Genomic DNA, 70,490 nt, shown 5'->3' with positions numbered 1-70,490 from the left:
TTGATATTACGAAATTCGGTTATGTTATCACAGCCTGTAGGGATAATTTTTCAGCTCACTTTACAAACTCTCGGGTAAAGTTTGATCGGAGACAAACAAATGTGATAGCTATGATTTGGCAAGACGAGGCCACTTTATCGGATAGCCCGAATATTTATTTTGAAATATCCTATTGTATTGATAAGCTTCATATTAATGATATTCTTTCTTTGAAAAAAATGATAAATTATGGGTGCGAACCTGGTTCCATAGCAGTCTAGTCCAAAACGTTTTCTTGGGACACAAGAACTATTGTCCAATTTATTTATAAGCTAGAAAGTATGCATCACATTTAGCGAATATTGTTCTTTTTTTTAACAGTGTAATAAAGGAACTATCAAGATCTTTATTTTTTGTTTTAAAAAAAAGAGCATTGGAAGCACAACTTATAGTTTGTTGAACAAAATATCCTTACAACTTTCCAAATACAATGATGCATCCTTGCTTCTTGACTGCAATCGGCAAAAACTTAATCATTGTTGTCTTTACATGATGTTTGGGAGCACGACTCTTAGCGGTTAGATCGTTTTTACCCTCCGCTTTAAGAAGACATTAAGAATATTGGAACAAATATTACAGGACCTAACTTGGTGAACTCATATATTGAAGATCTTTGGGTGTGGAATGATACTAATGGTACTTATAACTCTGCGGCTTTGGCGTAAGCTTGGTTGTTTTAGAGAAATAGAGGTAACTACAACGCTCTAGACTCGAAGTAGGTCTAGAAGTGTAGTACTTCTACCAAACCTCAATTATTTTTATTTGGTTGATCACTCATAATGTTCATCCGACTAATAAGTTGAGATTTAATAAAGGCTTAGGAGCATCGGCGTATGTCCACGTTGTTTAGGTAATGTTGAATCTACTCTACATTGTCTGCGTGACTGTCCTCATGCTCATGAAGTCTGGGAGCACGTTGGTATTTCCAATTCTCCCCGTTTTTTTTTTGCTGAGACAAGTGCCATTGCTTAGATCAAAAATCAATTACCAAGAAATAGTTCATGCTTGTTCCTTTCTGGTGTTTGGTGGATTTGGTGTTGGAGGAACAATAGTATTTTTGGCGATAGAGTTTGGGAGATTCAGACTGTTATCAACAAGATTAGGTTCACTACTACGGATGATTTTAGCCACTACCTAAATCATAGGAAGGCGTTTGATTCATTCGGTAAACCGGTGATGTGTTGGAACCCCCCTCCACTTTTTTGTATTAAAATCAATGTCGACAAAATCTGTAATCCTTCGATATCTTTAATGGGAACATGTGATGTGGTATCAATGATACCACATGTTGGGAGGCTGGCTTCTTCAATTTTGAATGACATGGTGACGAATAGAGATTGGAGGGTTCATTTCAATCATGTTCTTCGAGAAGCAAATCTGTGTTCATTTTCTCGCAAAATATTGTGAACAACTGTTCAAGGTGGAAGAAGTGGGAGGTTTGCGCCTCCCTTGATGGGTGCTCTGATACTCAACGGTTCTATTAATGAAAGACTTTTAATACAACTTCCTTTTTTAATAAAAAAAAAAAATAAAGGAAATAAACCTTGCTCAAGTTTTTTTTTTTTTTTTTTGCTTAATAAAGATGGTGGTTTCTAGGGTGAGGGTTCTATCAAGTCCCTCATCGGTGGAACACCAAGAAAATACCGTCAGATTTAATCAAGGGTACAAAGTTTCTAAAAATAAAATTGAAAATATTTACATATGTCCACACACAATCTTTTTTGGCTTAATTATCTTTTTGGTCCTCTAACTATTTAATTTGTATCGATTTGGTCCTCTAACTAAATATTGATTTATTTTGGGTGACATACTTTTTGACAACCACCATGCCCAATTTGTGATGGAAGTGCCATAGTGTTTTATGGCGGCTTAAAATGATGGTTTTTGTCTTACGGCCATCCTCAATTGTTGATTGACAATTGGTAAAACCGACATACATACAAAATTTTGAAAAGAAAACAATGCCTAAAGAGGGAAAAGATTAAAATGCTCCGTGGAGAAGGACGCACATAGAAGCACACACACATCAAATTAAATTTATATTATCGTTGGTTCCCATAGTGTATAATTTTGAGAAATGATTGGTACGTTGATTTGGCTAATGCATGCATTTCAATATTGTTTTTCGTTTTTTTTTTTGTTCAAAACGTGGGGCTTGTATTGGAGAACTGTGGATCTGAGAAGTTATGAAATTTATTTAGAGATTAAGAGGTTTACATTTTACAGTAAATTAGCTTCACACTTGCACCCAATAGAAGGGTTCGGGCTACAGCGAGAGACCAAAATATGTCTCTCACCGTAATTGATTGTGTTTTATTAGTCGTCAGATGTGCCTCAAAACTAACTTACGGTCCATATTGTTTTTTATTTTTCTTTATTTTTATTTTTAAGAAAAGATGCTTATAGCATTTCATTAATAATAATAGATTCAACACATTGTGAGATTGCATAATAAATAGTGGGATTAGCTAAGGAAATGGCTTCTCTTGCTAAAGCATGAGCCGCCGTATTCGCTTGTCGCCTCATAAACTCGACCCTAGAGTTTGTGAAGGAAGAGAAAAATTGCTCTCGACACTCATCAATCATATTGCCAAATTCTGTGATATCTGTCATACGGGAGTGGAAAGCATCTCTGGTTATTTTAGAATCAAGCTTGAAATCTATGTTGTCAAATTGCATGTCTTGCATCCATTGAATGACATGATAAAGACCCAAAGCTTCGCCAACAACTACCGGATAAACTTGATCAAAATGCATCACTTTAGCTAAAACAAAAGTTCCAGAATCATCCCGAAGACACATTCTGATACCTGTCCGTTGGAATTGTTCAGAGAAAGCCGCATCAATATTGCATTTGAACCTCCTCCTACTAGACGGAAACCATTGCACGGAAGCAGGTCCAGTTGGAGAATTTTGGGGCTGCACACTATGCTGCAACACCATATTGTTTACAAGGAATTTGTTGCTACACCAGCATAGTTGGTGAAATGAAAAATGTACATTTGCATGTGATTTAAGTCATTAATTAAAATTTGAGAATTATTCAATAATATCTCAATCTTAAATATTTAAATTATGTTATGAATATAAGTGTTAGTGGATGTCCATCCAGTGTCCTTCCACATGATTGTAACTCCCACTAGTAAGTGGATTGTAAAGTGCCTATTCATTCACCTATTTGTGTCCTATAAATAGGACCTATAATTCATTGTAAATGTACACTTGAGAAGTAACGCAACATGCTCTTTGTTCTCTCTTTATCCCCTTCTCTCTACTCTTTTATGTTGTACAATATCTTGCAATGCTTTTGATTAATTTCATAACAAATTAAACGTAATAATACTTCATTTTTATTTATTTAATAACTTAATTTTTTTTTTTCTAATTTAACTTAACATTACAACAATACACTATAATAAAAGTCATGATACACAACGTAAGTTTAACATAAACTATAGGCTTCTAGGGCTTACACCAACAAGATATGTGTATTCCCTTAATATATAAGATATAATACATTTTGACATGTATTGTTTATTTTCGTAACAAATATTATCAACATAAATTTAAATATATACATATATATATATATATATATATATATATATATATATATATATATATATATATATATATATATATATATATATATATATACACACACACACACACACACATATAAAATATTCAAATTATTCAAACTAGTTTCGTGGAGGGACGGGTTTCAAACTAGTTGAATACACATGATAATAGGATTTAAATTATTCAAGTGGTTTGCGGTCTCTCGATCTTTTAAGATCGTTAATCAAAGCCAACAAATTGTTATGAGACGACCCGCCTTCTTCAACAGCATGTGTAGCCTTTTTCCCAAACTCTTGAGCACGTTGTCTGATTTCCTTAGCTTCATCACCATCGTCCATCAATCTCCTCACAGCTTTCTCTATACTATGTCTACTCACCACTTTCTCTTTTCCTTTATAACCATGTACAGACCACTCTGTTGCACCCACCTCCACCCCAATCCTTCGCACAACAGTTATCAGCTTCTCATTATAGAACTGTTCTCCTTGCACTGGCCACGTGATCATTGGAATCCCTGCACTAACAGCCTCTACCAAGGAGTTCGACCCGCAATGCGTCATGAATGCACCCACAGCAGCGTGGCTTAAAATCATTACTTGTGGGGCCCACTCCCTAATGATAAAACCTTTCTTATTTTCAACATTTCTCTCTTCGAATCCTTTAGGCAACCACTTTTCTTTCTCCTCTTCACTCTCATCTTTTTTCCCTTTCTTCTCAGGAACAACCCATACAAATTCGTGACCTGAATTTTCTATTCCGCTCGCAATCTCGTAAAGTTGTTTATCAGAGAAATAAGAGATGCTCCCAAAACATATGTATAACACTGAATTATCTTGCTTTGAATTGAGCCAACCTAGACACTTATGCGCGCTAACCACACTCTCATTGCCCCTCATAGATTTCTCTTCAAAAGTTTTGCGAATAAGACAAGTTGGACCAAGATGCCAAGCCTTGTAACCCATGGTTTTCTCATAGTGTTTGATGCAATCTTCACCATCAAGTTCAACAAAGTTGTTAATTATGAGTCCCTTACTTTTGCGGATTGCCTCAAGCATCCTTTCCTCAAATGCGACGTATAGTTTTGGTGGTGTTGAGCAAAAGTTGATAGAATGAGGAAAATTTGGATCAACGAACGAACTCGAACTCGAATTCTTGTCAGAATATGAGCGCTTTATTCTTAAGGATTCTATGAGGGATACTGTAAAGAGGAAGAATGGGGTGAAGGCAATGGTGGAGATATGAGGCTTATTGGCCAAGTCATTAATCCAAGGGTATACACAGTCGGCAATGATGTAGTCAGGTTGATCCTTCTCCACGAATTCTCTAATGGGTTCATGGAGGAGCATTGCACCTTTACATATCTTGGCCATGGTGTCAGGGTTAGTGGTGGAGGACAATGATTCAACGCCGTCGGGAAGATCGACTTGTTGGGAGGGGAAGTCGACGGTGTGAAGGCGGAGGAAAAACGGATCGACGAAGGAGAGAGATTTGGTAAAGAAATGGGCGTTGGAGGGAGTGGTGATGATCGTGACTTGTTGGCCATGGGATGCAAACAAAGCTGCTATGTCACCCAAAGGAATCATATGACCAGGTGCTAGAAATGGAAGTATGAGAAGTTTCAATGGCCGTTCAACTCCAACACCATCTTCCATTGCTGATCAGTTTTTTTTTTCTTTTGAGGGGAAATAATTGCTGATCAATTTTCTCTAATACTCAATTAGTCTTTTCAAGGTTTATCTCACTATTTATTATTGAATTATATCCGCACGAGACGCCTGAGATTATATTTTTTTACGCACGAGACCCACGAGATTATTATTTTTTTTGACAGAAAGAGATACGAATATATTAATCCTCACAACTAACGTGTATAGATTATTGAAAAGAAATTTCATTCTTAATCCTCACGAAATTATATTTTATTATTGAATTATGTCCGCACAACACCCGCGGGAAACTATTTTCGCAACGAGGCTCGCGAGATTTTATAAGCATAATAAGTATGACGTTAATCCACACAAACATAACGTTGATAGATTAGACGAGAAATAGATAGCTTTTTAATTTAGAGAAATGTTAACGAGTATCTTCGGGCAATCTTTAAGGGTTTAAAGTAGTAATTTTTATGAAAAGTTGTGTAATCAATGTTTTGAAAATCGAATTATTTAACTTTTTTAATAATTAATTTCCTAATTTAGAATGCTTAAAAAGTGTTCCGGAGGCACTCGTTAACAAGACTATTTAATTTAAGGGGGTTATTAAGCTTTTTGTGCATCCTTGTACACGTTTAAAATATTTAATTAATGAATATAAAAACATATCTTGTTATATTGGTTTAATTATTTAAAAGATTATTTAAAAGATTTTTCAAACATTGTAAATGTTCTTTTACATTATTTTAGGAAGAATCGTTTTAGAGAATTCGAGTTTAATTTTTGGACGGAATAATTTTTTATTCGACTTTACTTATCGTTGGACTAAACTTCGGATTAATAGGACCTATGTATTATTCGACTTTACTTATCGTTGGACTAAACTTCGGATTAGTAGGACCTATGTATTTTTCATAGGAACTAAAGGGTTAACATGAAAAAAAAAATTCTATTATAACAAAAAAAAAAAACTATGAGTTTATAAATATGACGTTTTAAAAAAATATGAAGTTTTAATATGAACCATAGTTTTAAAATTCGGCTCGAAAATTGACTCGAGAGGGATACTAAGTCACTCGGTCAATGGTTGAACCATTGAGTCATTGGTTGAACCGCATGACTTAACCAGATCAATTTGGATGACTCGATTAGATAATTCGGTTTTGAGATTAAATTTATATAGGTATTTAACCGTATTGAATCGGTGACTCGGTCACTTTAAAAACTAAAATTATGACATATGTAAAATAAAAATAAAGATCCAACAATAATAATTTCATAGGCTAATTGCTCAAATTCAAAACATAGTCATAAATATATCAAAAGTATGGACCAAAAGTAGTGATTGAAAATTTTATAGGAACTAAAAGTTGAAGGAATATTTTAGAGGGACTAAAACGAAAAGTTGATATATTTATAGAGATCAAAAATATATTTAACCAAAAATAGTAACGTGGTCTAGTGGGTAGGGTTTTATATTGACAAGGTCTAGTGGATAAGTTTAATAATTAAATAAACAAATTGAGGCGATGATTTCAATTTCTATTCAAATCTATGTTTGTTGTATATTTATATTAGAAGTTGTATATTAAACAATAGTAACAGGTGGTCTAGTGGGTAAGTTATATTCCTTTAACATGTTTGTCCTCTGATCACTTGCTCCATTTTTTAACAAATTTAATTAATTAAAAATGTGTTTATCCATCAAATCGGTCTAACTATGATATGAACTCTTTTACAAAAAAATTTGAATAATACGATGAACGAAATAAATAGAAATATCATTTTGTTAATAGAAAATACAAATAAAATTCTAGATTATACATTTAATAGAATTAAAACTGAACCTTTTAGATTTTGATGAGATAATAATGGAAAGAAAACAAGTAATTCAAAATAAAAAAGAAAATGAGAAATAATCGGAACTAGGGTTGGGAATAGGCCAGGTCGGCCTACAGGGGCCTACGACCTGGCCTGCTATGGCCTGGCATGACCTGTTTAGTAGATAGGCTCAGTCTTAGGCTTTATAAAAAGTCTGTTTAGTTAAATAGGTCAGACTTAGACTTCCAGAAAAGCCTATTAAACCTGATAGACCGACCTATTAATATCTATCTATTAAAAAATTATATTAAAATAATTGCATACATTAAAAATGGAAACACTTTTTTCTCTACCTATCATTCTTATAATAGGCTTTGTTGTTTCATGTTTTTTCAGTAGGCTTTCATGTTGTTAAAATTTGTTTGGAGTGAAATATGCTTTAAGTAGACTTTAAGGGTTGTTTAGCCTATTTAGTAGGTCAAATTAACTATTTGATGACCTAAATGTAAAGTAGGTCTGAAATAGGCTTTCAGGTCAGTCCAGGCTTTTAAACAGGCCAGGCCAGGCCAAGAAAATTGGTCTATAATAGGCCATAGGCCAGATCTAGGCTTGTAATTTTTTTCGTAGGCCAGGCTTAGGCCTATCAAAGCCTGGCCTGGCCTGACCTATTCCCACCCCTAAATTCCTATTGTCTTTCTAATCTTGTTTTCATAAAATACAATTTTTTAGTAATATATGTGTATAATTATCATAAAATAAAAATATATTTGTATATTTTTTTTAGTAAATGGTCACCTTGGTCCTTGACTATACACTTCGTTGCAACAAAGGTCCCTAACTCAGGATTGAATACAAAGTAGTTCCTGAATGTGCACTTCCGTTATCACTTTAGTCCCCGACATTAAATATTTTCAACTGATGATGTGGCAAAGGTTTTATACTAACAAGGAGTATGATGTGTCACATGGACTAAAGTGAAAGTAGAATATGATCACTTTGGTCCCTGAACTGAAAATCATTAACCCTAAACTGAAAATCAATATCCCTAAACTCGTTCCAACGAAGTGTTGCTCTTCGTCAAAAACTTGGTCATGTTCCTCAATGAAGATGTTATGTGGTTGTAGGAGACTTGTCGTTCGGTCCCTAACTATACATACTTACTATCAGTTAGGTTCCTGACAGTAAACACTTACTGTCACTAAGGTTCCTGACAGTAAACACTTACAGGCACAAAGTGGCAGCATCACATGCATGTAAAAATCACAAGATGGTTTCCATTTAGAAATACTTATTGTATTAAAAATAAACAGGAAAGAGGCGTTGGAGCATTTGATTTTTTGTGTATCCATGTTAAAAGCTTGTAAACTAGTATAACATTTGTGAAAATGATTCCATAATATATGAGAGCAATCATATATGTGGATAGATATAATTACAAAATTAAAATAAAAAATTAAAATGATGCACATCTGGAAAATTCAATGGTGGCTTTGGATTGGTTGTGTGCATTTATGACTTAATGATTACTCAATCCAAAGGATATTATAAAGAGTTGGGTTCTTGACATGCTTATTGAGGTCGGTCATGTTAGAGTGCATGTGATTTGGCTCACCCACCTTAAGAAGAAACTTGGAAAATTTTTGTTGAGAATTTTTAGTATGTATCATGTGTCACAAGAAATGGATAAAATGAAATATCTTCGTAGAAAATTATGAGTTTCTGTACCAAATAAAAAAATTAGTTTAATGGGAGTTTTGTTCAATCATATTTTCAACATTCAGAATGGCTCTAAAACAAATAATAAACTTTGTTTGACAACAAATAATAAATTTCAAAAAGAATTTACAGTTAGTGGAAATGATTCTTCAAAATATATCTACAATAAGGAATTTAATAATATTCCTCTAAAAAATATAAGGAATTTAATAATATTCCTCTAAAAAATATAAGGAATTTAATATTGGTAATATTTTAGAGGTATTCCAAATTTGAAAATGAATGTGATATCACATAAATAATTACTATGAGCAAATAGGAAAAACGCTATGGATCGTAAATTTCCACAATAATTATTTGTTATGAATTCAAGTTTATTTTTAAGGGTTATTAAGAATTGAAGTTAACAAACTAGAAACAATGCTAGATATAATTATAGATTTATTAGATATCGTGTGAATTTTGTTAAGTATAGTTAAAATTTGATAGATCTTAAGTAGATTGAGATTTGGGGTGTGAAATTATTTTTAGTTAGAAGTTTTGAACGAACATGCATGACCGAAATCGTCTAATGTAGTTTCCGATGTGGTTACAATGTAGACGTACATGTGATTTAAGATCCTATCGCAATTGTGGTGCAATGTTGTTGAGGAGGCTACCACAAACAACAATATTAAGGTCACAATTGCGAATGTGAACTAAAATTTTAATCAATGATCACCTTGACTATATTTATTGAAGCATGTGAGAGAATAATATTGGTTAGAAAGAAAGGAGAACTTACACTAACAACATGTTAAAAAAAATGGAATTGAAATTATCTATTTAATGTATACTATCTTTTTAGAATCTCTTAAATATGTTGTGTGAGCGTTAAAATTAGAAAATCATGCTTGGAGCATTCTGGAGTTTTATGCCTAAGCGTGGAAGTCTTGCGCTCAGAGCTTGGCCCTGAAGGGAAGTTGATTTGCGCCTAGGCACAACCTTGGTACATAAATACCAAGTTTTTATGGGAATGTTGAGGTACCAAAAGGGATGACTCTAGCAAAACTAAAACCCCAAATGATGATTCCTTTTGGGAGACAAGAATCAAAGGCAGGGAGAGGGAACACGAAGAGAAGTTAATAACTCTTGTGAGAGAGCGAACACCATCGAAGAAAAAACTCAAAAGGAGTTTTGGATTGACGGATTTGTGGTGGATATCTAGGGTAGGTAAACGCAATATTGGATAGTGATTATATTTGAGAGAGGAAAGAAGATAAATTAATAAGGATTCTCTTGGTAGGAAATTGAAGATGATTTTGGGCGCCAATGTATGGTGGCCGTTGATTTCAATCTATGCTAATCTCAACCATTCCATATGTTATAATGACTGGCGTGTTTCCAATGCAGTAAATACCAATGAGCTTTGTAATTACCATCATAAAAGCAGTGCTCCCCTTCAGGTTCCAATAAACATCATACCCTCTTTCCATTCACTTCAGTAACATAATAGAGGCCCCTATGTCAATAAAGTCACTCCAAGAATTGTATCAGTAAGAAGATAACCAGTTTTAACGTTGCCCATGGTTCCAATGCCATCAAAGGTGTATCTAGCTCCGACTTTGAATCTTTTGTCGTGGGCAAGACTATTGTCGCATGTGCAGTTCACTTCCTCTTTCAATAGTAATCGGGTCCAATTCATCCATCTAGGACTTTAATCGATACAGGTTTGAATCAAAGGAACAATAGTTTGATAAAATCAATTTTGACAGCTTCTCATATCGTAAGTGACCATGTTTCAGGAATCACATTGTGGCATTGTGTATCAACTAGCAAGGTACTTCTTTTTACATAGTAAGATTTACACCACACATGGTCATGTAGATTAGATCATTTGCTTTTTTTTTCTTTTCTATTCTTTAATCTTTAGCTTATTCATTTATGCTTTCAATTTCTGTAATGTGATTGTGTGCTATTGATTTACTCTATTTTATAATTTTACCATTCAATATTTGATATTCATAATATATTTTGAATATTTGTAGTTTTTGGGGCTTGGCTATTTTCTATATATTTTCTGCATATAACTATTGGCAGTAAGAGGTTAAGGTTCTTTGCACATGAGCTTTTAATTTGTTCAAGTTTAGTCTCCCTTCCTTTTGTGTACCCTTAAAAAGCTCAAGGACTTATACCATATATTGGTGTGAGTTACAAAATACATTTTCTTTTGAACATTTTGGACATTTTTATTCTATTTCTTATGAATATTCAAGACTGCAAATCAAGAGTCCCACTCCTCTTTAGTAGAAAACTAAAGAATTGGAGAATTTTTCTGGTGTGAGCACCTGCACTTTTTTCATTTAAGACGGCTACTTCTTTCTCTTTGTCATGTTTTGCTGACTTCCTGTTACATATTTCTTAGGCCATTTTTTTCGTTTTCGGTATGGTTTTGTTGCCGATTCAACTGTCATTTTTCTGGTGTAACAGAATAGAATTTCCGCGCCTATTTTGGTCTAATGTAGCGAGAGTTGTTTTGTTAATAAGGCTTTTGGTATGTGTATTTTTTTGCTGAGTTGTGTATGTGAAATGTTTGAGGAGTGCATTTGTGGCATTGGAGAGTGTTTTTGATTGCAGATTTATTCTGCATTATGCAGAATTTTCGAAGCATATCAGCTTGGTGTATGAGTTGACAGCTATTGGTACACCGTGAGGCGCATGATTATGTTAATGTTAATTTTTATTTCAAAGGCTATTATTTAACTTTGGAAGCATTTGATGATTAATTTATGCAGAATTTTCCCTATATTGTTTGTCCATTTATTGCGTATTGGCCACTCCATTGAGTGGTTATTGCTAGATTCAACTAATAGAGATGTAGAAGTTTCTGGTTATGCAGAATTTTCCCTATATTGTTTGTAACCATATAAAAAGTATGACGTTTTCTTCTTCTTCTTCTTCTTCTAAATCTTCTTGAAAGGCATATACTAGGATGATTTTCATTTCAATATTGTATTTTTATCAAGTTCTTTTGTGAAATACCAATCATACAAAGTAGTCTGATGTTGAATATATGTTCATGTGGTTTGAGTTGTTCTAAAGGATTCTATTTCATACACAATAACGGTTTTTTTCTCTATTTGAATTATAGTATTGTTAGTGTGAAAACTGTCATGGCAAATTTGTTTAACAAAGATCCCCATTGTCTCATATCTCGAATTGTATACATAATCCTACAATTTAACATAAATGGTGAATTCGATTTTTTTTTGTTGGTTCTTTATGGCTTTTTATTTTTAGGGAAATGTTAACCAGAGCTCCGGTTAAGGAGACAAATATAGTATTATTTTGTATTGAAAGTTGTGCTGTCATAGCATTAAAAGTTTAAAAAGTGTCCCTTTTAACTTAAAATTTCCACTTTTACCTCCTTAACAGTGTCCCGGGGCACCGGTTAACATGACCCTTATTTTTATTTGGAGATGCAGTGTCTTCATCTTCCGAGTTTTCACAAGTATCTATCGAAAAATGGTCTTGATGAAAATTTGCATGAATACTACATCAAATACAGTATACAAAGAGATTTTTCAATATGTGTAGACATCCTTCGCAGAAGCAATAAAATACTCTAGCGATTTAAAGTATTCTCTATTCAAAATAGGCAAATTCTATGGTACACCCAACATTTTGAGTGTACCATTACACCAAAGCATTAAATTAATAATTAAGTTAGTTGTTTTTTTGAAGAAAAGAGAATTATTTTCTATCATTGACAATTATAATAATTAAATTTTATTTATCAAAAGCGTCGATGAAATAAAATTTACTCGTTTGAATTTTTATTGCTCATAATGAAGAATATTGATTATTTTTTATGAAAAAATGTTAAAAATTTAATATAATTCTTATAAACAATGAAATTATGTTTTTTTCTTATGAGATAGTGTTTTCTAAAATATAAACATTGACAAATAACTACTTATTTCATAAAATGATTGTTAATTTATAAAATTATTGTGCCAGGAGTATCGGTACACCTCAATTTGTGAGGTGTACCGTAGAAGTTCCCTTCGAAATAATTAGTGAAGGAAGATCTAGTTTTTGTAATTCTCTTGTTCATGAGAAGAGATTGAGAAAATGGTAGAAATTAAGGTTTGATCATGTTGATTGTTTTCCATAAACATACTATTTTTGCTTGAACTGTATGATTGTTGGTTGCTTTTTTCTCCGCATCTTTGTTCTTGTTGATTATGAACAACATGTTTGAATTCATAAAAAGTGGCGCTCACCGTGAAGCATCTCAGAATACTTTATATTCAAGATCAAATGACTTGAAAACCAAGAGTTCAAAAGCACATAAAAAGGAATGATCAAAATTCTTTAAAGATCAAAACAAATTAATATTAGCTTATACTTCATATTGAAGATCAGATTAAAACTATGAAGATCAGACTCAAGTTCTATGTTCCAGATTTAAAGATCAAGTTAGACTTCAGACTGAAAAATTAAGAAAACACCAAAAAAATGATCAATGAAACCATCTTCATTTATGAGTTAGAAGACCAGATTGATCAACAAAAGATAAACTCTCACTATTGGAAGTAGCTTGGTCACCAAGGCAAAGTATGCATCACGCAAAGGACAAATAGTGACTAGTTTATAACAGCTAGTTTTCTTGCTTTGACAAAAAAGAAAAAGCAATAATTTTTTTTTCTTTCAAATTTGATAAGACCTATTATATATGGATAATGTATAATTTCCTATTTTGTATTAGATATAATGTATCGTAGTGGCATGAAACCTCTAGCCGCCATCCCCACATGTATGTCCAAAATAATACTTAAAATTTAAGTCATTAAAATTGAATAGTTAGTAGTGAGGGATTATTTTAGTGGTTTGCAATGTTGTAGGTCCAAATATATATAATACAAACTTTGTGTGCACAAAATAAATATTAAACATTAAAGATAAGAAGTAAGAATGTGTTACATAAATCCTAACTCAATTGACAAAAATGTTGAAATTGTTAAGCTGAACGTGATGATCAGGATTCAATTGCCGACACCTCCACTTTGTGTATATGAGTTTACCAAAAAAGAAAAGTAAGAATGTTGGTTTAGCCTAAAAAAGAATATGATTTAATAAATAATAAATAAATAAAAGAATATTATTGATTCACGTAAGCACTATCTTCCCCCATTTTTTTCTCCACATGAACTCCTTTTTCTTAGTAACCGTCAAAAACTGCTCACTCACACACATCGTGCTCCATCTTTTCTTTTTCTTTTATAACTTTTCAAACCATTCTTTTTTTCTCATATATCTTTTTCACTCTCTCATATCATTCACATTACCTCTCTTTGGTTTCTTGATCATATTATGGCTATTTTCAACTCAAGAAAGGGAGCAGTTTCAAGTTCAAAAGCCATAGCTGATGCAGCTTCATGGTATTGTGCTATTCTTCTTGCAGAACTTATACTTCTAACCATATTTAGAGACAGTTATATGATTCCAAATGATCATGATTACAACATCATAGAAAGCAACCATTTCTTGTTGTCCAAACCATGCGACGAAATCTATGTGGTTGGTGAAGGTGAGACACTTAACACAATTAGTGATAAGTGTAATGATCCTTTTATTGTTGAGAATAATCCTCATATTCATGACCCTGATGATGTCTTCCCTGGTCTTGTTATCAAGATTACACCTAATTCACATCATACCTAGAATTTATTATTGTTCTATGTTTTGTGTAATTTCTACATATTATTGTTAGAAAAGAAACATTTAATCTTCAATTTATAGTCATTGATCATCCATCATCCTTTTACATTCTACCTTTAAAGATTCTTGTAATAGTTATAGAATTATGTAAATATACATATGAGAACATTGGAACTATATGTTTTATATCAACAAAATTATTTGTGGAACTAATTTCAATTCAAAATATCAACTAGTGAAGTTAGCTACATGTTATTCATAAATTTGTGTCATTATAATTGATGATGGCTTTAACCTTAGTGATTGATGATGACATTAACCTTTGAGAATAATGAATATGCGGTTGATGACAAGATAAAAGAACAAGGTTCCAAAGCTTTCATTATCAAGGAATCATTCTCATAAACGTGCAAGTCTTGAATATGATTGTTAATATATATAAGATTTTTCTTTAAATAGCTAATTGATTTTGTTTTTTATGCTATAACTTTAGCTTATTTTGTTATATATATGGCTGAAGGGTATTTAAGTGGCGTAAACTATATCTTTATAAACCCCTAAAAAAAAAGGTGTAATCTTTAACTTGATCTACTTTTGAACCACCTGATACCACAATGAAGTAAGTAAAAACTAGAGGAAGTTTTCTTTCCTCCTTTTTTGACAGCTCTCCTATTCTCTTGTAATTTAGTTAAATTAGCAGCCATCACAACCTAATGACTGATCCTGGCTCCAATTCACTAATAGAAGTTTTGCGTTTGCGGTGCGGTTTGAATCGATTTTGAGTGACAAAAACATCCGATTCCAAGACTCACATGTGGCGTGGTTCGGTTTGGAACGTTTTGTGTAGTTTTTCGGTTTTCTGAATCGATTTGCAATTTTAATTTGAATAGGAAAATTTTTATTTATCACTACTAAGATAATAAGAATTGCTCCAAGTGGACATAATTTTACACTTTTTCACAATAAGACCAATCCTTGACTACACCTATATATTGCTATTTGTTACTGTTGAATTAACTCCACTAATATCTCTGCAACTTATATAGCCAAGTAAACTGCAACCTCTCAATGCTTCACTCCCAAGTAACCTCTGCCTTATGTGTTCCAATTATGTTTAAGGATCCGAATTTTAATTCGTTTGATATGCAGAATGAAATGAAAATCAAGTACCTTCTTTTAGGTAGCTACTGCATAATAATGCAGACAAGCATTTAAATTAGAGTCCAAGCACGTACCAAACACCTCCACCAAACTCAAGAATTGCAGCACACTAGAAGCCTTGCAGCCCCAACTCCAAGCAAGATGGACTCAGCCACCAACACTACGCACACTAGAAAAAAACGTACAGAAAAACTTGATGACTCAGACTCCGCCAATTCCCAAAAACATCTTGCTTTACAACTTTAATCTGCACTTTTAACCATTATAAACCTCCAAGACATTAACCAAATCATATGAATGCCCATTTGATATATCAGATTTATGATCATGATCTTCAATGAAGCAATTCATGCCATTAAAAGGTACATTCCTAATCTCTTATTTGCTTCCAAGACTCATTCAAATCAAGCTAAGACGTTGAAAATGCAATAAATTATGCTTTCAATAAGCACCACATTAGAAAAGTAAAAATTTATCGCCATTCTGAGGTTGAAATTGCAATAAATTATGCTTCCAAGTCTCATTCTAAGGTTGCAGCTTGAAACTCTTCGTCTCTCTAAGTATGCATCTTGCGGGAATTGAACCATAGTTTCCCTCACAAACTCACTGTTGCTTAACTTTTTTTTTTTTTGAACGGCCAATAAATTAAAACAAATAGCCCCATGAGAAATGGGAACTGCTGTCAAACAGAACAATACACAACTTCCAAAACTAGAATTCCACCCAAACTAATTTTGAACTTTCAGGTGAAACAAATATTTTGAATGGAGGTGAAACAAATATTGATTTTACTCTAAAGGGTGTGTTTTGTGGGCATCGAACTATGGTTCTCCCTCACAGCCTCAATGTTGCTTAAGTAATTGATTCACCCAAACCAATATTAAACTTTCAGGTGAAACAAATATCGATTTTATAAAAATTAGTTTACAATATTTTTTCACCTTAAACAAATATTTTTCACAAAATACTCATTTCTAAAAAATTAAAAATAGAAGAAAATGAACATAAAAACATCATCAACTTCAATTATAAACATGACTTTTTGACCTACTAAAATCATTAGGACGAAAGACATTATTATGCAATGTTTGGGTGCATCGCTGGAATGAATATGAAACAGATGAAAAACTAATAACTAAAGATCTACTAAAACAAAACAAAAGGATGAGAATGTAACTTTAGGAAGCTATAACAGTGTGACCGCCACGACGCCTATGGCCAACAACCGCCTGAAAAAGTTTGAGATATCGACTCCTATAGTACTCAAGGGAAAAGCATAATTGTCTAATTGCCTCCCTCTTCTCCTCAGCCCTATCTGAGATCACACCATTCTGTTTAGTTACCTCTTTTTCAAGTTCTCCCACTCTCAGCAGCAACTCATTTTCATGATTCAGTGAAGTTTTATAGTCGACCATCAGCTCCTTCAGTCTTACTTTTAGCTCCCAAATATAATTCTTCATATCTGATATTTGATCGTCGTGGGAGCATATCTCAGTCAAAATCTTATCAATCTTGGCATTGCCTTCATCTCTTTCAGTCATTAGTTTGTCGAATTCCTTATTTGCGCCTTCTACATCATGTTTTCTCTGACCAAGGTCTTCCCTCAATGAACTGATTTCATTGTGCAAAATCATTTGTTGAGTAGCATTCAACTCTTCTTGTTTCATCTTTTCAGCTTCATATTGCCTTAATTTGTTTTCTAATTCACTGTTTCTAGACTCATAATCATCCAATTTAGAGATCAATTGTATTTTCATTTCAGACATCCTGTGAAACCATTTGTTGATTAGCGCATCTTTTTCCAAAGAAGACTTAGCCTGCGTATCAATCATAGAGTTCAATTTTTCCACCCAAAGCTCGTGGTTTGATTTAACATCCTCGTACACTGTGACCATATCTTCTAGAATCTTAATTTCATTCCTCCCTGAAACTACCTGACATTCTGATTTAGCCAGATTTTCATGTGCCTCTTTAAGCTGATATTTTGATATCTTGAGTTGTTCCTTTTCTACCTCAAGCTGTTCCACCAAATTCATAATCTCGTAGACATAATCCGGAATACGAGTATTCAATTCAGCGTTTTTCTTCTGCAACTCCTCCTCTTTCAGATTCAATTGTTCTCGCACATTACGAAGCTCATTCACACTTTTCTCAACCTGAATCTTCAATTTGAAAATCTCTTGTTCTGAACGCTCTTTTAGTTTACGCACCTCTTCCTCTTTCAGCTTCAGTTCTTCGCGCACATTATCAAGCTCACCCTCACTATTCTCAATTTCAACCTTCAACTTTATAGTTTCTTGTTTTGAAAGTTGAAGTTTAAAATTGGAAATTCTTAGCTCTTCCTCCTTTTCATTAAACTTTTTAAGCAACTCATCATAAGTTCCGTTGTCCATCTCCCACGAGTCATCTGTATTTTCCACTCCAACAAACTGGTTTTCTTGTTCCACATCAAGATGATTCTCTTCCAGAGTAATACCATCATGCATGTCATGGCAATTGATTACCGACAAAATATCAGTTTCAGCTTCGGAATCCCATGACGATAATTGTGATTCATAACCCTCTTTCAGAGAAGCCACAGAGATGTTATCACTATCATAGCTATGAGGCAAGTCCATATCAAAAGGTTGAATGTCAGATTTCACCGATACGGTCTCTACATCACAGCTTAAACCAGAATTGCTAGATCCCTCCATCGGAGATTCTGAGAGTGAACTCTATGATAAGAACTCTACAATGAAAAGAACCATGCACATGAAAAACATGATCATACAAAAAACTGCAGCATGAGATGTTTTAACTATAATCAACAGGAGTTTATTTTTCTGCTACTAATAATGGCCTATATATTAGTTTGTTATGCTGATGCTTTTGTTTGTATAAGACTATGAAGCATGGACACTCCTCTGGTTAGGGGTGTCCTTGGGTGTCAGACATGCGTCGGTGTCTCCGATACACCGACACCAAAACGACACCTATAACTACACCGAATATTATGCCATTTTCTCACATTATTATCTGTGTCGGTGTCCGTGTCATGTCTGGTGTCCATGTCTGTCTTTGTGCTTCATAGGTATAAGATTGTGATAGGATTAGGATGCTACTAGTTATACCTACGAATAAAGAGTCTATCAAGTTCATCCTTATACAGTGGAAGTTCATATTATATTCTGCACAACACTTGCTGCTCTCTCTCTCTCTCTTTCTCTCTCTCTCTCTCTCTCTCAATATATATATATATATATATATATATATCCCTGGATATGAAGGATATCTAAAAGAAAAATGCTATTTACAGCAAAGAGCTTTGCTATATCCTGCGAAAGAAATTAACACGAAATGTCACGAAAGCAGAATCAGCCAATGATAAAACAGTGCTTTGCGGAATTATCCCAAGGTGTATTTCATTCAATCTTCATTATTGACTTCCACCTTATTCCCACCAACATGCCGTAAATTCCGCAAAGCATGTTTTATAGTTGGCTGATTCCGCTTTTGTGATCATTTCGCGTTAATTTCTTTTGTGGGGTATAGCAAAGCTCTATCTAAAATTGTATTATAAAACAAAAACGATCTAAACAAGTAAGGTATCATCGTGAAACAAAAGCACGTTGAAAACTCAGTTATTTAAGTTCAAGCAAAATAATTTTACTTATGAAAATCGATATACCAATTTTTAAATGACACTGATATGTTGACCAATGACCACTAATAATTAAAGAAATAAAAGTATTGATATGTCTATATCACCAGCAAGCCTTCCATAGTGTCAACGTTAAAAAAACAACAAAGACGAATAAGAAAACATAAAAAGGTAAGAAGTATAGATGACAATAGAATAAATCACTGACCTGAATTATGAGCTGACCTAAAAGAAGAATGAAAAGCCAAGAATTATATTTATTATCTTTTATAATGGGGCCAGCGTGATTCAAGGGTTAGCCGTTAAGACTTATGATGATGCAGCTCTATCACCAAGGTTATGGGGCATTTGTTATTAAGTGTATCCTACCTTTTTTTTTTTTTTTTTTTATTTGAATCGTCTGTATGGAGGTAGTAAAAGGGCAACCCGGTGCACTAAAGCTCCCGCATACGCAGGGTCCGGGAGGGGGTCCCACCATTTGGTGTATTGTATGCAGTCTTACCCTGTTTTTTTACACAAGAGGTTGTTTCCAGGACTTGAGCCCGTGACCTACAAGTCACACGACAACAACTTTACCAGTTGCGTGAACGTTATCCCTCGGCTATATGTAGGTAGTAATCCAACATTCAAGTGCAAGGCTGAACAAAATTGTTCTACTCAATAATCAAACTCTCAACTTCAAACAATTCGTTTAAAGTTCATTAACCACCTTAACACAAACATTTGGTTCACCTGATTTTGTTTTACTAACTAAAATTTAATTCAATTAACACTTTCAAATTTATTTATTATGTTTTATGATAATATAATCTTTTAAACTCAAACTATTAACTTCAATTATTATTATTATTATTTTTAAGTAAGAAAATTTTCATTCATATGTTAACATAAGGATTATTGCAGAAAAAACAACAGATCCTGTGGAGCAAGGGCATTGTCATGATTTTGTACAAAAAACCCTTTCACATGTGTGGTAATCATCTTTCAACATACTTGTGAATCTATTTAAAGGGGGTGGTTTGTGTGGCAGCTGCATAACCATCGTGACTAAGATAGGAGACAAAGGGGAGAGACGAGTCTTCTTGACATCATAGAAGAACAACATAATTAGTTTCAGATCCGTGCGAGGTGACTTGACTTGTCCAAGATGATGGTAGGAAGGTTGTTCAGTGACCTATTAACGGTGGTTGTCGACTGAATAGCAAGGTGGAGCGGCAACTACCATGGAGAGAGGTCACAGTTGAGGTTAGGCGAAGCGATTTTATTGTTGATATAGAGCAAGCATTAAGTCCGAATTATAACATGGAAGTTGCGGTTTTTCTCTTGCTGTGTAGTGCCTCCATGCCTCTCAATGTGCGCATTTCGCAGCCATCCTTTGAAGTTTATGGAAAAGAAGGAATATGAAATTATGGCAGCAAGTGGACGAGACAATGCCCAGGTGTTGGAGCGCACGCCATGGATTTACTTGAGGATTGGAAAATGGCTGAAGGAATGCAGACAAGTTCAGACACGTAGATGTGCATCAACAGCCTGAACCGAGTAATGATATCAGCCATCGTTGGAAAAAAGCATCCCCAGGTAGATTTAAATGTAATGTCGACGCCTCTTTCTCATCATCTAAGAATAAGGCTGGTATTGATATGTTCATTCGTGATGCCGACAGATGCATTTTGCTTGCAAAGACCATCTGGTTTTCCCCATTGTGTTCAGTGAAGACAGACGAAGCAATGTGACTTTATCAGGTGTTACTATGAGCAGCTGACGTCCTACATTTCAGTAACATGGTTTTACACTCGAATTTTGTGGTCGATGTTTTTCATGGAGGCAGAAACAATATCATCGAGTTTGGTAGTATCGTACAAAGTTGTAATCAGTTGTTTCATAATTATTTTCAAAGCTCTGTGGTTGAGTTTAGCCGAAGACAAGCCAATAGGGTCGCTCACGCCTTAGCGAAAGTAGATCTGTTTATTGATGTACTGTTTGCAACTTAAAATGCTATAAGTTTATTCCCTTATAAAAGACTAATCTTTTTTTAGAGGACTTATTTTGTTATATATGTTCCTGAAGAGTATATAAATGGTTTAAACTAACTAAGGTAAATTTTAATCGTTAAATCATCTTTATAAATTAACTTCATCAATTTTTTCGAAGTCCTAGGTTCAAAATTGATGAACGTGTGCAACTTAGCAATATTGACATTGTCAATTGAGTTATGAATCACATGTGATAACAATCTTCTTTACTTCCTACTTTTTTTTCCTTTGTATATAGATCAACAATAAAATCATTTTTAATATAAAAAGCATAGGTAGAAGAATCAACATCAGACAAAGAATGAACATAAAAAATACAAAAACTTGGACAAACATGTTACCAACATTTAAAAGCTATGATGCAAATAAATTTCCATTTTTTTTAAAAGGCAAAATTTTATTTATTACTACTCGAGCATAAGAATTGCTCAAAGTGGACATAAATTTGCACAAGAGAGTTCTTTCACAATAAGCAGTGTCCCTCCTAGAGAACAAATAAAATATCAACCCTCAACTTGATACATATTGTTATTTGTTAGTAGCATTAACTAAATACCAAATCAAACTTCATTCTATGAACAAACCGGCTTAGTCGGACAGAGCCAACACGCCTCTACAAGTCTCGACCAAACTGAAGGCCACAAAAAAAAAAAAATTGCAGACTGCACAAATATGCAGCAGCAACATCAACAGAAAAAATAGCTGCGCATAACCAACTCCAAGCAACATAGCCCCAACAACCAACACACCGCACACTAGAAAGAAGAGAAAAACGCGCTGAAAAACTTGATGACTCAGACTCTTCCAACTCCTAAAAACATCTTGTACTACGACTTCAATATACACAATATAAACTTCCAAGACATTAACCAAGTCATAGGAATGCCCATATGTGATCTTGATCTTCAATGAAGGAGTTCAGGCCATAAAAAGGTACATGCCAAATCTCCTATTTGCTTCCAAGACTCAAATCAAACTAAGAGGTTGAAAATGCAATAAATTATGCTCTCAAGACTCGCATAAGAAAAGGTAAAATTTATCATCTCGATCACAACTTAAAACTGTCTCTCTAAAAGGGTGTGTCTTGCGGAAATCAAACCACAGTTCTCCCTCACAAAAGCAATATTGCTTATCTAATTGGGTCACCCAAACCAATATTAAACTTTCAGGTGAAACAAATATTGATTTTATATAAATTAAATTACGATATTTTTCCACAAAACATCCATTTCGTAGAAATAAAAACTAAAATAAAAACAACTTAAAAACTTCATAACCTTCAATTATCAATGTGAATAGTTTGACCTACTAGAGTCAAAAGGAAGAAAGACATTATTCAGCAATGTTTAGGTGCATAGCAGGAATGAATATGAAACCGATGAAAAACTAAACAAAAGATCTATAAAACAAAACAAAAGGATGGGAATGTAATATTAGGAAGCTATAACAGTGTGCCGCCACGACACCAATAACCAATGAATTCCTGAAGTTCGAGATATAGACTCCTATAATGATCAACAGAAAAACTTAGTTGTCTAATTGCCTCCCTCTTCTCCTCAGCCCTATCGGAGATCACACCGTTCTGCCTGGTTACCTCTTTACTAAGTTCTCCCACTCTCACGGTTAGCTTATGAATTACTTGATTCAGTGTAGTTTTGTTGATCTCGAGCTCCTTCAGTCCTACTTTTAGCTCCCGAATATATCTGTTCATATTTGATATTTGATCCTCGTGTGACCATATCTCAGCCTGAAGCTCAGCAATCTTGACATGGCCTTCGTCTCTTTCAATCTTTAGCATGTCGAATCCCTTTTTTGAAGCTTCTATCTCATGCTTTCTCTGACCAAGTTCTTCCCTCAAATAACAGATTGTATCTTCCAAAGCCATTTGTTGAGTAGCATTCAACTCTTCATTTTTCATCTTTTCAGCTTCATATTGCCTTAATTTGTTTTCTAATTCACTGTTTCTAGACTCACAGTCCTCCAGTTTAGAGGTCAATTGTTTTTTCATTTCAGACATCTTGCAAGTCCATTTGTTCTTTAGCTCATCTTTCTCCAAAGAGAACTTAGCCTCCAAATCAAACATGTGAGAGTTCAATTTTTGCAAGACCCTTTGTTGAAGAACCCCATACGAGTCTTTTAACATTTTAATTTTATCTCTCCATGAAACTAGATTCTTTGTAAGAACTTGAATTTGATTTTTCCTTGTAACCAGCTGACATTCTGATTTAGACAGATTTTCATGTGCCGCGTTAAGCTGATCTTGCAATTGACGAGTCTTGGATGACCTACTATCAAGTTCCTTTTCTAATGTTGCAATTTTACATTTTGATATTTTGAGTTGTTCATTAACTACCTGAAGCTCCTTCATCCATATTGCGATATCTTCTTTCGAAAGCTCTTTTTGTTCATGCAGCTCTTCCTTGTTCAGCTTCAATTCTTCACGCACCTTATCAAGCTGACCCTTGCTATTCTCAGCTTGAACTTTCAACTTTATAATCTCTTGTTCCGAAAGCTGAAGTTTAAAATTAGAAACTCTTAGCTCTTCCTCATTTTCTTTGAACTTTTTGAGCAATTGATCATAACTTTTATTGTCCATCTCCCATGATAAATTATCATCTGTATTTTCCACCCCAACAAACTGGTTTTCTTGTTCCATATCAAGACATTCTTCCAGGTTAATACCTTCAAGGGGTCCCTCTCCATGAGAACTGATTATAGACAAAGTATCAGTTTCAGGTTCAGAATCCCATGACGACAAAGGTGATTGACAACCCTCATTCACAGAAACTACGGAACTATTATCGTCAATATTGAGAGGTTGAAGGCTAGACTTCAGCTTCATATATGGAGTCACAAATACACACTCTCCATCACAACTTAAATCTGAATTGATAGAACCCTCCATCTCCGATTCTGAGAGTGAACTCTGCAATGAAAATAACTATGCACTTGAAAAGAAAAGAAAAAAGTTGAAAGCATATCTACTGAAAGAAAGAAGAAGAAAAAAAAAAAAAAAAAAAAACTGGTTGTTTAAGAATAGTAGTTTATTTCTTTGCTATTAATTATGGATTATACTTTACAATTATAATCTGTATACACAAAAAATTGAAATAGTCATTAGGAGTTTATTTTTCTGTTATTAATTATGGCTTGTACTTTAGGAATTTGTTGTTTAATATTAAGATGTTAGTCATTCCTACAAACACTTTCTTTGTTCTCTAGGGTTATACAATTACAATGAAAATTCATTTTATGTTCTGCACAACACTTTCTATTTTACTCTTTTTTTTCTCTTCTGTTTACTTCTTTTGACAAATAAAAACTCAAAGAAGATACAAGCTTTCTATTCCAATCATCAAGTTTTCTATTCCATTCATCAGCAATAAAAAAGAAACAATGTAAAAATCAATATAAAAAATATACTATTCAAACTACAATAAAAATTCTGAAAAAATAGATAGATATTATTAGCAGAAAAAAATGATAGCATCAACTCTAAATCTTGATTGCAATTTGAAAGCCACTTGGTGACCAATCATCGCATTTTAATTCTTATTATATTCCTAGGATATGAAGTATATCTAAAATTGTATCACAAAACTAAAACATTTTAATACAGTAAGGTATCATCAAACAAAAATAGTTCGAAAACTCAGCTATTTGTTAAAGTTTCAAAGCCCTAAAGTTTCAAAACCCTAGTTGAAAAAGAAGAAACATTAACTAACATATACAATTGACTTTTATAATAAACTATAGTTGTTAAAGTTCAAGCAAAAGGCTTGTATATGAAGAACCAACACATAGATATACTGGACATCACACTCACATGGATACACCGACCAGTAATAATTTGCAAAAATTAATATATATATACACCGGACATGCCTTCAATAAAAGGGTTAATATTAAACAATAAAGACAAGGAAAATAAAAACACAGATCATTTTTGGAATATATCACTAACCTAGATGCGTGGAACGAAGAATGAAGATTCACTCTTCTAAGAGAGAGGATGCGCAGCTAGGTATAAACAGTGTGGAACCATTGGTTAGGTATATAAGTGATGCTTCTAGGGTTGTTATCGATCCAGCTATGTTTACTCACACTTTAAATTTACTACTCTAACCCGTGCATTTTTGGCAGTATTTCATATATAAGTAGATATATTCAATAATATGCTACGAAACGACTACAAAAAGCAAAAACAAAAAAGGTGCAAAAATTACACCAATTTAAGCTATTGACTTTATTTTTTTACCAAATAATGTCATGAGGTTGTGTTCCCGAATTTCTTGTTTCTGAACCTTCATATTTGATTACATTCACGTTAAAAGAACAATTAAATTAAGTAAATTGAAATTGTAAGCATGTTTAAGAAGTCAAAGTGAGAACGCAAAGTAGTGTTATAATCTAGTGAAATGATTTTTGCAAATAAAAAGTCAGAATAAAATAACTTAAAGTAATATAATATAGAAAAAACAAAGAGGCGAACAAAATTATACTAAAAAGTGAAGTTTCTAGTGATAAAATTATCTTCTAACTTTAATATCCTAACACGTAGTGAGCGTGCATCAAAAAACTGATCCTAACCGCAAGGACCGCTAAATCTATAAATATGAAAAGGAAAATGAATTATTATGTGGTAACCAAAAGAAAAAAATGAAAAGGTGTTTTTACGTGGTTGACAGTCTGTTGCACAAATTTAGACAGTGCCACGAATAGTCTTAAAAAGAGCGACCAAATACGCGAGTAATCCTAAAAATTTCTTCAATGGTTGAAAAACTTTTTACGCTATCTTATAAAACATTGTTCCAACATTTTCTCTAATAAATTTTACGTAAGAGGAGAGAGCGAAGTGTATATTATGACAAAAGAGACGGTGTAATTTAAGTATCTCTTATAAGAGATGAGTGTAATTCCTCCTTTTTCTTTTTTTTGTCAGGTAATTCCTTTTTTTTTTTTCTTCAACATTAGTGTATCTCAATATTTCGATTTACCAAATTTAGTAAATATTTTTCCATCATTAGCATAACTGCCTACTTGATACCAAAAAATGTAGTGGTACCAAAACAAGACTAAAACATATGAGAACAAAACATTAAAACATAAGCCATAAGTAAGGAATTATATTTTGACAAGTAGTTTTGGCACTTAAAAAAAGTCGAACGATAATTAGCTATAGTTTAGTACACTTTATAAATCGAGTAAGCTGATTTAAAAAATGCCTCAATTGATCTCAAAAGTATTAAATGACTGTTAATTGATGTTTGATGGATGCTGATAAAAATCACCATATATGTATAAAGAACAGTCTTATATTTTTAGTGGTTTGCAAGATGTTATAGGTCCAAATCTAGTTGCACACATTTAGTCAAAAAAGAATCTAGATAATTTCATTTAAAAAATATAAAAAAGAATTTAGTTACTTCTTTGTTTAAATAAAAAAAAAATATATTAACACTATGTTCCCCCATTTTTCTCCACACCTCAACTTCCTTTTCTTAGTAACCGCCAAAACTGACCCTCACACACACACATCATACTCCATCTTTACTTTTTCTTTATAATCACTTTCCAAACCATTCTTTTCTCTCATCAATCTCTCTCTCTCTCTTTGATCTTGATCATCATGGTTCCTTTCAACTCAAGAAAGGGACGAAAATTAAGCTCAAAAGCCATAGCTGATGCAACTTCATGGTATTGTTCTATTGTTCTTGTAGCACTCATACTTCTAACCATTTATAGAGATAGCTATATGATTCCAAATGATCATGATCACAACATCATAGAAAGCAACCATTTCTTGTTGTCCAAACCATGCGACGAAATCTATGTAGTTGGTGAAGGTGAGACACTTAACACAATTAGTGATAAGTGTAATGATCCTTTTATTGTTGAGAACAATCCTCATATACATGACCCTGATGATGTCTTCCCTGGCCTTGTCATCAAAATTACACCTTCATATAATCATACCTAGAAATATTGTTCTTTGTTTTGTGTAATTTATAGGAATTTGCTTCTTGTATATTGTTATTAGAGTAGAAACAATTAACCTTCAATTTCAAGTCATCGATTATCACCCTTGTAATATATAGTTATGGAAATATATATGAACATTGGAACCATATGTTCTATATTAACGAAATCACTTTTCCTCTTTTAGTATAAATAATTAAGTTGCAAATTTCGTTCTTGTTTTTCTTAAGTCTTAGCTTAGTAGTTGGTTAATTACTAATTATTCTTAAAATCATGCTGAATATTTTTCTTGTTAATTCCCACGTGTTCCCTCCATGAAAGGTAATCAGTGTTCTCTTCGAGAAACTAATAGATATATATTTAGTGAATCGGAGTTGTAAAATAGATCGACAGCTAGAGTTGATAAAGCACACAAAGGAACGTGCCTTATCTCATTAGAGGAAGAGGTGGTGTCTAATGAGTTTTTGGTTGTGAGACTGTTAAATCCGTTGTGGGATTCCTGACATTGTTTGTGAATAATCGTCCAATTTTGATCAAGCGGCACTGATGAGTTAGGCAAATTCGCTCGAGTGTGTTGGTGGATGCAACCCCTTAACGTGCACCTCTATCGCTAAGTCCATCTAAGGAATGAGCTTAGATCCGGTTCAAAACATGTTAATCTTTTTAAATGCTTTAAATAAAGTATTTTGCGTTATTACTCAAAAAAAAAGTATTTTGGCGTTTAATTAGGAACTCTTAAATGTCTGTTCAATTTTAAAAATAAAAAATAAAGTAATAATTCTGTCATGTTTGATCATCTGATTGGTTCTGATTATAAAATATTTATTAATTAAAATAGCAATACATCATTAGATACATGTGTAAAATAATTTTACACCACCAATGTAGAGTAATTAAACTCTCTCAAAATAATTTTTCCTATAAATGTTTTAGTGGATTCGATAATACTAGGCACTAGCTATACATACATGTCCTTTGATACTATAGTTGATAGATCTGTGACACTATAACGGTTGCTGACAACAATGAAGAACAGTTCCCATATATTGACTCATACCTAGGCGTGCAAATCTTGAATATGACACTCACTATAAGATTTCTTTTTTTCCTTTAAATAGCTAATTGATTTTGTTTTTTATGCAATAAGTTAAGCTTATTTTGTTTGTTACATATATGGCTAACTCTGAAGTGTATGTAAATGGTGTAAACTAATTATAGTAAATCTTAGTCGTCAAGTATCTTTATAACTCCTAAAACAATTATGTCTTTGGAAATTAACTTCTCTACTTTTGAATCACATGAGATAACACAATGAAGGAAATAAAATATCTGCAGTTTTGTTATTAGTCCCTATAAAAATAAATCACATTTTTTAATCCTTATAAAATTTTCTGTTAGTGTTTTTAGTCCCTGTTAAATTAAAATTTGTTTAATTATACTTAAACTTCTAAATTTTTGACAGATTTTTTACATATATGTTCATAACATCGTAAGACACTCTTTTATAAAAAAATTTAGTTTTTTAACATGTAATGAATTAAATATGAATTTTTCTAAAAGATAAATTTTCAAGACTATATTAATGAAAATTTGAACCTAATAATAAAATTTTAAGTTACTTTTTTGCGGAAGAACTTTGTATAATATTCTAAGTAAGTATGTGAAAAATATGTTACAAATTTAAAAGTTTAAGCACAATTATGCAAATTTTAATTTTACAAGGACTAAAAGTATGTGTTGGTCCCTACTAAATTGAAATTTGTTTAATTATACTTAAACTTTTATATTTTTAAATTATTTTTAACAGACATGTTAAGAACATTATAATAATCTCTTTTATAAAAAATTAAAATTTTTTAACATGTAATGAATTAAATATAATTTTTTTTAAAACGTCAAAATTTCAAGATAAAACTAACGAAAATTTGGACCTAAAAATAAAATTTTGAGCTAATTTATTGTGGCGGAACCTTTTATAATGATTTAAACAAGTATGTAAAAAATCATTAAAAAATTTAAAATTTTAAGCATAATTAAACAAATTTTAATTTAGCAGGGACTAAAAACACTAACGGAAAATTTTGTAAGGACTAAAAAGTGTGATTTTTTTTTATAGGGACTAAAAAGAAAACTGCAGATATTTATAGAGACCAAAAACTTAATTAACCCTTTTATTTATTGACATATTTCTTTTTCTTTTTTTAGATATACTTAGTTATTGATAGAGATAACTAAGTATATCAATTAGAAGTATTTCTTTTTCTTTTTCTTATCAATTAGAAGTATTTAAGAAACGGTGTTCGACTCTCTGTAAGCTTATATCGATTGATAGAGATATTGCATAATACATGTATGGTTAAATTCGAACTTCAGACACTTCACTTATTTATTTTAAAATGAAAATTTACATTCACTAAACTACTTAACCAAAAAAAAAAAAAACAGAATTTCTTTTGATTTGGATGTTTAGAAACAATATAATTCAAAATACTATATTGTGATCAAAGTAAAATGCAGAATAAATCTTCTCATTACCATGCGGCTCTATCATAAAATAAGAGTGGAAGGAGATAGAATACTATTATCATGAGTCAATGAATAGAATGATTGGGTCCTCTCCTCTTTTTTTTTCTTGCATGTAGTGTAATTTACACATGAGAGTAAAGTGTGATTCCTCACCATTCATCAGAAGAGAGAAACACATAAAGAATTTAGATAAATTGAATTTGAATGGTAATAGATCACCACTTTACTCTCGCATAAATTACGCATGAGGATTCATTCCCCGTAGGGTTGGGAATAGGCCAGGCCGGCCTACAGGGGCCTATGGCCTGGCCTGTTTAAGCCTGGCCTGGCCTGGCCTGTTTATTAAAAAGGCTAGGCTTAGGCTTTTTAAAAAGCCTATTTAAGTAAATAGGCCAGGCTTAGGCTATAAAAAAAGCCTATGAATCCTAATAGGCCGGCCTGTTTATGCATGTTAGGCTTCATAGTGGACTTTTTAAATAGGCTTTAAAGCTTTATAGTGAAATATGTTTTTAAGGCCTTATAGTGATAGACAAATCTTACACTGGAATAGGCTTTGAAGCCTATTAAGCCTATTTAAAAGTAGATAAAATGGAATGTTTAATGACTTTAATAGTAAGTAGGCCTGTAAATAGGCTTTCAGGCCAGGCTTTTAAATAGGCCAGGCCAGACCAAAATAATAGGCCTATGAAAGGCCATAGGCCAGGCTCAGGCCTGCAAATTTTTTCGTAGGTCAGGCTCAGGCCTATCAAAGCCTGGCCTGGCCTATTCCCAACCCTAATTCCCAGGTTCCATCTTTAAAGAAACGATGACATGGCTGATCAATTATCTTGTAAACAAATGCTCTTACTACTCTAGTTTTATATCTGCACTATGATTTGTCAACAATGTAAACTTTTTATTTAATACTAAAAGTGTGTGAAATTTAATCTCTAGTAGAAATATTGTACATCAAACTTGGCTGCACAAGCACAACCAACTAGATCTTTTTCATGTAAAACAATTGCACATTTTATACCATGTCTTTACCTTTTAACTTGGAAAGTTGAAAACAAACATGTAAAGAATACTCAAAAAAAATCATCCAACTCATAAACTGAAAGTTACAGGTAAAGAATATTCTTGAAACAAAAAAGACTACCCTAAACAATTTTTTTATCCTTTTACTTTTTGGTTTACATAGCATCCCAAAACAGAAAAGAGAATGATGCTTTATAAGTTCTAGACTTCAAAAAATAAAATGTGAACCAAAAGAGAATACAATAGTGACATTATTCATATGAATGAAAACAATCAATCCTTGTTCTTCCCTGTTTTGACTCTCTCCAATTCTTCTTCTGCCTCTTTTAACTGCTGTTGTAGCGCCGTTACTCTATTCTCTAACCGCTCTACTTGATCTTTACTGCATATGGATTCATACGGTGTTTTAAAATGTCTTGAAAATGATCTCAGAGCTTCAACACCAGTAACCTGTCAATTTGCACTACCGATCAAAGGCTGATTGATACAAACATAATAACTTATGAAAGTAAAAAAAGTACTCAATTTGTTCATAATAACAACTTGTTCAAATTCTGCTACGCTATAGTGCAGCTACTTGACGGCCGACTCTGAAATCAAGAACAAAACAACTTACCTCTTGTGGAAGCAGTGGCAGCTTAGTAATGTTAAAGTCATCATACAACATGTAAAACTGGTCCAAATACTTCTGCTGCATTTTCATTCTTGCTTTAAGTAACTTGGATTCGACATCTGCAGGAGAAAAACAGATTAGCTGACAAAATCTATAAGGAAATGCATATATATATGCCTCAGATATAACAAGCAGATTACCTTCATCGTCGAAGATAACTTGATTAATGATGATATTGTGTGTGTCGATCTCAAACTTTGTGAGTTCTTGAACCAATCTTTCTGTTTCATAAAGCGAGAGGAATTCAGGAATGCAAACACAGACAAAGGTTGTCATGTCCTGTGAATAGAGAAAAATACAAACAATTATAAGGTCATTTTGTTTTATGAATATACAAATCTAAGGTTTGAGTATGTATATGAAGAGAAAAAAAAAAAACTAAAGTTTATTGATTGGCAATAATATACGGCACAATTCAGCGAAAGAATAAACAACGTATTATACTTTCCAAGACAATACAAAACAGAAATTAGATGAAATTCTTACTGGATCTTTGAATTGCATATTAACTTGTTCAATTACATCCTTCATTCCTTCCAGCTTCCCAAGAATTGCATCTTCACCGAAATCATCACCCATGCCAAACATGCGAGTCATCTGTGATGATGGAAGTTAAGAAAAGTTGCCAATTACAAAATAAAAAATGAACCAAATGTATACAATATCATGAATCATCAAAGCTTGCCCCTAGTTATGTCACTGAATAATTAAATCACAAGAATAATGCAAATGTTGTCCAGAATCAAAAGAACCAAAACAATTAATTCATAGAGCTAATGCTGCAGACAATAGGTTAGTTTTTAAAATTTTCTTTTTTGTTGAAAACAACGCTGTCAATCGCAGAAAATAGCGTTTTGTTCAAATTAGACAACAGTGGTTGAAGATAACAGTTTATATACTGAAACTGAACCTAGTCAACTTCACACGATTATAGAAAATATCATGTGATGCAAGAAGTCTGAGCCTTAAATGCATACCTGACTAAACAAACCCCCAAATTTATTCTTCAAGGACATCACCTTTGCAAGACCCTTCTCTAAAACTGATGGGAATTGCAACAGTCTAAGGGTGTGGCCAGTGGGAGCAGTATCAAATACAATAACAGAATAATCCATTGTCTGCACCAATCTGAAAGAAAAGAAAAATATTACAGATCAAAAACCGTTGGTTGTTAATCTTAGATAGTGGCGCGGAGCGCCAGACCCCAAAACTGTTTAGCAGTATAGTAGATAGTATAGTAGTATAGCCGCTATTGTAAAGACTAAAAATTAGTATACCAACTAAACACAAATTCCAACAAGATACTAAATACTCAAAAATAGAAAAACACGCCAAATTAAAGGGATAACAACAAACCCTTCGGTCAAAGAAAACAATCAAAACCCAATATAACTTGACTACTAATTGAGTTAAAAAATATCAGAGGGCAAACAGGGTATAGCCAACTGTTTCAAAAAAAGAAAAAGAAAAGCAAGGCATTGCAATCTCCAACACAAATGCGGCTGTGAAACGCCTTCTCTGCTGCAATTAGCGGCCGCTCTCATTGCTACCGTTGACCACGCGCCACAAGTAGCATTGAAATTGCATCGCAGCAGAGCCCTAAACTGCTATAGCACGTGATCACAGTGCTGTTGACAGCATAGTAAAAAACATGCTGAACAATATAAAAGTTGTGTGCATTGAAAAGCAACATTTCAATATCCCTATGGGAGCAGCACATACTTGGTTAACGGGTTTCTAGACGAATCAATCATAGAAAATCAGTAAATGCTTGAATGCTGACAAAACAATTTTTACTTATGCGATAAGGATAACTAACCCTTTATTACAGAATTTTTCAAAGATTTCTCAGAGACTTATGAATTATGATAGGAATTTTTAATGTACCCTATTATTTTGTGTGTGAAATAATTTACAATTCCCATGTCTTAATTTCCCAAGAGAAATCAATTTTCTATGACATGTGTTTGCCATCACACCACCAGATACGAATGTGATAACTCACGACGATGACTTGGTGTGGAGATATGATATTGATACTCATCAAAGGCTATTGTTTTCCCATAAATAATCACGAGAAAAACCTCAAGATTAATCTAAAGCCTCCAGATAACAAGCAATAAATAAGGACTAATAGATATCTTTTTGCTCCTTGAAAACTTATCTTCACAAGTTTACGTTGGGAGATCGTCTTAAGTTAAAATAATTTGTTTTGCATGCCTGCCTAGGTAAAGTAAAGATGAAGAAGAAGCAAAGCACTACAACGAAAGAGGCAGCAATCAGAGGCCACAGGAGAGTGCAGGACAGCAGGGTATCATATTCATAGGCATAGTAGGATTCATGCAAAAAGGAATTGTGTATCTTACATAAAAAAATTAGCTAACGAAAGATATGGTAAAAAACACATCAACCTCGGTATCTATTTTCAGGATACAACAACAACCAAGCCTTATCCCACTAATTGGGATCGGCTACATGGATCAAACGACACCATAAAGTTCTAACATATATCATATTTCTACCCAACTCATTTATCTCTAGATCTTACTAGTTTCTCTTATAGTTTTTCTAGCATTTAATCTACTCTCTTTACTATATAATCCACAGGTGTTCTGTCTACATACGCAAACCACCTAAGCCTAGTTTCCACCATCTTTTCTACTTTAGGTGCTACACCAGCTCTCTCTCTTTCTCTCTAGTGTTGTTTCGACATACGTGTTTTCAAAAGTTCCGATTAGGGTAATAACAAACATTTTCTAAAACTATTACATACAATTATCATCAACCCGTCTTTAACTCAAATCACCGAAATGTCCCAAACGTTTCACCCTAAGTCAGTCTAATCTATGGTAAACATCAAACATTCACATACCTCAAAAACTAATTCTAAAGTCAGAAGGAAAAAAATAAAAACATGTTCAATAAGATTATAACTTATAAGTCAAAGAATCCTTACTTCAACATCTCAGCAAAGCTCATAGCCTCATCAATTCCAGGAATTGCACCAGCTAGCTCATTGAACAAATTATCCATCCCATCAGAACTACTCATATCTTCATGCTCAACTGTAGGATCCACCTCCTACAAAACAGAACATCACAACACATAACAAAATTATACAAACCAATCCCAAATAAAGGGGTTCGATTATTCACCACAAGAAACAAAATTTATCAGTTTTCTAAGACAAAAAATCAAAAATTGACAAAAGGGTCATGCTAAAATCTAATTCATAAAAATAAAAATAAGGGTTAATAGTGCTTTTCACCCCTGTAGTATATGCCATTTCCGGTTTTCGCCCCTATAAAATTTTCGGGTTGATTTATATTCTCGTAAAATATTTTTTTTCCGAAAAACACCCCTAATAGGCCATTCAAAAACCAAAATTTCTAGAAAATAGCCTATTAAGGGTGTTTTCCGGAAAATGAAAATTTTACAAGGACACAAATCAAACCGAAAATTTTATAGGGACGAAAACTGGAAATGACATATATTACTGGGGTGAAAAACACTATTAACCCTAAAAATAATAAAAGGTGTTCAATTATTATTCTCCACAATTAACAAAGTTTAACAGTTTTGGATGAAAAAAATTGAAAATTGACATAAGGGGCATGCTCAGATTCATAAAAAAATAAAAGAAGTTCCATAATTCACCACAAGAAACAAAATTTAACAGTATTGTAAGCCAAAAAATGAAAATTAACAAAAGGGTTATAAAGAGATTCATAAAAAATAAAAAGTATAAGGAGTTCAATTATTCACCACATGAAGCAAAATTCATCACTTTTGGATTCAAAAATTGACAAAAGGGACATGCTCAGATTCATAAAAATAAAATAAATGGGGTTCAATTCTTCACCACAAGAGGCAAAATTTATCACTTTTGGATTCAGTAAATTGAAAATTGAAAAAAGGGCCATACTCAGATTCATAAAAAAATAAAAAGGGTTCAATTATTCTTAACAGATAACAAAAATTGAAAATTGACAACAGGGTTATGATGAAATTCATAAAATAACAAAAGGGGTTCAATTAATCACCACAAGAAGCAAAATTCAACACTTTCGCAATGAAAAAATTGAAAATTTCAAAAAGGGTAAGAGTGAGTGAGAGAGTGAAACAAACCATAGCATAGAGATTGGAGAAACCATTAACCAAAGTAGGGGTTTTTGTGAATCGTTGTTGAAAAGCATCGCTAAGATTATGAGCAGGATCGGTTGATATGATGAGAACAGAAGAACGAACAGAAGCGAGAAGAATAGAGAGAATGGAACTGCATGTTGTTTTTCCAACACCACCTTTGCCACCAACGAAAACCCACTTTAAGGTTTCTTGTTCTAAGATGTTTTGTAATGTTCCTTCTGGTAGTGGTTGATCTTCCATAGTTTCTCTGATTCTCTTTGGTGTTTGATGAATCAGAGAATGATGATTTTGTTTTGTTTTATTTGTTTAGTTTTTAAGGTTTGTGTTTGGATTTTCAATATAATTAAAAGTGGTAATGTGTTTTCACTTTTCAGATTTTGGACAGACTGAATCTAAATCCAATTTTTATGTTAAATCCATTCATTTTTCTGTTTTAATTTTATAAAAGATAGGGGAAAATTTGTTTGTTTCTTTTTTTTGTTACAAAAGGGGAAAAAAGGGAAAATAAACCAAGAAAAGACAAGGAAAAGACTCAATATGTTTATCATTAGGGTTGGAGAACTTTTGTGCTTAATTGGGGTTATATAATTCGGATACATATAGAGACGTATATATATTGGATATATATCAGACATCAATACTTTTTTTATATTTGTACATACGTACTCACAAAGTATTTGAGCTAATTTTAAAAAATTTTAAAAAATCTTTTATCAGATGTTTATAAGATAATTCACCAATACTTAGAATATACTTCGCGTTATCTTAGAAAAGACGACAAGTGCATTAATCGACAAGACTTTGTGGATGTTGTTGATCGTGTGAAGTCAAATTTAACTTTCTTGGAATGGGAGGCTCCTCAATAAGTTTGGTAGTTTGGTTCTTGCTATTGTTGTTATTAACTCTATACCTTCTTAAGAGATGCAAATCCAATGGTATTCTCAATCTATTTATGATTATTTTGACAGAGTTGCACTTAGATTTGTGTGAAAGGGGTCAAAATTAAAGACAAAAGATTTATTTGGCTAGTTGAGATAAAGTGACTCGACACAATAGATTGTGTGGCCTTGATATTCATATTGGTATATTCCAAAATATGTCTCTCCTTGACAAATTAGTGCGGGATACTCTTAACCTTAAAGATAAATTATGGATCAAAGTGCTTAAAGATAATTACTTGGGAAATTTTTTGTCTTACATGCTGCTACTCGAAAGGGATCTCCTACTTCGAACTCTACAAAACTATATTGAACTCCATATGGATGGGTTCCAATTCAAAGTGGGGGATCGAGATACTATGTGTACTTGGATGAAATAAGTTATTTCAAATATTGACCCCATTGACCCACTATCATGTATCTTTGAGGATATTAAGCATTTTGTCCAAGACATTGACACTAAAAGGTTATCTCTTCTACATCATGTCTTGAAAGATTTTGCTTTTGTTGTCTCTCACATTGTTCAACAGCTTCCTCATATCGTCACTTGGCTACGACCTAGTGTGGATTCAGTAGCCTTTAATGTTGATGACATGATATTTCTAGATTCCAACTTAGAAAGTTTTGGTGATCTTATTCGTGATCATACATGCTCAAAGTTTTACTTGCTAAATGATCATGTTGGTCAAACACCGTAATATTACGTTGCTTTGAAACTGATCAAGAACAAGTCTTTCAAATTGCATGTAACAAAAAATTCTTTGCGGTTGAGTAACTCAACTGATTTTACTTAATAGATAAAAAGTTGAATGTCTTGAGTTCAAATATAAAAAAAGTAGAGAAAACTAATATAACAATAATAACTAACATTTCTCATTAAAAAAAAATTGTTACACAAACGTTAGGTTCTTTTTTCTTGTAGTGTTACAAAGTAACGAGGCAAAAAGAAAAAGAAAAAAAGGGAGAGACGAAATTAAGTTCCAAGCTTATCTCTCAGGATGAGAGATTCCGTGTCAGACGGAGGGCAGTTCCAATGAGCAGAGCACCTTTTACATGTGATCCTTCCTTAGCCATAAAATCTGCACACATATTTTGTTCCTTATGAACATGCACCAATGTTGTATTTCCATTTCCATGTAAACCATCTCTAATATGAAGGATGTCAGTAGCATAAGTGTGCAAGATATGATTACGACCATCAATAATCAGGTCTACTGCTTCCAAACAATCACTCACAAATAATGTTGACATAACTTTTTTACTACAAAAATCAAGACATATCTGCATAGCACGTAACTCGGTTAATAACACATCATTTCCAACTTCATAATGAGAAAAACCAGCTATCCAATCTCCATCGTGGTTACGAACACAAACGTTAGATTATATTTAAACAAACGAAGTTCGCAATTAAATTTATTTTAAAGTTCGGATACATTAAGGAGATTATCCTAGCCTACGAAAATAACAATATTTTTAAAATAAAAAAATTCCGTAAAACGACATCGTTTTCTTTGATTCTTTTCAAAGAAATCTGAACGCACCTTAAAGGCTTACACATTGCGAAGAATTCCCCTTTCATCTCTCACTGTTCGAGTTTATTCCTCTCTCATCATTCGATCGTTTCTCTCTCTAGGGTTTTGGGGTTTCTCAATAAACGGGATCATTCAACATGCAGCTTACACTTGAATTTGGGTAAGTTTATCTTATTTCACTTGTTATAATTCTCTGCTTGTAACTTGTTAATTCAAAAAACTACAAAAACTAACTTAGGAATTAACTTAACAAATTGGTTTTTTTCACCATGGTTTAGGGACTAAATTGATGTATTTTTCATAGTTTATGAACCTTTTAGTTGATTTTAATAGCCCCGTTTGGTTTGAGCTTATTTTAAGCTTATGAAAAATAGCTTATGTAAATAAATAAGCTTTTATTTTAATTTATAAGCTCTCACTAACGGAAATTGTATCTTCATAAACCGTTTTTTCATAAACTACCTTAAAAACTTATAAATAATACATAAAAACTTATTTATTTGCATATGCTGTTTTATATAAGCTCTAAAATAAGCTAATTCAAACGGGCCCTATTTGATGAGAGTGATAGTTCAGAGAGTCAAATTGAGTAACTTAAGTTGATTGATATAACTGGTTTGACATGTTATTTGAACTAATTACATAGTTGGTTCACTGGTTCATTTGGTCAAAACCTATGAAGTACAGACACGGACATCGGACACGACACTGCTAATAATTTGAGAAAATCATATAATTCAATGTAATTATATGTGTCGGTGTCAGACAAGCGCCTGATCCGAGGAGTGTCCGTGCTTCATAGGGTCAAACTATTCAGTCTTGTTCTATGAAGCACATACACTCCTCAGATTAGGTGTGTATCCAACACATGTCTGACACCGACACAACGCGACACAGACACATGATTACACATAATTATGTCACTTTCTTAAATTTTTATCGGTTTTAGCGTGTTGGTGTTAGCGTCATGTCTGGTGTTTCTTTCCGTACTTCATAGGTCTTGTTAGAGTTTAGTTATGATTTTCACAGTGTACAGACTTTTGTGTTGTGTTAGAATCAGAAGAGTAATTCAAACCTAAACTAAGTTCTATTGCTATAGGCATGCTAATATCTTAATCCAATATTGTCGGAATTACTATTGTGCTTAAATTATACAGTTATTTTGGTTTTGGAATTTTCCACTTTATCTTATTCAGTTTCTTTGTACTTATGTTTAATATGCCATTTTGTTTTGATGTAGTTATCTATATCTGAAATTAGAAATTTAATTTTTGTCTGGTTGGTTAAAATGGTTGAAACATGCAGCGGGGGTTTGGAGCTTCTTTGCGACTCCAAGAAGATTCACAATGTCAATGTTGAATTTGAGCAACAAAATAAAGAAGACAAGGTAGTATATGACTTAAAGAATTATTGGTCTATGATTTTTTTCCAACATACTTCTAGGATTGGCATTTTTATAAGATTCTCTTCATGCTTTTCAGTTAACCATGAAAGGATTGCTTTCTTGGGTGCGAACCAACTTGATTAAGGAGAGGCCCGAAATGTTCATGAAAGGAGATACTGTGTAAGCTTGATGATATAAATACACTTGAATCATGTATCATTAGTTAAAAGTTATTTCTCTAGAGTGAGCTTATTTTTAAGTGAGTAATTAAGGGTGTAGCCACAGTAAATTTTATCCAAGCGAGTGCACCATTATTTGAACCTAAATGATTGAATGATGGGCACTTGCTCCCTTAGTCGATAAGCTTTCTATTAGATGATCCTTTTTCTTGGTAATTATTATTGTGTTCCTCATTAACACCCATGAAAGGTTTTTCTGTGGTCAACGGAGAAATTTAATAGAAAGGAATGATTGTGCTTAAGTTGGGCCTCATTAATACTATATTAGGTATTATTTTTTTTTATTTTTTATATTTGGCCTAACTCATCCTTACAAAACCGGTTTGTAAGGTGAGGGGTGCCACTCTATCAAGAGTCGTATATTTTCTATGCGGGACTTGGCTTTTTCCGAATTCTCACACCAAATAATATTGGGCTTGGTGCGTGTATATAAATAATCGGTGCTCCGAAACGTAAGGCTCTGATACCATAATAGAGTTTGTACTTTCATGAATCTAGAGAGCTTTTGCTTTTCTGATTTAACTGAATTCTCAATTTAACTACCTCTAGTTAACTGACACATGTCAGTTAACACGCCCTAGATGACTGACAGTTCCCAGTTGAGTAAGTTAGAGTGGTTACAGTCTGTTAGAGACATATGTTCTGGTGTGATACACCTTAGGGTGATCATTCTGAATTCTGATCACTTGCTATCCGTTCTAGAGTCTATCCTTTGATATGTTGATATAAGATTACATATAACTGAAGTGCCAGATGCATAAAATGTGTAATGTTATCATTACATGGTTCCTGAACTATTTATTTCTGCCTGTGATTTGTCTTGCAGTCGGCCTGGAGTTCTCGTCCTTGTGAATGATTGTGATTGGGAGCTAAGCGGTCAACTAAGTACTACACTGGAAGAGAAAGATGTGGTGGTCTTTATATCAACCTTGCATGGTGGTTAGCTTGTAGGTTATCAAATTTTTGATGAAGTAATATAATAAAAACAATCGTTGGAGTCATGGCGAACCTTGCTGATTACAATTTGGCTATCAAATTGCTGAATCAACTTACATAGCCTAGTATGCTATATGCACTGAATACTCTAGTTTCACAGATATCATATTTTGCTATTATACTTTGTCTTTTGGCAAAAGATGTAAAAACATGTATTGTATTAACAAATTAACATTTGCATACTTTGCTTACTGCATATCAATCTTTAGCTATCCCCTTGTTACTTAAACACTGCTGCAAGGACTTATCAACTTGTTCATATTGGATCTTCATTCTTTGACTGTTGGTCAATTTTTAGAAACAATCGAATTGAAGCAGGATGATTAATATCAAACTGTCATTGTCATATACATAAGGTTTTGGCAACAAGTTCAGGGCCTGACATATTTTTTTTCTTCCTTTTTTGTCGATTGGCATACTTGCTTAGGAATATAGGGATTTTGCTCAAATTTTAAGTCATTCAACGTGCTCAATTAAGTTCTAAGTCTCAATTTATTGTTTAATATTTGTTTGAACAAATACCGTCTTTAGTTTGTTTATCAGTTAAAATAAAAAAACAGAAAGTTTGAACGACCCTTGTAAACGTAAACAACGAAAGAGGGTAGATATGACATCATTATCAGGGTTCAAAGAGAACCAAAAGAATTTAACCAAGTGTTCAATTAATTTTAAAATCGATGGCAAAATGTGAAATGAGTGCGTTTTTAAAACTATAAATTATGTTTTTAAAACTATAAATTATAAACATGACAGAAGCTGGACAGAGTCAAACAACAGAGGTTTGTTGATTTGGATTTGATGCAGTTGATCGTTATAGTTGATCTAAAATCGATGTATGACATTGTCCATAGTTGATTTTGTTATGTAATTTGCATCCTTTAATTTCTAAGTAATGAATGTGATTCAAAACAACGTATAGCTGCATACAATTTTTTCTTTCTTGAAGGGTGTGAGCGATGCGAGCATTTCAATCTTGATGGAGAAGACCTTTAATTTCTTGGATCAAATTAGAATACTTGTTAAATCTTAGAGTTTGGTCTTGAGGGAGATCAACACGAAGAAGAGTTTGCGAAACAAAAAACAACATGGTGATTCAACTGCTTAGCCAATAAAAGCCCCCGGTGAGTAGCATGAAGCTCAACATAAAGAATCTCAGAGGATCTTGGGATGAACCCCGAGAACCCTGAGAGCCGAGACACACAAGGGTGACGAAGTAAACCACCAAACCCAGCTCTTATAGGGTTGTTAAGGCAACCTTCATCAACGTTTAGAATGGTGCAATTTTGATTGAACGAGTTCCATTTTACACATCTATCATGATGTCTCTCTCTCAACGCGAAAAGCAAAAAATCTGGAGGATAAAGTAGTTGTTACACTGCATGGTGTTGATCGAAGTCAAGTAATGTCAGAACTTAGAAGGTGTATTATGCATGTTACTCGATTGATGATTTGTTGAGGGTGAACAAATTTGATCAGACAAAAACATGTTTAGTCAAAATTCTATACAAAGAATGTTATTTATCTAACCAACATTGTCAATTTACTCAACTCATAAAAAAGTTGCAACAAAACTAAATCTCCTTTTATCTTAGTATATTGCTTTTGAATAGTCTTTCACTTCTATTTTAAGTTATTTTTTGCCACTAACAGAAAATTTGTATAGTCTTTCACTTCTATCTTTAAGTTATCTTTTGCCACTAACAGAAAAATAAGAGAAAAATGGAATTGGAAATTTCTATTTAAAATGAACTGCTTTTTATAAAAATGACAACGAACTAACAGCAGAAACTGCAGCAGAAAGAAACATGTAATTGGAATTTCTCTGATTAATATATAACAAAACTGCAGAAGAGAGCGAAAAATGGAACTGAAATTGCTCTTTCATATATACATAACTTGTTTTTACAATCAGTATTTTTGAATACATTGACTTGTGTGACCTTCTGCCTAATACTGAAAGGATCACTCACATTACATTGACATTGTTAACTAAAGGATTGCATAAAAGCATGTTAAGATACTGACTATATTCATTTTATGGCAGAATTTCAGAACCAGGTAGTGATTTTGAATTAGAAAATTGGCACAGTTATGCGATTAACCTGACATGATTCCCTATAAACTTTGTGTGTGTGTGTGATCTGCCTCATACAAAAATAGAATTAACTCCATTACCTATCGATGAACTTATCCAATTAGCTTACTAGCATATCCTTCCCATGATTCCGAGTCAAAATTCAAAGGTTTACTGGTGGGAGCTGTTCTGAGGAGCACACTCTAAACATGTTCCTCCAGTTTCGGGCACAGGAACTTTTTTTATTGTTCCTCCAGTTTCAGGCACAGGAACTGTTCGTCCAGTTTCGGGCACACGAACTTTTTGTATTGTTCCTCCAGTTTCAGGCACAGGAACTGTTCGTCCAGTTTCGGGCACACGAACTTTTTTTTATACAATTTTTAGGTAATGCCTCTTTTTACTCAGATTTTTACAGCCCTCCTCCAAACTTGAACTATTCCCTTAACCAATTCAGATATGCTAGCTTACTACTTGTGTCATTCAAGGAATCAGTCTCAGGAGCACGGAGAGTTATTGCATAAAGCAGTGTGCTTTTGAACAAAATTCAGGGAATTCCTTCAAGTTAAAAACAGTTTCAAAAAATGTTAAACAATCCAAAATGCATCCCACCTAATCTTAGAATTCTGCCATAACATGAATATAAATCCGTATATTAACATGCTATCCCGCAATCAACATTGTTAACGTTAGTCAAGAGGAGGCTACAACCTTGTACTCTTCCAACCATTTCCAAACTGTCAGTAAACCAGTTCCGTCTCCAGTGAAGAAGACTCCACCGGGGGCTATATCAACTAATCCAATTTCTTGCTTTGCAAACAATCTACCCCTCTCTTCAAATCTGTAAATGTAGAGTCACGGTCAAGTCAAAGCCAGTTCAAGTTTACATAACAGCGCATCGGTGAAGGTTGCAAATTTACTTACGACGGCATTTCAAATAGGTGGACTAAATTGTCTCTGGTAGAGCAGAATATTATAGGCTTATCATCTGGATCGGTCATCCCAGAGAGTGCAACAACACCCTGTAATAATAATCAGAATAAAAAATATGAACAACCTCTAATCAATTTGATTGCTATACATACAAGCATAGTAACTTACATTTTCCACATTGTGTGAATATGCCACTTCCAAAGCCCCCTCTTCGTTTTTATACCAGACTTTGATGGTGAAATCAGATGAACCGGATAACAAGTATCTGTCCCAACAAATAAGGGACGTGACTGCGTCTGTATGTGCATTGAGTGTTGTTGTACACTCAAATGTGTCAAGGTCCCATAGCTGAATTAAACAATAACAAATAACTCTCAAACAAAACATATATAAAAGAACAAAATACCACAAAATATTCACAGATCTAACTCCGTATTGCTAAAAATTAGAAATACCTTAATGGTTTGATCCTTGGATCCCGAGTAAAGCGTCTTGACGCCTCCAATGGTAACACAAACAACAGATTTAGTGTGGCCATATAGTGATGCCACCAGTTCCATAGGGGAATTGGATTTAAAATTTCCTCTCCATGCAGAGATTACACCGTCCTGTGATTTAATTAATCAAATTTAACATAAACTGATAGATAACAGAAAAGATCGCAGAAACTGATAGATAACAGAAACTGATAGTTACCTCTGCTCCGGCTAAGAGTGTATCATAGCCAGCAGTCATCGCAAGGACTCGCCCCCTAGGTGCATCAAGAGTAAACTGCGATGCAGTCGGAATATGCCATGCCTTCACAAATACAGCAATGACAAATTCAGCTTATAAGACAAGATCACACAATGAAACAAAACAATAACTGACGTAAGAATAAAAGCACTTACCTTGACCGTGTTTGGCAGACCAACAAAAATCCACTGACCCTTGCTGATCAAAGAGGTAACTTCAGTGCCAAGATTCGTCACATTAACACATTGACCAGTACGGCAATCCCATGTCCGAAGTGTACCATCAGTGCTGCCAGAATAAAGCTTGTCTGATCCATTGGGAATTGTTATTCCAGTGATAAGCTGTTCAAAAATATTTGAATTAAACAACTTCAGAAATTTCAACATAGAACGGAAGCATAGTTTCAAACATTTCTTAGGAATGTAAAATGGGTGGTTATTATAAATTTTAATAAGTACCTTCTTGTGTCCTTGAAGTTTTGCTATTGTGGCAAACCCATCACCATAAAACCACGAATGTAAATTCTGGCACTGATCACCATGAACACAGCTATCATTCACCCAGTACTTGCAGATACTTGGTGAAGAATTCTGAGAAGCCTCGACGACTTGTGTCTCGTTTTCATCACCAGTATTATGTTTGGGAAGGGAAGCCTCGACAACTTGTCTAGTGTCTCTTTCATCTTCTTCAGGCTTTCTTTTCAAGACTGTGTCAGTATTATGTTTGGGAACCGAAGCCTCAACGACTTGTGCCTCATATCTTTCATCTCCAGTCTTATGTTTGGGAATGGAAGCCTCGATGACTTGATCTCGTCCACGGTTTCTATTCAAGTCCGTCTCAATATTATGTTTGGGAAGGGAAGCCTCAACAACTTGTCTAGTGTCTCTATCATCTCCTTCAGGCTTGCTATTGAAGACTATCTCTGTATTATGTTTGGGAACCGAAGGCTCGACGACGATTTGTGTTGTGTCTTTGTAACCTCTGGTCTTTGCATTCATGACTGCGTCTGTATGTGCATTGAGTGTCATTTTACACTCAAATGTGTCAAGATCCCAAACCTGAATAAAACACCAGGGATTTGTGTAAAGCTAACATAGATAAGCAAAAGACCACCAAAGATGCATAGATCAGACTCCGTATTGCCAGCAATAGAAATACCTTAATGGTTTGATCCTTGGATCCGGAGAACAGCGTCTTGAGGCCCCCAACAGTGAGGGAATCAACAGATTTAGTGTGGCCAGATAGTGAGGCAACCAGTTTAAAAGGGGAATTGGCCTCAGAGCTGCTTCTCCATGCAGAAATTATACCATCCTGTGATTTAAATATCAAATTTAACATTAATTTATAGATAAGAGAAATATCTCTTTCAAAGGTAAAAGAACAAAATATACTATACAACAGTCATGGGTAGCTACCTCTGCTCCGGCTAAGAGTATATCATTGCCAAGTGTATCATTGGCAACAGTCATGGCAAGGACTCGCCCCTTAGTTCCATCAAGAGTAAATTGTGAAGAAGTCGGAATATGAAATGCCTTCACAAATACCACAATGAAAAAAATCAGTTTACAAGAAGTGGTAAAAAATTGATAAGATCACACAATGAACCAAAACAATGACAGGAAAAAGAAGAAGAGTTCTTACCTTGACAGTGTTCGTCAAACCAACAAAAATCCATGGGCCCTTGCTGATCAAAGAGGTAATTTCAGCACCAAGATTCATCACATTAACACAGAGACCAGTTTGGCAGTCCCATGTGCGAAGTGTCCCATCGCTACTTCCAGAATAAAGTTTGTCTGATCCATCCGGAATTGTCATTCGGGTGATAAACTGTTCAAAAAATATTTTAATTAAACTACTCCATAAAATATGAACAGAGAAAATATGAGTGGTTATTATAAAGTCTAGTAAGTACCTTCTCATGTCCTAATGTAGCAGCGTTTGCGCCATCTCCTGTCTTTGTATTCAAGGCCGTCTTAGTCTTATGTTTGGGAAGGCAGGCATCGGTGACTTGTGCAGTAGTGTTTATGTCATCTCTTGTCTTTGTATTCAAGAGGGTCATAGTATTATGTTTGGGAGGGGAAGCATCTGTAACTTGTGCAGCAGCGTGTGTGTCATCTCCTGTCTTTGTATTCAAGGCCATCTTAGTATTATGTTTGGCAATGGAGGCATCAGTGACTTGTGCAGCAGTGTTTGTGTTATCTCCTGTCTTTGTATTCAAGGCGGTCTTAGTATTATGTTTGGGAAGTGAAGCATGAGTGACTTGTGTAGCAGAGTCTACGTCATCTTCCATCTTTGTATTCAAGACTTTCTTAGTATTATGCTTGGGAAGGGAAGCATCATCGACTTGTGTAACGGTCTTTGTAACCATCTCAGTGTTATGTTTGGGAAGGGAAGCCTCATTAACTTGTTTCTTGTCTTTGTTGTCTTTGGTCTTTGTATTCAAGTCCATGTCGGAGTTCTTGTCATACACATAGGATGAGTGACGCTTCCTTGCAGCATCAGTGTTGGTGTAAGCATTAGAAGAAGCAGTGGATGGGCCATAAGCGAAATGGCGCTTCCTTGCAGCATTATAATATCCAGTGTTGGCAGCAGCATTGGTTGGTGTTAGACTGTGAAGAAACCTACAAGGGTTTCTGTTGCATCTCCCAGCAAGCCAGTAGGTGCATGTTGTATTAATGGTTGTAGGTTTAGTTGTTCTACCGCTACTATCCATGACGATGATGATGATACTCTCTCACAAAAACAACCTACAAGATTCCAATAAAATCGTCCCAAATAATCAGCCACTGTATCCATTACTCCTTCTCATACAAAAAACAAGCAGTTCCTCAGCAGAAATCTAATAGTTTCATCCCATTTTAGATAGTAACACAGGAATTAGAAGCAGGCAGGCAACATGGCTTCTAAACCTTTGGGAATGACAAAACCAATCCTCTTAAACATTACATTCATAAAGACGACCTAGGAGACACAACGTTGCTATGCATGACCCTTTGAACTCTTTGTAGAATATCCGAAGTGTATTCTAGAAAACAAAAAGTGTCAAACACAAATGCTATAAAAGCAAGTTAAATGAAACACGTTTTCTCATGTTTAGCCGCCACTTTGCATTTTGACGCGGCTTTGAGGGTTCCTCATCCAAACTTCATAACATCAACCAACCAAGAAGCATGAACAACAATAATAATAATAATCATTGATTACCCACCCAATCATAAAGTTTACAATGAAGAAAGAAACAAAAAAGTAGTGCATGATAGAACTTCCATATCAGAATTCAACGAAAGACCAATATGTACTCCTCGTACTAGGCATGTTTCGGTGTCGCGACAAATATGATTACATTGAATTATGTTATTTTTTAAAATCATCATCGGTGTCGATGTATCCATGTCCATGTCGTATACAATGTCCATAGCTAAGTTTTTGCTTCATAGATTCAGTACCATATCGCCAATCCGGTAAACCCTAATAAGTAAAATAAAAGAAACCCTAGGAGGCAAATAAAGCTGCGTCGGGAACAACATGTCGTGGATAAATCGTACCTGAGACAGAGTTGTTGAGTGTTGAGAAGAGAAGAAAAGCCAAATTACGAAACCCTAATAAGTTGTTGAATGAGTGGTGAGTGTAAACTGAATATTTGTGAATTGGCTGAGGTAGCTATTTATTTATACACTTTTCTGGTTCGTAACAAACAAACACGGTTTCCTCGTTATCTTTTTTGAGGAAAAACGGTTTCCTCGTTAAGTTGTTATTTTGGATGATTATTTTCATTATTCATATTTTATTCTTATCATCTTCTAAATAAAAAAATATATGTATCCTTATCAACAACTACTATAAATTTAAATAATTTTAAATAATATAGTTTTGGTAGTGTTACAATGCAACAAGGCAAAAAAGAAAAAAAAGAGAAAAAAGATAAAATTAAGTTTCAAGCTTATCTATCAGGATAAGAAATTCAATGTTAGGCGGAGAGTTCCAGTAAGCAGAACACCTTGAATGTGATCCTTCCTTAGCCATAAAATCTGCACACATATTTTGTTCCCTAAGAACATGCACCAAAGTTATATTTAGCCTCAATAAATTACAAGCTTTCAAGTATAGTCCCTACAAATTTTTTATTCACGTTTAGTCCCTATTTGCATTTTATAGGGACTATTTTGGAGGACTAAATATATCCATTTTTTGTAAAATGTTTTCAAAATAGAGACTAATTTTACAAACTACAATATTTTGGAGGACTAAAATTACCATTAAAATTTTATAGGGACTAAACTTAAAAACTTATGATTTTGTAGAGACTAAAAACATATTTAACCCTATTTATATGTAAAGGAATTATGCCATTTTTAAATAGTATAGATAAAGCTGACGTATTATTTTAATATTTCACCGATATCTTAAAGAAAAGCACACATTCAGATTCGAGTGAAGGATTTAGCTCTTGTGGGATTTTGATTAATTTCTTCCAAGCCATGATAAGAAATGTGAAAGAAAATAGGCTTGATATAGTTTATGATCATATAGATTAAACTAACTTCATTTTTCAAATTTTAACCTATAATTATAGAATCTAAAGAAGGATACCCAATGCAAACATAGGGATTAATCCATCGAAATCAATTCAAAAATCAAGTCCGACTACTAAGTCTTCAACATTTAAATAAAAGTAATAAAACATTACATGCAATCTTATTAAAATTAAAAAAAAAAAAAAGATAGGACATGATAATCCATATTCTAGTAGCATAAAAAAAATGGTAAATAAAAAAAAATGAGAGAGATTGGAAATGGTAATCGTAGTTGTCAATTAGACAATGTCAATCTGGAATCCCTCTGCAATCTCGTTAGGGATTTATGGACGGTGGTGAGATCACGACAAAGTAAAGCATTTCAATCAATTCTAGAAAGATATGAAATATATATTCTACAAAGACAACATAGGGTATCGAATATGAACAATTGTCAAATCTACTCGTTTTCTTGAACATGAACAGTCTTCTCTCAGCCATTTAGTTCTTTCCAATTCAAATGTTGTCTATCGTTAACAAAAAATCTCCTTTTTAATAAACGAAAAATCTCCTTTGTTAATAATAATTATAGGAAGTTGAGTCTCGTGTAAAGAGGAAATGATAAAATCTTTCAAATTGTTTGGAAGAGTAACTTTTTAGAGAATAACAAATTAATACTTTTGATTAATATATTTTTAATTTTAAAGGTCCGTTTGGTGCGCAAGATAGAGAGACATGATATGATAAAATTATCCTATCCTGTTTAAATCTTTTGTTTGGTGCAGTAATATGATATGATAAACTAAACCAAATAGTTATCCTATCCTATCAAGCCTTTGTTATTTTAATCCTTAGTTTAGGTTGGGTAAAACACGCGTGTTTTTTTATTCCTCAAAAACCCTTCTTCGAATCCCACTATGCAATTAAATTTCAATCGTGTTTCAGTTTTTTCCCCTAGTTTTTAAACGATTCATCATATTCTTCATTTTTTGTTTCTTGTGCGTTTTCGTTTTATATTTTTTATTCCCTTTCCTCTTTTCCAATCGATTTCAATTGTTGTTTCTTGAGAGATTTTTATTCTTTTCAATTTTTGTTTCGATCTTTTTTCTTGTAAGTTATTTAGTTTTTTTTTTTGTTTGGACCAAACGAGTGATAAGATAAGTGTTATCATGTCACTATCATATCCTATCCTTATCCAACTTTTTATCATATCTTGTGCATCAAACGGACCCTAAGAATATTATAAATACATAGATTAAATTTGAAGAATTCATATAAACCCTCCAACCCCCCAATACAATATTTGGATTATGAAGAAAAATCGACCCCTCAAAGCCTTCCCCTTTTATTGTCATCTATTTATTTTCTTCCACTTACTTCTTCCTTTTATTTTCAAACCCTTCCCCTCCAAATTTGTAAACAAAGCCATAGAGTCCACTCAGAGGAGGTTCACGAGGCTAGAAGGAGGAGAAGAATGAACCATGAAACCAATGCTATAGAAGAAGCACCCAACTTAGCTAGAAAGTCTGGATAAATTTTTTCCTTCTTGAACGGTGTGACAATGAGCATTTTAATCTTGATGGAGAAGATATTTGATGTTTTGGATCAAAGTAGAATACTTGTGAATTCTTGAAGTTTGGCCTTGAGAGAGATCAACACAAAGAAGAGAGTTTGTGAAACAAAAAACAACATGGTGATTCAACTTCTTAGCCAATAAAAGCCCCTAATGAATTGCATGAAGCTCGTCATGAAAAATCTCAGAGGATCTTGGGATAACCCTCGAGAAGCCCGAGAGCCAAGACATAGAAGGGTGACAGAGCAAACCACCAAACCTAGCTCTTATAGAATTGTTAAGGAAACCGCCATCAACGTTTAGAATGGTGCAATTTTGATTGGAAGAAATAGAGAGCGAACTAAAGATTTTTAGAGGTTGGACAATCTCTAATGCAACGGAGGAAAGACTCTTCTGTGGAGAGCTGCAACGAGGATATAGTTCATTTGGAGCCAAATTGCAATGATGCAGCAAGGAAGGAAATGGTTGGGTGAAAATTGTTACTCGTCCACCACACAAGAAACTTGATCTTTCCTGGAAGGCACTAGATCCAAGACCAAGATAATATGCAACCAACTTGTGTTTATAGAATTGATCCTTTTTGCACGCACTTGGAATGAAAGCACATGTTCAATGTCTTCTTAACATGGCTTGAAATGAAATTTATTTCTCTTAACTAAAAGTTTAATAATTATAGGTCTTAGTTAATGCTTCTAAATGTTGTTTTAATCAGTATCTTTAGGAGGAGTTCCTCTTTTGTGATTCAAGTTCTTTTGAATGAGCCAAATATATTGAGTCAATAAAATTAACCAGTTCTATCAATGATATTGAGCCAGAATCTGGTTTGGATGCATCGGATAACCAGTTTCAGATCAGGAGCGTGGCTAACAGAATGTGGAGGGGAGATCTTGTGTACTGCTTTCCTCTTTCTGCATTAAACTCACACAATCACTCACTTTCTTGGTTGCCTAGGCTCTCAGATTCATGGGATGACAGTTTTCAGATGATGAAAAGCTCTGAACTGGCTCAGTCTCGTTAGCAACATTCTTCTGAGAAAAGCGTCGTTTAAAAGATGTAAGGTGTTCAGCGACAATTCAATTTCACTGGAAGTTGATGAAAGTTCTGTTAAAAAATTTACAGGTCCATCTTTGAAAATCAAGTTAACAAATTTACATAATCATCAATGATTCAATATATTTTCAACTAAATATCATACAATACCTTGTTATTACCATCGATACATTTTCAGCTAAGTTATAACATGCTTCCATCTACCTACCATATGGAATCACAAATCACAGCACAGAGTACTATGTAGAGAATGAAAACCTAAATGCCACCACAATAGCAATCTTGAATTTTGCAATCCCTTGACTATGTTACCAAACAATGACAGTATTACATTGGACTTTTCAGATGTATAACGCAGACGCAACCGATGAAGTTCTAGAACTCACTTAGATTGGATTTAGAAATGTGGTCGGAGTGATCTTCAACAGCGTCAAATACCAAGGTGATCTTCAAATCAGGCTTCATACACAAGCTCTTCTTATCAACAACAACCACCTTTTCAATTTCTATACCTTTGGGAAGTATATACTCCATCTGTGCTAGATGAGCATAAGAGAAGTTTCTGAAAAAAACACACACTACAGTCACTTCCTTAATCAATCAAAGTAAATCAAAACTTAGACTACATACGGTGAACTTTAGTGAAGTCAATCATGCATCTAAAAAAATAGCACTTTCTTCAAATTTCGCTACACTACAGTGCTATAGCATTAGCCTCTATTTGACAACACTTTGAACTAAAATTCAAACTTACAGTTTGTTAAAATTCTACTACGGTATAGTGCCGCTATATGCATTATTTGACAAATCTGACACACTTACAGACAAACGAATTCACACATACACGGTTGTAGCACCAACCCAACACTTTTGGTCAAATGTATGACTAGTGTTTTTTGCTTTCAATTACCTCTTGGCAAGAACTTCAACCTTGATGCAAATATTTTGTAAAGTTGGAGACTTTTTACACAGTAACGCAGATGAAACAATCTAAGTGCACAACTCATATCACTTCACAAATCAGCAAAGGTATTGTACCTGTATCAAAATAAATACAAAACATTCAAAAAAAAAATCAAAATCAAATTTTTTTTCTATAAACATTGAAAAAATGTTCATTTAATATAGGGTTCATACTTTTTTGGAAAGCTGGGTTTGTGGATTCTTGAAATTGATGGGTAATAATGGTTCGGTTTTCTTCCTTGGAGTTAGACATACAATTGATTTATGTCCTATGTGGAGAATCTTCTGACAGTAGAAATCTGAAGTTTCTTTCACAGATTCATCCAAAAATTCAATATTTGGTGAGTTGGATATACAAAAATTCAATATTTCTGCCAAAACGTGCCAACTTGTTAGCATCTTACAACACTACACGAAGAAAATTTTACGACTATTTGGGTAAAATGAATGATATACTTACTTTAACATTCCGAGTGTAACACAATGTTAGCATCACTCGCTGGGTTGGTGAATCGAATATCCTCCATGTTGTTTTTATCTTTCAATACATGGATTCCACTATACATGAATGCAGAGACACCAAAATAAACCTCTGCATGGTTCCACTTATTTTCTAAAAGTGCTTTGTCCATATTATCATTGAAGTTCTCCATTTGCATATGAAAAAGATGCAAATGATACATATTGGGCTGTGCTCTCCAATGTATCACCGAACTATATGTATAGACAAATCTATTGCCGTTAATGATCACTCTTACACCACCCTGATGTCCAAAACACAATGTCAATGGAGAAACAACACAAAGAACTATGGAGGGAAACTTGTTACGAAACCAAAAAGAAATTGACAATCCTGCCGAGCATTTGTGGTCGAACCACTCTGGAATCTTTGGCACCCGTGGCAAACGAAACCAAGTGTTTCTAGCCTCGTGCAATTCCTGTTAGTCAAAAATAATTAAAGTAAGTTTAACTATATCAAAAAGAATACAAAATACATTACAAACAAAAACAAAATGAATCATAACCTGATTTAGTAATTTGCTTTTGCACGACGAAGTCAATGACTTGCAGTTTAGTGCAGATAACATTCTTAAGCGTGGAGGAATCCCTTTAATTTCCTGAAGTTCCTTACAATCATCCAAGACGAGTTTCCATAAAAAATGACATTCTTCGATACAATTAGGAAGAACTTTGAATTGATAGTTAGTTAGGTGTAATTCTTGCACATTAGAAAACAAGATGAGAATTTTTGACAGATTTTCATATGAAAGTTTGCAGTTTCCCACACAAATATACTTTACATTTGAAGATTGCAGGAGTACTCTTTCTTCATTATGGATGGCAAATTCAACCAGTTTTGGCTTCACATCAGCTATATTTGGTGACCTAAAATATTCACAATTACATGGAGACGGCAATTCTTTTATGGAAGTTTTATCCAAGCGAAGTCCTGGTATATTTCTCAGATCTTCCAATATTTCTGGTAAACTCTCAAGACTATAACAACATGAAATATTGAAATGTTCTAAAGAAGTCAACGTGAGCCGTGGAATACTCCTAAGCATGATGCAGTATTCAATATTCAAGAATTTAAGTTTATCCAACAACCCATCCGCCACACTTGAAAAACTCTCGAGCATATAACAATTTGAAAGGTCAAGTTTTTCTAGCGAATCCAACTTGAGAGGTGGAAGTCTCCTTAACTCATGGCAACCTCTAATACTCATGGTTTTAAGTTTACGCAAAAAACCAACCGAGTTATCAATTGTAATTAGTTCCTCACAATCTTGAATTGAAAATTCTTCTAAATTTGAAAGATCAGATATATCAGGTATTTCTGCTAAACCTTCACTATGCTGAAGATTTAAAATTCTCATATTCTTGAACTTCTGCAAAAAGAAAAATGGAAATAGAAAAACATGCCAATAAATAAGAAATATATGAATAATATCAAAAACGGATTTATAAATATAAGATCAGAGATATAAATATGTTACACTTGCCTTTCTGAATAAGCCCTTCCACTCAAATGGATTTGATGTATGGTGACTGAAAAAATGGCATTTTTCATCTTGCACATGGAAATTTGATGAAGGATACTTGCGATAGCGACATTCCAACACTCTTAGACTATTTGGAAGATGTTTGGGATTTTTAGAAAAAGAAACATCTTTACTAAAAATTAGTGTTTTGAGATTTTCCATCTTCTTGAAAGCTTCTTCATCCCATTCTACTCTAATAGAACAATCCAAATGTATGATTTCAATTTTACTTGTTCCCTGTAATAAAAAAACGACAAATAAGCAGAATATATGGTAGAACTATATAACAATATTTAAAGATCGTTAAATATTATTAAAAGTTTAACTTATCAAACTTTTTAGTGTTAAAAAGTTGCAACATCAATTAATGAGATATGATAAGTCATGAGTTTTTAATTCATTAAATTACGTGGCGACGTATCATTACGTATATACGTAAAAAAGTTACACAACCGTGCATATAAATTAAATTCACATCGAGATGAAAATTTGTGATATTACGACAATTAATAACATTAATAATGCAGAAACTCAAACAGGTAACTTCAGCATTAGCAATAGTAATCAAATAAAAAGACGAAAAGCCAAACCATCAATATCATTATTACTCACAGTATTTTCTTCTAAAACTTGAATTAAATCTTTAGAGGACCATAACCTACTACGTTTTCCAGGATTTTCCGGTGATTCTTGTCTAACTATTTCTTTCCCCATATCCTCTACCAAATCATGTAATGTCACATTACCAGACTCACTTATTTTTATGAGAGATTTTTCTGCTAACACATTAATGTGATCATTCATGATATCACCATGATGAGCATGAAGTATTTCTTCGACCCTTGTCAATTTCCATCCTTTGAAGCAACAAGCAATATCAAGAAAAACAGACTTCTCTTCTTCCTGCAAAGCATCAAAGCTCAGTTGTAGTGTTGTTTGGATCTTTTTATGAGGAACTCTTTCATAACGATCTAGTGCACATTCACATTGCTCTACTGTCTTATTAAAAAAGTGAGAACCTATGACTTCCAAAGCTAGTGGAAGGCCAGAAGCATATGCTACGGCACGTTTTAAAACATGCGTGTAACCTGAATAAACTTGGTCGTTCACATCCACTAATTGTCTTCCATAATTTTCAACTAATAACATATCTTTATAGCTTGGACTATATTTGTTTTTTAAAGCTTTGCATCCCACCAATTCAAAAGCATCTTTATCATTCAATCCCTTCACTTCGTATGTTCTTTCAACCTCATGCCTTGTTAGTAACCTTTTGTCTCGAGTCGTAATGATGACTCTGCTGCCTTGTCCAAACCAAACAGATCTTCCAGCAACGGCCTCTAATTGCTCCAAATTGTCAACATCGTCTAGAAGCAAAAGAACCTTCTTTTGGCGGAGCCTTTGTTGTAATATTGACATTCCTTGTCCAACACTTGTTAACTCCATGTCCTTCTCTCCAAGAATTTGAGACAGAAGGATCTTTTGGAGATATATCAACCCATTTTTCTCAGAATTTTCTCTAACTTTTTCAAGAAAACAGGAACCTTGAAATAGACAGACAACTGAATTATAAACTTCTAGAGCAAGAGTAGTTTTCCCTATTCCACCAATCCCATGGATCCCTACCATGTGGACAGTATCATCAGACCCAACATTCAAAAGCGAAGTCACATGTTGCTTTTGGTGCTCCAGTCCAACTAGGTAATCACCAACAGGTAATGCAACGGGTTTTGTATTTCTTAAGATTTGTTCAACAATCTTTCCAATAAACTCATGCTCGTACCCATCCCTATCCAATAAGAGAAAAGTAGTCATTCAAGTGCACATGCCCAATTTTCTGTATGGAACTCTTCTTTTAATACTACTATTTCAGAATTCAATATATTCATAATTAAAAATTGCACACTTTGAAAACAGCATATACAAACAAGTTTGATTCAATTAGATCTAAAACATTCAAATACAATTGAATTAGGAACTACTATATTTTTATATCTGATATTTCTTAGATAGTAATTCTGATATATGTACTACATGACAATTTTTTATGGGTCATGTTAACCGGTGCATCTTCCTTTTTTTATTTATCACTTTTCTGTCAAATTTTTCACGCAACGCGCGGGTTAATATCTAGTTATTAACTATTTATGACTTTTCATTAACTACTATCATTTTGTCTATCTAAAAAAATACTCTTGTTTATTATATTCCACTAGACAAATGAAAAGAAAAGATAGGAACATACCCTTTCTTGTAATGAAAGCCGGATAAATTAGAAACTTGGTTTAGAGCATTCTTCCATTTCTGCAACAAATCCATGTTACTATTTGACCTTTTCTCATGTTGAGCCAGTGCTTCTCCATAGCTGCTTTTCAACTTTCTTGCATCAGAAGGATCCACCTTATAAAAAACCGGCAAAACGGAACGATCCACCACCTTATCTTTCATCGTATCAAGGATCTTTGAAAGCTCTTGTAAGCAAAAGGAGGAAGAAGCATAATTCTTAGAGAGGACAACGATGGCCATCTTGGAGTCTTCAATTGCTTTGAGAAGTGATGGTGTGATTTCTTCGCCTTTTTTAATCTCCTTGTCATCCATGAAAGTTCGAACTCCTTTGTCATCTAGAGCTTTCTTGAGATTGCCAGTGAAACCGTAGCGAGTATCCTCACCTCGAAAGCTGAGAAAAACATCGTACTTGAATTGATCTGTGAGGGAAGCCATGATGTGTGAATGAATTGGTTTGATGATTATGAATTGCAGAGTTTACAGTATCTAGAGTCAAATGATAAATGTGGGAGAAAGACACGCTTTTGTTGGTGGTGATGAATATAAATTGTAGAGTGTGAACTTAAATTACTTTGGAGTATCTAGTGTCATGAAAGAAATTATCGTAACAACATGGAGCAATTTCCCGACAATTTCCCGTATTGATAAAGCAAAAAAGTTGTCAAGAGCAAAGTAAAGGGAGGAGACCCACCACTTTTCCTAGTGGAGCTAGTAATCAAGAGTCTATTATTTTATTGGAAGTTTCTATGGTTCAGTTAGAGAACTGACTTTTTTGAAAAAATTAATTTTGATCTTAATGTTTGATTCATTTTTAAATTGTTAATTACTGATTAATGATCAATAGTAATTCATCTAGTAATGCTTGCAAAATCTTTGACTTACAGGTACTATTTTATCGTTGACATCTTTAACATGCAAATAGAGTTGATGACAGGGGCGGAGCCACTCACATGATTGTGGGGGCTCCTGCCTGCACAAACTTCTCTATTTTTTTTTTTTATACATATACATATACTGCTAATAACACCCCACCCACTACTGCTAGCAATTTCTAAAATATCAAACAATCCCACCCAGTAGCCCAACTGCCCAATCCCAAGGCCCAGCTAACACAATTCTGATTTACACCAACACAACACAGGTCCCGCCATCCACAATTTACAATCACGGTTTCTTTCTTTCTTTCTCACAGTGAACAAACAAACTCCCTCTCTGTTTCAACCACATCAAAAAATCAACCACATCCACATCCTTGTTTTAAAATAAAACTTCCTCTTCCTTGTTTCTTGTGTCTCTAATCTTCTCATTCCTTTTTTTTTTTTTTTCTCTCTTCCTCCATTCATGGTGATCTAAGAGGTACACTCTCTTCCTTATTTTTATGATTTTAAACTTATTTGTTTTGTTTGTTTATTATTGTAATGAGAGTTAACATCTATTATTACCTTGTTGATATTGAATTTATGTTGATTGTGTAAACTTTATTGTTAGGGTTTGATAAGTGATTATTTGAGATTATTCAACAATCTTAAACTTTACTACTATTTTATTGCTTTAAGTGTCTGTGTTGATGTTTTTATGTTCTTTTTATGATTGATTTCCTATGATTTTTATGTACTCATGAGTAGTGTTTATAGGGTAGTTATAACTTATAAAAAAAGTAGTGTTTTTAGAATTATAAATTGATTCTGCTCTGATCAATATACTTGTAATTTGTAGCAGTAAACATTCAATGAAGAGATTTTACAAACCAATTTCAGAATCAGAACAATCATCAACTTCTAATCCTAATCCTCAAACACTTGATGAATGTGAAAGTATACAATTGGGTCCACCTTTGAAAAAAAGATGGTTAGAATTGGATTTGGGAAGGCTTCCTAGTGATCCTAGGTTGAGGCCAAGACTTTTAGATTATCATCCAAGTGATAGAGAAAAAATTAGGAGATACTATTTTCAAAAGGGCCCTTGTCAACCAAGAGAGATTAATTTTCCACTTACAAAATTTGGAGATTCCTCTAGTAAGTTTAATTTGGAATGGTATTCAAAATATGGCGGTTGGTTGGAATATAGTCAAAAGGAAGATGCAGCATATTGCTTATGTTGTTATCTCATGAGATCACATCTTAAAGAACATAGAGGTAGTTTCTTTATTCTCTTCTATGATTGATGTGCTTGACATGATCGAGGAAGATGGAACAAGCTCGGAGCAAAGAGGTGACGCAAAACTTTTTTTGAAATGTATGCAATCTTTTGAATTTATTTTCATCTTGCACTTGATGAAAAAAGTTTTGTCAATTACTCATGAGTTATCTCAAGCACTACAAAGAAGTGATCAAGATATTGTTAATGCCATGAAATTAGTCAAAATGTCCAAACAAAAGTTACAAACTATAAGGGATAGTGGTTGGGATTCTTTGTTCAATGAAGTTTCATTGTTTTGTGAACATCATGAAGTTGTCATCCCAAATATGGATGATACCTATCAAACATTTAAAAAGTCAAAACGCAACTCAGAGAAAGTTTCTAACTTACATTACTTTCAAGTTCAATTCTTCTATCAAGTGATTGATCGACAACTTCAAGAGTTGAATAATCATTTTTCAGAAGTGAATACTGAGTTGCTTCTTTGTGTAGCTTGTTTAAACCCAAGAGATAGTTTTTCTGCATTTGATAAGAAGAATTTGATTCGTTTAGCTGAATTTTATCCTTCAGAATTTTCTCCTGTTCAACTTTTGGAACTAGATTCTCAACTTGAAAATTATATTGTAGATGTATGCTCTGAAGATGCATTTTATGAATTAGAGGGGATTGGTGATTTGAGTATAAAGATGGTGGAGACAAGGAGACATATTGTGTATCCGTTGGTATATTTGCTTTTACAGTTATCTTTGATACTACCTGTGGCAACTGCAACAGCTGAAAGAGCTTTCTCAGCTATGAAGATTATCAAGACTCAGTTGCGAAATCGAATGGGTGATCAATGGTTAAATGATTGTCTAGTTACTTATATAGAGAGAGAGATTTTTATTGAGATTGAAAATGAGAAAATCATTCGATATTTCCAAAATATGACAAGTCGTAGAGGACAATTGTAATTGTTGTTGGCAGCTGGGTTTTGGTTTGGTGATGGCCTTTGTTGTTTTTGTGGTTTTGGAGCTTAGGCAGGGGTGCTCTTTTCCTACTATATATTGCAGGTTTTTCTTTTTGTCTTTTGCTGCAGTGCTGTTGTGTTTTCCTGCTATATATTCCAGCGGCCTACTAGTATTTTAGGTGTTTATTTGTGTTTTTTGTTCTTAGTATTTTGGCACTTTGTTGTTAATATATATATTCCTACTATGTAAAATATATATATATAGTGCCTCCACTAGTTGAAATTCCTGGCTCCGTCCCTGGTTGATGATGTTATGTGATAGTATTAAGTGTTAGATTTTGTGGGGTGTTACACTTAACAATATGAAAGGGTTCACACACAGTCGACATGCAATCTACATATTACCGTACGCTTGAAAAGTTTCTAAACGTCAATCAAAATCAATGTCGATGCACACTTTGAGGTATTAAAGGGTTATAACGGGGCTTAGGTGAAGGTGGGATAATATTTGGATAAGTAGGCTACACAAAATTTGAGTTAGGCATTCCTACGAAAGTTAAGCACAAAATTCAATCCATCATTCATTCACCTTTTGGAATAACAATTCTTGCAAGGGTACTAGAGATTATTTATAACAATTGGGACAATCAAGTTTGAAGTTACTCGGTTTTTCAATGTCTTGTCCCTTTTTCATTCTTTTTTTTTTAATACACCATTTTGGCATATCGTTTTCATGAGAATGTTCTTTTTTTTTTTTCTTTTTCTTTGTTCTCTAGTACCCCCACCCCAAACTTAGTTGGTTGCAAATTCCAATAGCAACCCCAAACTTAATATTTAGCAACAATCTACAATGCCTAACTCAGAAAAAACAATAAGGGATAAATCCTAAAAGTCTCTAAGCTTGTAATGTAGTTTGTCACCGAACAAAAAGATCTAAACCTACCGGCTCAAATTGGCTAAAAAAGGATAATATTTCAAATAATAACAGGGTAGGCTTCAAAAAGGCTCACAGGACCAAGCACTTTTGCCTCAGTGTGCTAATGACAAAAATCAATCGATAGTAGAGAAAAATTGCAAGTTCTAGAAATGTAAATGCATGGAACACTCTTTATAAGTAAATCGAAAAAATAAAATTTGGCCATGAACATTACAGTTATGATATTTGGAAGTTGTGACTGCCTATCTTTAACTGCCGTACACTTCATCTTTAAATCACAAGTCACTCCTCCTTTTGAACTTTTGGAATACCACTTGAACACATATTTGTTACTAAACTGGAAAAGTCAACAAACAAGCAAATTCATCAATAATAAACAAGTTCAGATTCAATCACATAACCGGGGGATACAACTGAGTTAATCCAAAATGAAAATTAAAGAAAAAAATATTTGACTCAAGAATAGAAATAAAATACTGAAAATAAAGACATAATAAAAAGGATGGGTTGCCTCCCACCAAACACTTTCTTTTACGTCATTGAGTTTGACACTTCAACCACTGTTAGGGTTGCAAAAATGATAGAAAGAATATACCATCCTTCTTCTTCCTCTTGTTTGGTAGGAATTCCATGAACTTGGCATAAAGAATCAGATACTCCCATGCACTCACTATTAATCCTTTGGAATTTAAGCTCTCCCAGAGAAGGACATGCATCCATTTGCACACGAGTTATTTCTTTAACCCCCGTTGGTTGAAACTTCAGAAAAAGACAATACTCTTTACCTGTGGATTTTCTTCCACCACAATATCTTGGCAATTAGTCTCCATCTGAACCAACTTCTTCTGAGACTCATATGCTTTCTCAACAAGATCACTACACTGAACCTCAAACTTTTCAAATGAAACTTGATTTGACATCAAGAAATCATCTAGAATATTTTTAAATTGAGTATTGTAATCACCACTTCCTGCTCTTTTTCTTTAACTATGTATTGCTCCTCGCAAATGGTACTACATGATAACCTCCACAAAAATCGCAACACATATTTAATCTTGTTTCCAAATCCTTTATATGTAGAGATGTCATCCATTTTTCATAACGTAGGATTTCAATCTCTTCAGAATCCACCAGTGATCGACTATCCCATATTACTACAAAACTCAGAGAAACCTTTCAGTAGCACAACACAAAAAAAATATATTCGAAGAGTATAAATCATAATTTTTTTTTTCAATTTTTTTTTCAATATAAATGACAAAAATCCTAAATAAAAACAAAATTGCCAAGTTTAAATGATTTAACAGTCCCTGGCAGCGGCGCCAAAAACTTGATAGACTTTTAGCAAGTGTACTAAAAATGTATCGAAATAATAAAATAAGTTTGTATCCACGAGGACTATGTTAATCTCAATTTAGCAATAAAGTAAATATTTAGGATATATAAATTATTTTGTTTAGATTTAATTTGATTGCATAAAATTAAATAACATAAAATAAAGATTCGATTAGAAAATATAGATTTGGTTAGAAAATATGAAGAGAGATGAGACCAGGTCTTTCGAATCATGATCTATGTTCCCCTAATTGGTATACTGCACCTATTCTTATGAATGATTTTCTAGTTCCACGATAGTCGACAAAATAGTCCTAATCAATCCCTTGACTTAGGACCCTCTTCTCAAACTACAACCCCTAATTCCTTAGGTGGTGTAATAATCTTTGAAGGTTTAAGAACGTTAACCTAATATCACTAACAAACAATTATCTATTCCTAGACTAACCCTGTTTATTAGAACAATTCAATTCTGTCTAAGTAGAAAGCTATGGTCAGTAGTCATTCATTCTCACTAAATCATGTTTATATTTGATCAGGATATAAAAAGCATTAAGAACAATTGAATTGAATAAAAACTATATTGTCATTCACAATAAATAGAGTTTCACAGCAACATAGTTCAATTAGAGTTACAAAGAATCATCTCAGACCTAATCTCTAAGAGATTTAGCTACTCATAATCGAGTTTACAAATAGCATAATCAATAATGGGATCAATACATACATGAACAGGTAAAAGGATGAAGAAATCTCCCTCCTAGCCGTCTTGTAATCTCAAAATCGCATTTTGCTCTTCTCAATTCGTAACCCTTGTTTTCATAATAGTCTTCAGCTTAAATAGGCAACAACTGCACCTAAAATCGTGGCACGATTTAAGTAAATCGTGGCACGTTTCTTCTTGTGTAACAAACCACCCAAATTAGGGTTTCCATAATCGTGTCACGTTTTTGCCATCGTAACACGTTTTCACCAATGTCAAATGCATTTTTCTTGAGAGCTCCAAATCGTGACACGTTTTTCAATAATCGTGACACGATCCCCTTTTTTCAGTTTCTTCAGTTTTTCTTGCTTTTCTTTCTGCTTAATCTTGCTTGTGAACTCAAAAATATCATAAAAAGACTCTAAAAATAGCGAATGATTGATTTTCATCAAAGACATCAAATCAAAGTAAGATGGTCCGATAAACTAATGAATATATTATGTGACTAATTTTTAAGTACTACTTTGTCTATAAGAGATATATGTGATCTACTAGAATGTCAAGAGAACGATGGAAATTAACAATGCAGGAAATGATATACTTTTTTTGTCACTCATATGAAGTAATTGTTGTCATTGTAACCCATCTAAGAGATTATCCAATTAGATTATCTCCATACTTTTATTGTATACCGTGTTCCTAACTAAATTTAGTATTTTAAAGCTTATTTATGAATTATAATTGATTAATGATTGCATGTTCCTAAAGAGCTAATTTAGCCAATGAATTTGTGAAGGTTAAGAGGAAAAGAGGGAGAGCCGTGGGAGGGTAAGAGAGAAAAGGGGAGAAAAGAGTGGAAAAATGAATGGAAATGAGAGCCTTGATCAAATATAATCTTCCGTTGTCATGTGTTTTGCTAACACAACCATTAAATGACATAACAATATTACAACTATTTGTTCTTTGAACATATTTATTTGATTGTGTTGTTTTCAATTGTTGAAATCTATATAAAGCAGCTAAGGAGCAAAACAAAGGAAATCACAATCTTACAATTGGAGAATCAAGAAAGAATTAAAAATACAATATGGTTCGTTTCTTATCTATAATGGTTGTGTTTCTTGCATGTGTTGCATCTTCTTATGCCACTAATGTTGTCAATGTGCAAGAGATTTGTAAGAAAGCCACAAACCCTTCTTTTTGTTCAACTATTCTCGAATCAAAGCCCGGTGGTGCAGGAAAAGACCTCGTTAGCCTTGCATCATACACCATTGACGTGCTTCGTACCAATGTGTCCAATACAATCAGTTTAATCACAAAACTAGCCGCGCAAAGTGGCAGTGATTCTCTGAAACAAAACCGTTACAAGAATTGTTTGTCTCGTTTTGGAATGGATGATGGCGCACTTGGCGAGGTTGAGGAAGCTCAAAAAGTCTTGAAAGATTCTGATTACAATGGTGTGAATATGCATATAACCTCTGTCATGACTGCTGTTGATGAATGCCTTTCAAAGGACTCATCTCCAGACAACGATACTTCTTTGCTTCCAAAAGATGTTGAGTGTGTCAACCAAATTGCTCAGATTATTCTTATTATCTCAAATGTGTTGTTAAATTAGGATATTACAAGTTTCAATTTGTGGTTCTTGAATAATGTTACAATATGTTATTCAAATTTGGCTTTGATAACATTTGTGGAATACAAAGTATTGAAATATTAAATAATGATTGTTTGACGTATATAACTTTATTTTTGGTAATCTATCTTGTATTTTTGTCTTACCAGTTTTTTACAACCACTAACATGAGGTGTTAGCATATTACTGAAAATTAATGGAAATGGTAATCCTAGTTCTCAACTAGGCAATGCGAGTCCACAATCGGTTCTACAAAGACAAGGAATATATATTCTTCAAAGATAACATAGGCTATCGCCGACATGCTAAATATTGAAAAAGGGTTGTTTTGAAAATTCAATGACCAACACACGAAAAGCTGTGAAGCCCCGATACTTCAAAATAGATGATGTACCGTATCTCCTGCGTATCCTGCACCGATAACTGTCTGATACTTCCCGATACGTATCCGGAGAGTATCCAAATATTAAATTTTATTTTTTTAAAATATAATTATCTGATACTTTCCGATACATCCCGATACGCACGGATACTTGTGTTTTTTATATTATTTTGATTTCTGTTTTTTTTTTTTTTTGTAAAAAATAAGAATAAAAACATTATATTACTATAATATATATACATATCCTTTATCTCTCTTTGGAGCCTTTATCTCTCTTTGGAGCCAGTACGATCCACACCACACAAACAATTGCATCTTTTCCTTTCTAAGAAATTAGGGTTTCAACTTTTTCTTCCAAAGTGGTCGCTGTCCACTTTGGCCACCGTCGAGAAATTAGGTTAAAGCTTCTTGTGCAACCTTGTTCTTCCTCATGTTGTGAGAGAAATTGGAGTACTTTCTCTTTTATCCATTCTTTGAAAAGAAACAAAATGGATCCAAAAAGGGTAGAAGATTTGGTTTTTGTGCATACGAATCTTCGACTCTTGTCAAGGAAAGAAGATGGATATAAGAAAGGACAGTCAAGAATGTGGGACATTAGTGGAGATGCGCATGAACCGCTTGATGGTGTTGGAATTGAGTCAGCAGAGCTGTCTTTGGATGAACCGGATTTGGAAGCTGATTTGTATCTTGATGATGGGAATGGAGGAGAGGAGATGTAAACGTTAGTTACTTGTTAGTGTTAACTCTTAGTACTGATGTGTTCTTTTTTGGATATAGTGCTTCTTTTTTGGATCGATATAGTATAGCACTAACAAGTTCCTTTTGGATATAGTGTAGCATTGATGTATAGCACTGATAGTGCTCTTTTTGTATATATTGCGATGTTGCGTATGTAATTGACTAATGAACACTCTCTTAATCGTCAATATTATTTATATTTATGTTAATATGCTACGAGTCTGGTTTCTTGTGTTTGTTAATATATTTGCATATTAAAAAAATGGTTATAATTATATTGTACATTTAATTATATAATTTTTTTTATTAACGTATCCCAGCCGTATCGTATCTTGATTTTTGAAATTTTTCCGTATCGGTGCAGTATTGTATCCGTATCGTATCTCGTATCCGGGCTTCACAGACAAAAAGAGATGAAGCTGACATAATATTTTAATATTTTACCAATATCTTAGAAAAAATTACATTCGGATTCGAGTGGAGGTTTTATCTCTTGTGGCATTTTGATTAATTTATTTTTACCGAAGATAAGAAATGTGAAAGAAAAGCGGTTTGGTAAAGTTATTATCATATTGATTAAACTATTTTCATTTTTTCGAATTTTAACCTGAAATTATTACACAAAATTTATTTTCAATAAATAAATTATAATTCCTGAAAAAAATATATATAATTGTTTTGCTATTTGTTTTAAATATATTGTAGTTATAATTGTCAATTTTAAATTTTAAAATTAAGTTAGTAAATAACTACCGTAAAAAATTTAATTATTTTTTACAAGTATAAATATATCAATTTTCATACAAAATTTTCATGAAACTTATTTAGAGAATACATTTATAATTTTTGAAATTTTAATTAATCATTTTAATTTTATTTATATTTATGTAGTTCTAATTTTTATCATCTATTTTGTTTATTTTTTCCCATATACTTTCTAAATGAATGTTGAAATTTTTATTAATTATTTTTTAATTTTATTTGTATTTGTATAGTGCTAATTTTTATCAATCTACTATGTTTATTTTTACCCATATATGTTTTCAAAATTGTTTATCTATTTATTCAATTCATATTTTATCCAATTCAAGCTTGGTCTTTCCAATTTCAGATTCAGTTAAACTTGAAAGGGGTTTGGTTCTAGTCTCCCTTTCCTTTTTGTACTTTTTTCTTTTTCATCAATATATATCTAGGGTAGCACATGATGTCATCTCTCTTTTCTTAGATATTTTTTTTTTGCAGTTTTTATGTCAAATTCATTGTAATTCTGGGAGCTGCAAGGTCAAAAAGTGCAGAAAATAGGAAATCACAAAGAAGCAATTCGGGCACCGAATACTCACATTCGGTTGCCGATTTAGAGCTGATTTGAACCAGTTGGGTTCGACATTTTTTGGGCCCCGAATTCTCACATTTGGGCTGCAAATTTCACAGACTTAGCACGCATTTTTTTTATTTACGATTTAAGGAGGTTCGGGCACCGAATTTTGGAGCTCGGTGATCGATTTTGACAGGCCTATATATTGAAAAGTCCGTTTTCTAAATAAGGGTTCACGAATTTTGAGACCTAAGGCATGTTTTGGAGTAGAAGCTTTGCAGATCTGATGGGCAACCATCAAAACTCATAGTCAATCTGTAACGCCCTCTTTAATTATTTAATTATTTTATAGAGTTTAGAGTCCACTTTGATGATTTATGTGATTTTATATGATTATGTGATGTGTTGATATTTTATTTAAAGACTTGGTTTTATTATTTAGTAGAATAAGATTTGAAAATAAAATAAATATTGAGATGTGAGGCTGTTTTGGAATTTAGAAGAGTTTAGTGGAAATAGAGGAAATAAGATAAAGTGGATTGAGGAGAGATATAAGGAGAAAACTGGGTTTAGAAAAGTTTTTACGTGAAACTGCTCTTTGGAGAAAAAGGAGAAAACAAGAGAAGAAGAGAATCAAGAGGGAGAGAGACTGCTGATCATCAATACTAAGGTAAGGGTGGGACTAACTTTCTCTAATAATAGTTGTATAATTCCGAAAAAGGGTTTAACCTTTATAGTTGTTGTTAGTTTTGATGTTATAGAGATTAGGGTTGTATGAACATATAGGTAGTGAAGGGTTGTCAATTTTATTGTTTTCTTATTCCCTTTGATGAATCTATGATTAAATTGTGTTCTTTTGTGCTGCTATAATTATATTTTGATATTTTAATAGTATACTTGAATTTTGTGTGCTTGTCCATCCTTTATAATTATTTGCTTTAATTTTGAATATGGATCGGTAAGAGCTTGTGATCGGTTTTAGCACATCAATTTGTCTGCGTGAACCTTCGTTGTTTTCAATAACGGAATTCAATTTTTAATTCGAAAAACATTATGTAGCTATTATTTGTTTTATGCATATTCATTTGGACTAGAGACTTCAATGAGAATATATATATATATATATATATGAATTACGTGACCTTTATGAATTGTTTCGATTTACGTGATCTTTGTTATTTACTGGGTATTGTATTTGATTAGTGGTATTCAATGGCTCTACTCATATGTATATATTTTAGGACTAGAATTGTGATACTAGATATCATGTTGAACTATGGTAGCATCGTGATATTGAATATAACAGGATTTAAAATTATAAATTGAATTGATGAGGTATTATATGATGAATAAAGATGAATGATTTAAAGATATGTTATTTGAAGATGTGTGATTTAAAGATGTATTATATAAATATGTGCTATTTGAAGATGTGTGATTTAAAGATGTGTTATATAAAGATGTGAGATTTAAAGACGTGTTATACAAAGATGTGCTATATAAAGATGAGTTATTTAAAGATGTGTATTTGTCCATGTCGTTAAAGTTGTAAGTTGTTGTCGATGTCGATAAAGTTGTAAGTTGTTGTCAAAGTCGTTAAGTTGTAAGTTGTTGTCTTAAGTTGTTGATATTGTCTAAGTTGTTGAAGTCGTAATTGAAGTTGTTGTTGGTGACTGTTTATGTTCAGGTGTTTTGTGAGAGGTGGTGTACTCTTTACGTTGTTGTTCTATAAGAGGTGGTGTACTCTTACGTTGTCGTTTTATAAGAGGTGGTGTACTCTTACGTTGTCGTATTATAAGAGGTGGTGCACTCTCACGTAGCTGTATTGTCAGGTTGACATTGTCGTCGTCGAATCGTTGAAGTTGTTGTTGATGACAAACCATGGAATATTTATGTTGTGTTGATTATGTTGTTATAAGATGATGATTATGTTGTGTTGTTTATGTGTTATATGATGATGTATATAATGCGATGAATATGAAGTTAATAATGATTAGAAGTTGATTGAGTTACTAATGAAATATTATAAGAAAATTTAATGTTATTAATTGATGAAGTTTAAGTTGTTAAATGCTTTGATGAATTATATGCTTATTATTATTGAATGTGAAATCTCACCCCTTCTGCTTGGAAATATTGCTCTTTGTATGAGTAACTTGCAGGTGATCGAGAATAAGTAGTTGTTGATTGCTGTCGTGAGTGGCTATCTCTCACTGTGTCTTTAGGTGCTCTGATACGTAACGGGATGGGAACTTTGTGGCTATTTTCTATTTCTTACGTATTGCTTATGAATATACATGATTAAGTTGTTAATTGGATTTTTATGAGATGTTATGATGAGGCCTTCGTGCCAAAGACTATTTTAGATGTTTAAATAAATTCCGCTGCGAAGTTTTGAATATTATGTTGATTGAACTTTGAAGGAAAATTAGTTAATTATTTCCGTTTATGATTTTTAAGAAGTGTGACATTCCGTTTAAGGTGTTTTACTCTGATTTTTATGAGAAATTTTCAAGTTGGGAAAACGGGGTGTTACACAATCATCCAATACATGTATGAATCATTGTTTTTATGTTAGTTATCTTGTACTTTAGCGATGAGTAACTAATCTCTTTGTGGTTGAGACTTAGATGAATCTGATGTAATCCTATAGGAACCCTAATTTGTTGAACTCCTTTGAATATCAATGAAAGTCTAGTTTTTATTCATATTACTTTGTGTTCAACGCTTTTTGTATCTTTATCATCAACAACTAGCCCTAACTTTATGAATATGCAAATTGATCTTAGAGATTGAATGACTACTAACCTTGGCTTTTGACTTTGATCAAGGTAATAGGTTTAACATAAGTAATCAAGTTAGAGATAGATCATTATTAGGTTATGATATAAGGATTAACGTATTGTTAAAACCTCCAATGGTTTCTAATTCACTTAAGAGATTAAGGGTTGTTACTTGCGGGGAGAATTCTAGGTTTAAGAGATTAGGTAGAATTACTTTGTTAATCTGTCGTTAAACTAGATTATCATTGCTTGAATTAGGAGTGCAAATTACCATAAGAAAACTTCGGAGGATTCAATGGTCTTAACCATACTTCTCTCTAATTTTCTAAAACCAATCTTTTATTGTTTTTAATCAATTTATGTTACAAAAATCAACTCAACTGCCTAGGGCACCATTGAATTTAATACATCCTTTTTAATAATGAACTTGTTGAGTAGAAGTTAACAACAGTCCTCGTGGATACGAATTATTTATTACTTCGATTGAATTTGGTACACTTGCCAAATATTTATCAAGTTTTTGGCGCCGTTGCTGGGGACTGTTAAATTATTTCAACGAGGCAATTTCGTTATTATTTACGATTTCTGTCATTTATATTTTTGTTTATATATTGAAAAAAAAA

General features: G+C 33.3%; 11 protein-coding genes across 17 annotated transcripts; 5 read left to right on the top strand and 6 right to left on the bottom strand.

The window, feature by feature from the left end:
* Nucleotides 1-3,508: 3,508 nt before the first annotated feature.
* On the bottom strand, nt 3,509-5,334 carry LOC120577311 (UDP-glucose flavonoid 3-O-glucosyltransferase 7). Its single transcript, XM_039828474.1, has one exon. The coding sequence runs from the start codon at nt 5,271-5,273 to the stop codon at nt 3,801-3,803; it is 1,473 nt and encodes a 490-aa protein (XP_039684408.1). The 5' UTR covers nt 5,274-5,334; the 3' UTR covers nt 3,509-3,800.
* Nucleotides 5,335-14,002: 8,668 nt separating this feature from the next.
* Nucleotides 14,003-14,705, top strand: LOC25500972 (uncharacterized). Its single transcript, XM_013589509.3, has one exon. It carries the CDS (start codon nt 14,166-14,168, stop codon nt 14,514-14,516), a length of 351 nt encoding a protein of 116 aa, XP_013444963.1. The 5' UTR covers nt 14,003-14,165; the 3' UTR covers nt 14,517-14,705.
* Nucleotides 14,706-16,852: 2,147 nt separating this feature from the next.
* LOC25500971 (protein NETWORKED 4B) lies at nt 16,853-18,370 on the bottom strand. The gene has a single exon (XM_013589508.1). It carries the CDS (start codon nt 18,368-18,370, stop codon nt 16,853-16,855), a length of 1,518 nt encoding a protein of 505 aa, XP_013444962.1.
* A 4,421-nt stretch (nt 18,371-22,791) lies between these two features.
* On the bottom strand, nt 22,792-24,255 carry LOC25500970 (protein NETWORKED 4B). Its single transcript, XM_013589507.1, has one exon. The coding sequence runs from the start codon at nt 24,253-24,255 to the stop codon at nt 22,792-22,794; it is 1,464 nt and encodes a 487-aa protein (XP_013444961.1).
* Nucleotides 24,256-26,979: 2,724 nt separating this feature from the next.
* LOC25500969 (uncharacterized) lies at nt 26,980-27,330 on the top strand. The gene has a single exon (XM_013589506.1). It carries the CDS (start codon nt 26,980-26,982, stop codon nt 27,328-27,330), a length of 351 nt encoding a protein of 116 aa, XP_013444960.1.
* Nucleotides 27,331-30,912: 3,582 nt separating this feature from the next.
* On the bottom strand, nt 30,913-36,092 carry LOC25500968 (ATPase GET3A). The gene is made up of 7 exons (XM_013589505.3): nt 35,674-36,092; nt 34,502-34,626; nt 32,523-32,673; nt 32,032-32,142; nt 31,686-31,824; nt 31,489-31,604; nt 30,913-31,322 (listed from the first exon to the last, which is right to left on the bottom strand). The coding sequence occupies exons 1-7, from the start codon at nt 35,929-35,931 to the stop codon at nt 31,146-31,148; spliced, it is 1,077 nt and encodes a 358-aa protein (XP_013444959.1). The 5' UTR covers nt 35,932-36,092; the 3' UTR covers nt 30,913-31,145.
* Nucleotides 36,093-38,163: 2,071 nt separating this feature from the next.
* Nucleotides 38,164-41,042, top strand: LOC25500967 (ubiquitin-related modifier 1 homolog 2). Its single transcript, XM_013589504.3, has 4 exons — nt 38,164-38,324; nt 39,470-39,551; nt 39,646-39,728; nt 40,614-41,042. The coding sequence occupies exons 1-4, from the start codon at nt 38,302-38,304 to the stop codon at nt 40,729-40,731; spliced, it is 306 nt and encodes a 101-aa protein (XP_013444958.1). The 5' UTR covers nt 38,164-38,301; the 3' UTR covers nt 40,732-41,042.
* Nucleotides 41,043-42,634: 1,592 nt separating this feature from the next.
* On the bottom strand, nt 42,635-48,166 carry LOC25500966 (uncharacterized). Its single transcript, XM_039828439.1, has 11 exons — nt 46,435-48,166; nt 46,164-46,349; nt 45,938-46,054; nt 45,681-45,833; nt 44,981-45,580; nt 44,678-44,863; nt 44,484-44,585; nt 44,243-44,395; nt 43,956-44,135; nt 43,779-43,876; nt 42,635-43,695 (listed from the first exon to the last, which is right to left on the bottom strand). The coding sequence occupies exons 1-11, from the start codon at nt 47,233-47,235 to the stop codon at nt 43,548-43,550; spliced, it is 2,724 nt and encodes a 907-aa protein (XP_039684373.1). The 5' UTR covers nt 47,236-48,166; the 3' UTR covers nt 42,635-43,547.
* Nucleotides 48,167-51,227: 3,061 nt separating this feature from the next.
* Nucleotides 51,228-57,599, bottom strand: LOC25500965 (disease resistance protein RUN1). Of its 6 annotated transcripts, XM_039829495.1 has the most exons (9): nt 56,910-57,599; nt 55,277-56,453; nt 54,626-54,901; nt 53,648-54,511; nt 53,083-53,560; nt 52,797-52,993; nt 52,570-52,697; nt 51,810-52,221; nt 51,228-51,691 (listed from the first exon to the last, which is right to left on the bottom strand). In XM_039829495.1, the coding sequence occupies exons 1-5, from the start codon at nt 57,383-57,385 to the stop codon at nt 53,084-53,086; spliced, it is 3,270 nt and encodes a 1,089-aa protein (XP_039685429.1). In that variant the 5' UTR covers nt 57,386-57,599; the 3' UTR covers nt 51,228-51,691; nt 51,810-52,221; nt 52,570-52,697; nt 52,797-52,993; nt 53,083. The 6 variants fall into 6 exon arrangements, with proteins under 6 accessions (XP_039685429.1, XP_024628416.1, XP_024628418.1 ...); XM_024772648.2 differs by lacking the exon at nt 51,228-51,691 and having other exon boundaries at nt 51,709-52,221; XM_024772650.2 differs by lacking the exon at nt 51,228-51,691 and having other exon boundaries at nt 51,709-52,221; nt 52,797-52,930.
* Nucleotides 57,600-57,983: 384 nt separating this feature from the next.
* On the top strand, nt 57,984-60,336 carry LOC112417015 (zinc finger MYM-type protein 1-like). Of its 2 annotated transcripts, none has more exons than XM_039828612.1 (2): nt 57,984-58,306; nt 58,670-60,336. In XM_039828612.1, the coding sequence occupies exon 2, from the start codon at nt 59,107-59,109 to the stop codon at nt 60,040-60,042; it is 936 nt and encodes a 311-aa protein (XP_039684546.1). In that variant the 5' UTR covers nt 57,984-58,306; nt 58,670-59,106; the 3' UTR covers nt 60,043-60,336. The 2 variants fall into 2 exon arrangements, with proteins under 2 accessions (XP_039684546.1, XP_039684545.1); XM_039828611.1 differs by having other exon boundaries at nt 57,996-58,306; nt 58,667-60,336.
* A 3,651-nt stretch (nt 60,337-63,987) lies between these two features.
* Nucleotides 63,988-64,735, top strand: LOC25500963 (pectinesterase inhibitor 1). Its single transcript, XM_013589500.3, has one exon. The coding sequence runs from the start codon at nt 64,101-64,103 to the stop codon at nt 64,629-64,631; it is 531 nt and encodes a 176-aa protein (XP_013444954.1). The 5' UTR covers nt 63,988-64,100; the 3' UTR covers nt 64,632-64,735.
* The last annotated feature ends 5,755 nt before the right edge of the window (nt 64,736-70,490 follow it).

The sequence above is a fragment of the Medicago truncatula genome, chromosome 8, assembly GCF_003473485.1.
Source record: "Medicago truncatula cultivar Jemalong A17 chromosome 8, MtrunA17r5.0-ANR, whole genome shotgun sequence".
Taxonomy (NCBI): Eukaryota; Viridiplantae; Streptophyta; class Magnoliopsida; order Fabales; family Fabaceae; genus Medicago; species Medicago truncatula.
The sequence above is the reverse complement of the archived record's forward strand: the minus strand, read 5'-3'. Positions and strand labels throughout refer to the sequence as shown.

Coding starts and splice junctions, on each gene's coding strand:
- LOC25500966 (XM_039828439.1), bottom strand. CDS start 47,235: ATGGATAGTAGCGGTAGAACAACTAAACCTACAACCATTAATACAACA. Junction 46,350..46,434: donor CTACATTAGGACATGAGAAG/GTACTTACTAGA, acceptor TTTTTTGAACAG/TTTATCACCCGAATGACAAT. Junction 43,696..43,778: donor CACCTATTTGAAATGCCGTC/GTAAGTAAATTT, acceptor CTACATTTACAG/ATTTGAAGAGAGGGGTAGAT.
- LOC112417015 (XM_039828612.1), top strand. CDS start 59,107: ATGATTGATGTGCTTGACATGATCGAGGAAGATGGAACAAGCTCGGAG.
- LOC25500969 (XM_013589506.1), top strand. CDS start 26,980: ATGGTTCCTTTCAACTCAAGAAAGGGACGAAAATTAAGCTCAAAAGCC.
- LOC25500971 (XM_013589508.1), bottom strand. CDS start 18,370: ATGGAGGGATCTAGCAATTCTGGTTTAAGCTGTGATGTAGAGACCGTA.
- LOC25500968 (XM_013589505.3), bottom strand. CDS start 35,931: ATGGAAGATCAACCACTACCAGAAGGAACATTACAAAACATCTTAGAA. Junction 34,627..35,673: donor TCTCCAATCTCTATGCTATG/GTTTGTTTCACT, acceptor TCTGTTTTGTAG/GAGGTGGATCCTACAGTTGA. Junction 32,674..34,501: donor AGCTTTGCTGAGATGTTGAA/GTAAGGATTCTT, acceptor CTTTTCTTTCAG/ATTGGTGCAGACAATGGATT.
- LOC25500967 (XM_013589504.3), top strand. CDS start 38,302: ATGCAGCTTACACTTGAATTTGG. Junction 38,325..39,469: donor CAGCTTACACTTGAATTTGG/GTAAGTTTATCT, acceptor TGAAACATGCAG/CGGGGGTTTGGAGCTTCTTT. Junction 39,729..40,613: donor TTCATGAAAGGAGATACTGT/GTAAGCTTGATG, acceptor TTTGTCTTGCAG/TCGGCCTGGAGTTCTCGTCC.
- LOC120577311 (XM_039828474.1), bottom strand. CDS start 5,273: ATGGAAGATGGTGTTGGAGTTGAACGGCCATTGAAACTTCTCATACTT.
- LOC25500963 (XM_013589500.3), top strand. CDS start 64,101: ATGGTTCGTTTCTTATCTATAATGGTTGTGTTTCTTGCATGTGTTGCA.
- LOC25500970 (XM_013589507.1), bottom strand. CDS start 24,255: ATGGAGGGTTCTATCAATTCAGATTTAAGTTGTGATGGAGAGTGTGTA.
- LOC25500965 (XM_039829495.1), bottom strand. CDS start 57,385: ATGGCTTCCCTCACAGATCAATTCAAGTACGATGTTTTTCTCAGCTTT. Junction 54,902..55,276: donor AAGTTTTAGAAGAAAATACT/GTGAGTAATAAT, acceptor TTTTTATTACAG/GGAACAAGTAAAATTGAAAT. Junction 54,512..54,625: donor GGAAGGGCTTATTCAGAAAG/GCAAGTGTAACA, acceptor TTCTTTTTGCAG/AAGTTCAAGAATATGAGAAT.
- LOC25500972 (XM_013589509.3), top strand. CDS start 14,166: ATGGCTATTTTCAACTCAAGAAAGGGAGCAGTTTCAAGTTCAAAAGCC.